Here is a 72,089-nt window from a genome sequence, read left to right as displayed (position 1 = left end):
ATGTGGATGTGTACTTGTGGATGTGTTTTTTGATGTGTTTGTTGGAGAAAGTGAGCACAACATCTTACTCCTCTGCCATCTTGATCTACCTCCTCTTAAAATATTTCTAGTCTGGCTGATATATACATACACACAGATGTGTGTGTGTGTGTGTGTGTGTGTGTGTGTGTGTGTTTGGGAAAAAAGAGTTTGTAAGACAGAGGTGAGGAGAACTTATTTGGACATTTTTGAAATTAACTGTTATAAATTAAATCTTATAGTCTCTGCATTAAGCACTTTTAGCAATTACAGAAATAAAATATATTGCCTACAATTTAGAATGAGAGAGAAAGAATGACTGAAAGGTCTTAAATCATTCATTCACTCATCAAACATTTATGTTTTGTTATATTGGAGGTGCTGTTTTGGATGATGAACATTTCAGAACAGATAGGATTTCTGCCTTTAAAACTCTTGTAGATTAATGAGAAAGATTCATAAGTGAACTTTTTCAACTAATTTTAATGAATCATAAAGGAATGATATATATGATTATAGCTGCATCAAGAAGAAACTTTCCATAGGATTGATTGTGTGTTGAGCAAGGGAATAAAAGATTGCTTTAGAGATGGGGTGGCACTCAATCTGTCTCATGAGCAGTGAGTCAGTATGAGGCATTTCAGGTAGAGGAATATAGATGTGCATAATCATCAATACATGAATGAACTCAAGTCTATTCAAGGAACTTCTTTAAGATTTCAGAATGGTTATCAGATATGCTGCTGGTTACAAGCAATAGAATATCAACCAGTCTCAGGTTAATATATAAAAACCCATCAGGCTCTCAATAGAGGGGATATAAATTAGGGAATTAGAGGGCTAGAAAAATAAATTCAATGTAAAATGAGATAATGACATTAAAAACAGCTTGGACTAAAGAAACAAATGGAGGCGTTCACATTGTGGCTCAGTGGTTAACGAAACTGACTGGTATCTGTGAAGACATGGGTTCAATCCCTGGCCTTGCACAATGGGCTAAGTATCCAGCATTTCCATGAACTGTGGTGTAGGTCACAGATTTGTCTCAGATCCCATGTTGCTGTGGCTTGTGCATAGGCTGGCAGTTACTGCTCTGATTTGACCCCTAGCCTAGGAAACTCCATATGCTGTGGGTGCAGATCCAAAAAGACAAAGACCAAAACAGAAAAGAAAAGAAAAGAAAAGAAAAGAAAAGAAAAGAAAAGAAAAGAAAGAAATGGAAACAATTAATGTTATATGAGTAGAGAAACTTGTAAGTGAATACCTGTGAATTGGGGCTCAGATGTTTGGGGAGCATTAGAGCTCAACTAGTGCTGATACCTTTGAGGATGCGTGATACATTTGCTTTAGTGAACTAAAAGAAGCCCGAGTAACACTGACAAGAATAGTAGTCAAAAGGAGAAAAGGAGTTTACCAATTCTTCCTAGTTCCTATCTCAGTGCTTATTTCAGTGTACTTTTGGTAGAGGCTGAGAAGTCAAATGAAAAAATAAAAGATGTTTATAGCACCTCCACTCTTAGCATCCCAAAGAGGAGGTACAATTGGAATGAAATAAAATAATTGCCATCAGAGTTCATTTCATTGGTCACTCATGGTTCATACATGCCCTTCTATACATTTTAACTTTCACATCATGCCAATATATTTATGCTTTAGCCTAACAAGTAATTATCTTTTAAATGAAGAAAACACTTTTACCAGCTTTATAAAAATGTGAAAAACAAAATCCCAAGAGTTATAATGTGATCATTGGGCAATAGTCCCAGTATCAATCCCTGAGCAATGCAGATTATTCCTGTCATTCAGTTATAATGACTCCAAAATATTCCATAATTTATATTAAGTTATAAAGCTAACTACCATCAGGAATTATAATATAAAATTATGAGTAAAGAAAAAATGTAGTTAATATAAACCTGTGCAGGTGAATATATGTATGTGTGTATGTGCATACACAAAATACAAAAGGAAAATATACATAGCTACACCACTTTTGTTTCTATAAAGAGTTGTTATTATATTTTCCTTCTGTGTCTGTCTATTTTTTGTTAATTATCACTCAACTAAAATTTAATTGTTCTAAGTTCCCCTTCTGGTCAGATCACAAGCATTTTTACCTTCCATCAGAACAGAGACCTTTAAATTAGCACTGGCCAAAACTGTGGGGATAAAAAGCCAAATTTGTGTCAGTAGATGATTATATATAAATGTGTTCTTTCCATTTGCTGATAACAAGGCCAAATCAGAGCCACCACTCATTAATTTTTGCAGATCCATATTTCTAACCATTTCTTAATACAAAGTAGATGAGTTAAATATACTCCTCTAGGTTCTGCCTATTGGTAATATTTCTCTTTACTGCTGACTTTCAGGGAAGTTCTTGATTGGGATTGTGGTGTTGCAGGAAGTTCTTAATTAAGATTGTAGTGTTGCAGCTATCCAGTTCTGATTGGTACTAGTATGGCATGAAAACAATTTGTTAAATAAGCAAAAAGTTTATTTTTTTTAATCAGAAGGTAGTGCCTGTGTCCAGGTTGTAGGTTTGGGTTGAGGAAGAGGAGAGGTGCTCTGGGAGTCTCAGCCACCTATTGTGCGACTTTCTTGTGCCTCTGGATCCCTTGAAGCCAGTTTCTTATATCCTATTTGTGATTGATTATAGACTATTCCTATGAATGCCCACACTTCTGGCTTGCTGAATCAGATGACATGCATTGCCTGGTAGGCTACTGAGATCGGTTTATCACTTGATGTTCTATGTCAGGTATTTATTCTTGGTCAGGGGTTTAAAAATAAGACAGGAGTAGTTTTCAACAAAGAGAACCATTATCTTCAGATTGCATGGCTTTGCAGAATCTCAGTTCCAGAATCAAGTGCATAGTGTGGAACAGTAGATTTGGAGCAGAGAGAATGATTTAAATAGCACAGATGGTCTGTGAGAATGAAAGGTTAGGTTGAGCTGGTGTCATGAAGACCTCTGTTACACTAGAAAAATACTTTATTCTAATATATAGTTAGCCACCGAACTGGGTTATTTTAAGGAGTAGCATGATGTTATTTTCCTTTTAGAAGGGGAAATATGGCAGCATAATAAATCACAGTTTAGGGAGTAAGGAAGACAGTATTAGAGATAGGAAATATAGTTAAGGTATTTTTACATTGGGTCAGGCCAGAGAGGATATGGAAATGAATGATACATCGGCAAGGGAGAGGAGAAGGTATACTAAAATGGAAGTAACAGTTTACATTATTTGATGGTTAATTGGATAGGCCCTATGAGGGAGAGAAAAATAATTAATATTCATTAACATTAATAAAAATTAATTTCTTATGTGGTTAGTAAAGATATTAACCAAGAAGTCATATATGAGGAATTACATGTTTTAAAACAAAAATTCATGTTAAGACTTTCACAGCAGTTGAAAGCTATGTATGGTAGGCAGACTAACAGCCTCCACAAAGATGTCAATGTCCTAATCCCCAAAGCCAGTGACTCAATTAATTTACTTGATGAAAGGAATTTTGCACATATCGAGGATCTTGAGATTATCCTGAATAATATAAATGGCTCAAATGTATCACAAGGGTCTTTATGAGGGGAAGATGGGAGTGTCAGAGTTAGAGAAAGGTGTATGAAGGAAGTGGCCATGAGCTAAGGAATGCAAGCACCCCCAGGAGCTGGAAAAGGCAAGGAAACATAATCTCCACTAGAACCTCAGAAAGAGCACTATCTTGCTAACACCTTAATTTTAGCTCATTGAGACTTTAAATATTGTGAATTTTAAGGTAACTCTTATAATTGTGTGTGTATGAGTATGTGTAATTTGAGGCCACTAAATTTGTTATTATTTGGTAAGCAGAAATGGAAAATTAATGTAATCTGAAAAGACCATTATGGACTAGAATATCAATTCTTCCAGTCACCACTATTATTGTTATAAAATACGAGAGTGATATAATGCAAGCAGACATTTATCCTATTTCAGTTACTGAAGAGATGTGGGAGAGAAGTTTAATGAAGAATTTAAGTAGTAATGAAGTTTGAAATGAATCTGAAGGAAATTTCACGCCAGTAAGAGTAACTAGGAAGGAGAAAGCTCATGTCAATATAAGAAAAAATAGTGCAATGACAGATTTCACTTGTGAAATTATCAAAGGTAACAGTAGTGTAATATTATATTACATTTTCACTTATGTCTTAACTTTTAGGTTCTTGTTTTTAAAAATTTGCAATGTAGTTACACAAAATAATTCTCCAAACCTAGTTTCAGATATTATATCTTCATCTAATCATTCATACTTTGTCTTTTCTTTTTCTGGAAGAAAGTATTTTAAATTTTAAAAGGAAAGAACTGCACAGGAGGAAAATACGAGCCCTACAGTTTGGCTTCTTATGATAATAAAAACACAAGTACAATTATTTAAACACACATCATCCATACCAAAAAATAGAACATTACCAGTGTTCCACAAGACTTCCTTGCCTCACATTTATAATTCCCCTAAAAGATAGCCAGTATAAAAATTTCCATCACTGATTTATTTTGCTTATTTTTGAAATTTATATGATTGAAATTATCAGTATATACCTTTTTCATAAATGGCTTATTGATCAATGTCTTATTTTTGAGTTTCCTCTCACTCATTGTTTTCCTCAGTTTGGGTCTATTATGAGTCACACTGTTAGAAATATTCTTGTATAGAAAGTTTTTGCATAAAAGTAAATATATAATTTTTGAGTATGTACCTAGGAATGAACTTGTTGCACAATAGGATGTTCAAGTTTTCAGATACAGTAAATATTTCCAAAAGGGTTTCCAAAATGGTGTCAATTGACACTCCCATTAGCATTGTATGAGTACTAGTTTCTTTGCATTCTCATTAGCAGTTGTGAGTATTTTTCTTAGCATTTCTATTGGATGCATAGTGGTATCCCTTCATGGCTTTACTTTACTTTCCCTTATATTTTCATTTTTCATATATTTGTTGGCCTTTGGATATTATCTTTTGTGAGGTACTTTTCAAGACTTTTGACTTGTATTTAAGATGTAGTTGCCTTAACTTTAAACACTTTATTTTAGGAATTTTAAATATATTACAGATGTCTTTTTTTTAATTCCCTTTATAATGATTTTTATTTTTGTATATTATAGCTGGGATGTGTCTTTTGATGAACATATGTATTGTAAATTTATATATGTGCGTGTGTGTGAATATATATATTTTAAGGCTTAATTGTTTATAACTGTTTTTTTGTGTGATTAGTGTTTTATGTCTGGTTTAAACAGTCTTTGCCTCTTCTAAAGTCATAAAGATATTCTTTCTTTCTTGTTATCTTTTAGAAGGCTTAGAATTCTCTCTTTTTAAATTGGCCATAAATTCACCTGAAATTTATTTTTATTTATAGTGTAAAGTAGGGCCAAGATGTATTTTATTTTCTATGTGAATATTCAATTAACAGAACATAATTTATTGAAAAGATTACTCTATTGAGGGTTACCTTTGCCATAAATTAAATTACTATATGCCAGATCTACTTCTGAAATAAAATCTGTTCCATTGGCCTATTTAGCTAATCCTTTTGCCAAAACCACCCTATCTGCATTATTTCAGCCTTATATGAATTCTTAATTTTCAGATAGTTTAAATGTTCTAACTCTGTCCATCTTCATCAAGATAGTCTTGGATGATGGGTCTTCTTGGCCATTGTGGTGTCATATTAATTTTAGAATCAGTTTGTCAGTGTATACACACACACACACACACACACAACTACTATGGTTTTGATTATGATTGAATATTTAGTAAATTTGGATAAACTTACTATATTTACCTCTAAAATGTTTTCACTATAATTTCCAATAATTCCTGTGTGTTTTCTAAATGGAATGAATCTACAGTACCATGAACAGAATGAGTTACAAACCTAATGTCAAAGCATTTACACTCATGATAGATACTCATGTTGCAACAGAAGAAAGGCTGGGGGAAAAATGTAATTGTAATGTATACATGTAAGGATAACCTGACCCCCTTGCTGTACAGTGGGAAAAAAATAATAATAAATAATTTAAAAAAATATATAGAATTTTAAATTGAACCTACCAGTCTATTAGCAGGTTATATGTACTTGGTTCATATTTTAATTACTAACTTAAGAAGTACAATACTGATGTTAAAAACTAGAAAAATGTAAACACTTGTGTAGTAATAATATTATACTGTTCAAATTTTTTATGCTTTTGTTCTTTCCTCTGTTCCTTCCTTCTCTTCTGTCAGTTCTTCCTATTATACTTTCTTGACTGTAGATTCCCATGTATTGAAAAGAATAATAAATGTTAAATCTCATAATTCAGATTATAGTCCCAGATATACCTCAAAGTCAAGGACTTGGAGCAGGGCACTTACTATTCCCTGTAAAATTAGCATCATTAACATAGACCATGGGAGCTCCTGTCATGGCTCAGTGGTAATGAACCTGACTGGAATCCATGAGGACATGGGTTCGATCCCTGGCCTTGCTCAGTGGGTTGGGGATCAGGTGTTGATGTGAGCTGTGGTGTAGGTCTCAGACACAACTCGAATCCCACGTTGTTGCGGCTGTGGCTGTGGCTGGCAGCTACAACTCCAATCAACCCCTAGGCTGGGAACTTCCATATGTCGTAGGTCCAGCCCTTAAAAAAAATAGGAAAAAAAGAACATAAACCATGGAACTAAATTTGCTGGTTCAAATCTTAGTTCTGCCATTTACAGCCAAGAAAATATTAGCAAGTTATTTAGCTTTTCTGTTCCTGAGTTCCTTTATCTGTAAAATAGTGATAATTTTGATATGTAAGATGTTTGTGGGGATTATGTAAGTGACTACATATAAGCTGCTTTAAAGAGCGCCCACCATGTATTTGCATTTATTTTTAATTATTATGCCTATCTTTTGCAGTAACACTGTTTTCAAAGTGAATTATTTTATGAAAATATGTCAAAGTAATTTGAAAAAGCAAAAAGTATCATACATACAAAAGTAAACTTATTGAGTTCCCATTGTGGCTCAGCGGTAATGACCCTGACTACTATCCATGAGGATTCAGGTTCATCCCTGGCTTGCTCAATGGGTTAAGGATCTGCCCATGCGCTGTGGTGTAGGTCATAGAAGTGGCTCAGGTCCCACGTTGCTGTGGCTGTGGTGTAGGCCAGCAATGGCAGCTTTGATTCAACCCCTAGCCTGGGATCTTCCATATGCTATGAGTGTGGCCCTAAAAAGCAAAAAAAAAATTAAAAAATAAAAAAATAAAACTTAGCCATCATATGTTTTCTAGCAGATGTGCTTATCAGTAGTCTGGGCTGTTTATGTTTATCTCTATCAACCATTAGAATAATTTTGAAAACTCTCAATATTTTCATTGCATGCATACATGTGTACATATAATGCATATTACATTATCAAAAAATCTGAAAAATGCCTTCATAGACTTCACAACTTGTTATCAAAAATACTTTTTAAATTAGTCCCTCTCTTCCTAAGACTACACTCTTAGCAAAATTCAAATTTATCACTTGGGTTATATAGGCAAATGTGCTTGAGAAAGAGAGGAAATTGGATCAATTACTTATATCACTAACTTTGTGGTATAGACTTATAATAAGTTCAGTGAAGTATAAGAAACAATTTAAGCCATCTGGATCAAATTTGAAAGTCATAAATTTTAAGTCAAATTGAAAGATATATTTGAGTGACAAGGAATGAAATTTACATCTTAAAATCTGATTATGAAACGCTAGACATAAAATCTGACTTTGGGTATCTTTAATCCCACTTTTAATAAAACCTTGAAGTATAGCAGTTTCTAGGGGTCTGGTATATACTATCAAACATTATCTCCATTAACAAATCCTCTATAAACACAACTCAGTTTTGTAGACACAAATATAAATTTGTCTGTGGTAAAAATATATATATATATACATAACTTTGTCTTTGTTAAAATTGAATAAGCTGAAAAACTACCCTTTAGAATTTCAAAAATAAATACATGGGAGTTCCTGTTGTAGCAGAAATGAATCTGACTAGTATTCATGAGGATGCAGGTTCGATCCCTTGCCTCACTCAGTGGGTTAAAGATCCAGCATTGCCGTGAGCTGTGGTTTAGGTCACAGACGCAGCTCCTATCCCATGTTGTTGAGACTGTGGTATAGGCCAGCAGCTAAAGATTTGGTTTGAACCCTAGTCTGGAAACCTCCATATGCCATGGATGCTTCCCTAAAAAATATAATTTACTATCGAGAATAAATTATATATAAATTATATATAAGTAAATAAATCTCTTAAAGGAATTTACTTTAAGAAAGACTACTAAAAACTATTAGAACTTCAGTATGGTGATTAGTTAAAGAAAAGTTCACAAGAAATCATTCTACAGATAATAGAACTATTTGATCTTCAAAGCCCAGACTAATGGTATTCAGTAGAAATATAATGTAAGTCGAACACATAATTTAAATTTTTCTCATAAAAACCCTTAAAAGTCTAAAATAGAAATGGATGAAATCAATTTTAATTATCTATTTCATTTGAGCAATTATATCTAAACTATCAAACTATCATTTCAACATGTTCTCAAAATAAAAAATTGAGAAAGATCTCACACAGATCTTCTTCTTTTTTTGTTTTTTGGCCTAAGGTTTTGTGTCCAATGTGTATTTTATATTTAAAACAGCTTAATTTTGACTGGCCACATTTCACATACTCACTAGCTACATGTGACTTGTGATTACTGTGTTCGACAGAGCTTATCTAGATGGAATGAGAAAATGTGAGATCTATACTAAGAGTGATTGCTATGTTGTTATCTCTGACCATAAAGAATACCAGTCATTTGATTCTTGGTGGAGGTCATTTCTAGCCCTAAAACATTCCTGCCAAGTAGAGAAAACTTTTCAAGGAGATCTTTCTCTCTCAGTTTTTGTGAAACATGCACGTGCTATATTTATCTAATTACTTAAATTTCCAGCATGTTTTATAAAATGTAAATGCATCAGGCAGTCTTTACATTAGAAAAGCAGAAGTAAAAGCCAAGAGAACCATTTAATAGTAAGAATTCAGTGCTTACCATTGGGAATGCAGGTTATCACTGTCAGAACACTGCCTTTGGTAAAATCTGGAAGTTTAGGCCACTCTTGAAGGTCACTGCCAGTTATCCCAGCTACTTGCATAAACTAATGTAATTTCTATCATATGGAACAATTCTACTTTTCCTAATGGGGGAAAAGACATAGCAAATTATGCACTGGACCTTAAAGACATTTGAAAGGTGATCACTTTTAGCAGAGAAAGTGCATTCACCATACAGTCGCACATCCAGGCCTGACTCAAGAAGGATGTTGTTCTAACATGTAAAGTAATTCTAATGTGTAAAGTAAAGAGAAGTATATTTATGAACAATCCTAAATATTACCTTAGGGACATGATAGAAGCCATGTTAAATGAGACAATTACAGCCAATTTTAATAATTTTAGGAAAGTAATATATGTACAGATTGAGAAGATATACTTAAGTCCTTGAAGGTTAATAAGAATTAATTCCATACCTGAATACATAGAGATAAAATAGATCAATGAGAAATATTAGAAGGAACACTAGACAAAAGAGATTGTCTACAAATTGATACAATTAGACTGGCAGAAGATTTCTATTTAAAAAATACCAGCCAGGGAGTTCCCACTGTGGCTCAGCTCGTTAAGAACCTAACATAGTATCCATTGAGGATGCAGGTTCAATCCTTGGTCTTGGCTCAGTAAGTTAAGGATCCACATTGCCACTAGCTGCAGCATAGATCACAGATGTGGCTTCGATTCCACTTTACTGTCACTGTGGGGTAAGTCAGCAGCTGCATCTCTAATTCAGTCCCTAGCCTGGGAACTTTCGTATGCCACAAATGTAGCCATAAAAACAAAAAAATGAAAATGAAAATACCAGACAATAATAGTATGTTACATTTAAAGAATTCAAAGAGAAGGGTTATAGTATGCAATTATGAACAGAGGTTATGGTAAACATTCTGGTAATTTGTAAATTTGATTAATTGCCTAGTTATTAGGCATACTTGTACAAGACTAACCTTTCTTCTCTATAGTTCTCTCTTTGTAATGGGTCCACCTGGCTAGATTGAACTACCTTTCCCTCAGTTCCTTTCTTTGCACATTTCTAGTTAACCAAGAGACATTTTCCATGAGATTTGGAGACCAGTTATGATGCAACAGTCATCTTGTTATTATGCTTGGAAGTTTGGAAGGGTTTTTTTGTACTTCTCATGTCTTATCTGATGCCTTCATTGGAGTGGGAAAACTTTGGGCCACATTCTTCAGCTTCTGTAATCTACTATACCAGGTGTGTATTTAGCACTGTCAAGACAGGTTCTAATGTCTCTTTTAGGTTGCCCAGTTAATAAGATTGGGGATGGTAGGATGAACATAAATTTCCAGTCTTTCTTTGTAGATTCTAGCCTGCTGGTGATCATGGGACCTAGTTTATTCTCATAAGATTAAGTTTGTCTCTGTCCTCCCCTCTTTATATCTCGATTTTCTGCCCTTTGGACTTAAAACTTCAGCATCAGAGAAAAAGCAGCAGCAGCAAAGAGACTATTTAACCAGCTGCCACAATTGCGTAATGTCAAATCCCTGTACTATATTTCTCATTTCACATATTGGAGTGGTTCTGCTTCTCTGGTTGAACTTTAATGCAAAATTTGGTATTGATAGTGTTTCTGACAGAATAGAAGCTAATGCAAGTGTCTAAAAAAGGCGGAATTGTTAGTGACAGACCATTTGTTGCCATAGAGGATGTCGGTAAATAAAGGGATTATACCATAAATGGACTGGAGAACATGTTGAAAGAAAATGCTAACCTCAAGCCTTTATGTTTGTTCTCAATTCAAGTGCACATAAGGGACCAGGGAGCTTCTGTGATTACTCTAAAAGGAACACTTATATTTTGTAGCCACAAGGCTGAGATTTCTGAAAATAATATCTGAAATTAATCCTATAGGTTGTTGGATTACAATGCATATTATGTTCCTAAACATACAGTGTATCTCAGGAAGGGGTGAGATCTTTAAAACTGGAATGTGACTGTATAAGTAGATTCCAATGAAACTGGAAGCCTTGAACTGTTAAATCCTACTGAACTTTCTTTGCCGGCAGAAGTAAGCCTTTCTAGTCCCCTCGTATGAAGGATACTCTACTTGCCTGAAGAACCTGTAATAGCTTCTCCAAAGGTAATTTCATCACAATAGATTGCTAATCCTTTTCAGTATCTATACCTACCGCAATTTCCTGCTTCTAAATCTTTAACAAAACCAAATTCCCAGCATGCCTTAAAGAATGAGATGCAAGATGTGACCGAAGAGAAGGTAAGAAGGGAATATCATAACTTTGCCAGTTTATAGTGACAGAGTTCTGTATTTACTAGGGATGTGTGATCAGAGTGTAAATAATATATAAGTTGAATCAACTCACATTTATTGATAGGGCATTATAAGCAGGAAGTCTGAATTTGTGCCTAGGCTTGAGCAGCTGGTAATGGCTCTAGTAGTTTGCTCAGTTGGATGACTGAATTATCAACAAAAGAGTGACCTCCAATAAATTAAAATTTCAGTAAGTATTTAGAAAGGTATCCAAAGGTTTAGGGAGGTTGGAATACTCCAGTGAAACTTCAGTGGACTTATCATGTAAGACCTGCTCTACTTATTCCTTAACTATGTCCTCTAGGAAAATCCAGAGGGCATTTACATCATCAAGCCTCCAGGAAATTCATGAGAGGAGACCCCTGTATCTTTGAATATCTCTTTGGTAGCTTTTCATTTTAGGCCAAGAACTACAATGAGATCTGCTTCCGTCATACTAGGATCCCTAAATTCAACAAGAATGATAGAATCCTGGGGTGCATACTTCACCACCAAAAAGAATGTTTTATAACATAATGAATAGTGAAGCTGGAAGACTGAATGTATAAATGGATCATGGTCAGATCATAGATAAACATGGAACCCTGACCCACTATCTGCAGTTGTGCAGCAGTCTACCCAGGAAACCAACCTCTTATCTACAATAAACAACCCAGGACCCAATCTGATGTTGTCACAATTGTAGATTACTATCAGTAGTAACAACGCAGGCAACAAAACAGTAACTTCAGTAAGAATCAGCCCCTAAATGGTGAGGACTTGATTAAAGACTTGTAGCTTCCCTAATTTTTGTCCCTGCATCCAGTTTAGCACTAAACAGATTAAGTATATGTTCCCAACCAAAAACCTAAGACACTCTTCTTAATCAACTCACCTCCAGCTTCCCCAGGCCAGCAGTCTCTAATCAGGCACACCCAATGCCCTCCCTTTTTCCCACTATTTTTAGCTTTGGTTTTCTCACTCCTCTACCTACCTTTGAGTTTCTACCAAAAGATAAATGATGATGGGTCACTCTCGTGCTCTAGCAAGCTCTCAAAAAGTAGCCTTTCTCATTTGGATGGCCTTTGTTTCCACAAAACAAAGCAATTTAAAATAATCTGACTGTCATAAACCTTTGTCTTTAGCTAGTTGATAATGGTGTCCCAAGAACTGAGCAGCCTGCCAAAGTCCAGCTTGATCTGATTAATCAGAAAAGCAATAGCGAATTCTGCCTTGAGTCACCAGATTAAGAGAATCATAATTGTAATAAATTCACAAACTGGAGTTAGTTCACAGATCCAGAATTCCTTGAATAAAGATGAGGACATGTTCCCTTAAAAAAGAATCCTTATAATACAAATATTGATACTGTTAATCCTTCTTCCAACTTTTCCCAAGGGAACCTATGACCCTTTTTTGGTGATTCTTTTTATTGGAATACATGAAATATGTATTTTATTTAGTTAGTTAGCAATTACTTGTCCAGTCGTGATAGAGTGAATTTTCTTATTTCTGTGTGGTATATGCTAGGTTCATAAAATGATTTGATTTTAAGAGTCATGAGAATTTTGATATTTGTATCTTAACTCTTCCCCATTTATAAAATAGAATATAGATCAATAGTGTAAAATGCAAATTAGATTTTAGGTCAAACAATAATATATAAAATGAACTTAAAGCTTAGAAATGAAAATTAATATTTTTTTGCTTTATTTTTTGAAGTGTAAATTCATGTGGTTTTCTATGTGAACTTCTTTGTGATTCTGAGACTCTCTGACCTCAGGGAGGACCTCAGTCCCTCTTAAGAATTTTTCACCTGATTAAGACAGGCCAATTTAGTATAGTCTTCCTTTTTATTACCTCGAAAATCAACTTATATGGGAAGTCCCTGATGGCTCAGTGGGTTGAGGATTCATCATTGTCACTGTTGTGGCTCTAGTTACTGCTGTGGTGCAGGTTCAGCCCCTGGCCTAGGGATTTCTGCATGCTGTGGATGCAGCCAAAAAAAAATCAACTAATTTGGGACCTTGACTATATCTTCAATATGAAAAGACCACAGGTTCAATTTTCACTAAGGGGAAGGGATTACATAAAATTATATAACTCATTAAGGTCACTTTAGTGTGCATTCACTACAGTGTGATGAATGAAAACCTCAAAGAAAGGGTCAGTGGAATGAAGGAATGCATGAAGAAATAGAGGAATAAAGGAGAAAAAGAAAGGTAAAAAGGCAAGCATGAATAAAAGGAATTCTACTAATTAATACTTTGCTATAAAATTTATTTTTTGCTTCCTTTATAAAGACTGCCTTCATCCACCCGTCTCCCAGATTTGGGACTGACCCTTTTTTTGGTCTGTGTTCTTATATATATAATTTGTTATAAGGAATTGGCTCAGGCAATTATAGAGGCTAAGAATTCCCATGATATGTCATCTTCAGGCTGGAGACCCAGGAAAGCCTGTTCTAATCTGAAGGCCTGAGAACCAAGAACTCTGATGCTATCTACTCCAGCCTGAGTGAGAAAGAAGACTTAGTCCCAGCTTAAGCTCTTAGATAGAGAATTTTGTCCTATTTAGGCAACAGGTTTGGTGAAGCCCACCACCCACACTGAGGAGGGCAATCTGCTCTTCAGTCTTTTGATTCAAATGTTAATCTCATCCATAAACATACTCAGAGACACACCTAGAATAATGTTAACCAAATATCTGGGCACTTTGTGTCCCAGTCAAGTTGACACATAAAATTAATTATCATATCCATATACTCTCTGATTATAAACTATTTGCTTACAAATGTATTGCCCCTTACAAGTTGAGGAGTTCCTTAAAATTAGAGACACATTCTCATTCATATTTATCTTTATACCCCCAAAAATGTGAGCAAATTATGCAGGAGAAGTACTTAAGTGTACCTGAGGAAAATAGAAATAAAGAATGCACATTATATTTGAGGGATAGAGCCAGGCAATTTCATTTGCAACCATATCAATCATTGACCTTAATAGTAACATTAATTGATAGAAAGGAGTACAGTTATTTATACAAGAAGAAAATAATCTTGAATATTGGTAGAAACAAACACAACCTCTTGAATATATTATGATGTCAACATGAATAGAAGTCAATCACGACAACCTTTTAACTTGCTGTTTAGCATAGCTAAAACCATGAGGTTTTGTGGAAAAGGGAAGCCAGTTATATGAATTTGCCTTTTTTTTTTTTTTGCTCTGCGACTTTGGAAAAATTACTTTCTTGGTTTACTTATCTATCAATTGACAGTAATAATAATATTTCTATAATTTATATGAGGATTAAATGAATTGAGAATGGTGATTTTGTTTAGCAAAATGAAAGTTGTGTTAATTGATCAATGAAAAAATTATGCTCGCATCTTGAGCAGAGGAAAATAAACACCCACCCCACAACCTACCAAAAGCAAAGTATATTTAGACAGCTAAAACAAAGCAGATTTAAAATATACAAAATAAAGGGTCTACTCCATAGATTTCTTTCACTATTTATGGTTAATGTAGAATATAGCTTATATCCCTAATTATTAGCAAAAACTAATTACATAATTATAAATAATTTTGAAAAAACAATGTTTTTAAAACTAAATTTTACCGTATTCCAACCCCTCTTTTTCTGTTTTTTTCCCTACTCATTATATATATATAAAACCCTCAATTGAACAGATAGGGTATTTTAAAATTTATAGTAACGTAGAAACCTCCATTCAAAGGATCAGACTACCAGAATCTGATCCCCTTACTCTATGCCCTTTCTTTTCAGTGGTGAGAACCATGTCCTGGGGATATACAATAGCAGTGCAAGGAGGAATTAATAACAACCCAAGCTGGTAACTAACTGGCACAAAGATAATCAGAACATAATCATTGGTATGCTATTTGCCTTCCTTAAGTTTCTAATTTTCTTTCACCTTATTGCAGTCATGGACTCTTCACTGTTTCAAGGCAGAATGAGACTGACCAGAATGGACAAAGTCCTTGAACCAGATATTTAAAAATGAAGAGTTATAAATGTAGTATTCCATTAATTAAAATTTTAGTGCTGCCTTTTTCCTACATTTTTGTTAATGAAGAATAGGATGATCTTTTTCATTAAAAGTAGATTACCAATTAATAGTATTTCTTAGCTGCTTAGCTCAACCAGCAGTTGTAGTGTGTACAGTAATACTGATGGGCAAAATTGATAAAAATCACATCACATAGTATTTCATTTTATACTATACATCAATAGTGAATATATTGTACTTCTCAGTGAAGTAAATCAGGTCATGTGGTCAGATGCTTGGCATATTATTTATAATTCAAACCCTAAAAATTAGGTGTCATTGAGGTTTTACACAGGCATAAAATGAAGTGCAAATATTTTTTAAAATAAAGAATCAAAACATATATATAAAATATCTCAAACTGATAATTTGTACCTTACAATTAATAGTATTTGTGCGTTTTTTTACAACTTCAATTTGATGCTATAATCATTCAAGTTAGATGGAAGAAGATTCATCCATTTAAAATCACTATTGCCCCTTTGCTTCCACAGTGCAGTACATGTCCAATTGCATTCAAAACTATTCAGAGGCTTTTCTTTTCTTTCTTTCCAAACTATTATTACTTAGATAGTTTTTCTTCATTAGACTGAATAAGAGTGCAGATTTTCAGTCCCTTGAAGAGATTCAAAGCTATCTATCCCTGTTTCCTTTGTATTATTTTTCAGAGTCTCATTCTTTACCATCTGGTAAATTTCAAAGGCCAAAAATATTCACTACGGATGTGTTTTCTGATTCTGAGATAAAAGTCATACCTGGAAGCATAATATAAGAGAAAAGAGATGGAATCCAGAAGGGCTAGGGAAGTTTCAATACACTAATTCATTTGATTTTAGGATAAAGATTTTGTATTTCATTTTTTGGCTTTCTTCCTTAGTAGACCGTCTAATTTACAAAGATAGTTTCTACATGCATAGTTCTCATTTATTTTTTTGGATTAGTTTCTGATACTTTTACATCCATTTCAATGATTCAAGTTTTCTCAGGATTCCTTTCACAATTCTTGATGTCCAGACCTCTTCTTTTTCAGTCTTCTGACTTTCTTTCATTGTGCCCATCATCTTCTCTTTTCATTGCAGCTGTTAAGTTAAAAAAAAAATCAGAAAGCTATTGATGTCACTATCTTTCTCCTGTCACTTTCATTAGAAAAAATGGAGTTCCAATGTGCAGCATCCAGTTGCTTAGCAACAATATTTTCAGCATCCCTGTCAGCATGAAGAGTGTGAAGCTGTGTCTGCTAATGTGGCTGTATTACAAAAAAGAGCATAGTTTGAGTGGAAATAGGAAAAAATAAGCCCTAAAAATTCAGCAACCTCAGGATATAATGAATGCAGAAAAGGATGAGTATTTTTCAGTAGGAGTTGTCTTTTTACTACATGACACATCACTTGCTGAGGAGTTCATTCTCTATAGCAGCACTTCAGGAGTTGTGCAATCAGAAATGCCAACATGACTGTTCTGCATCAAGTTACTATTCTCTCCAATTACTTTATTTTCCTAAGTGTGTATTTATAATTTCAGAAAAAATAGCTTTACTTTGAATGTTTTTGGCACAAGCTATAATAAAACATTTTTATTATATTTTCTAAAAGCCTGATGTCATTATTTGTTTCAATGAACAAGAACTGATGGCTTTACTAGGTGTGTGAATGCATTCCTAATGTCTTTTGTGACTTCATTTTAATCACATTATATTTTTCTGCTCTAATAGAGATGTGTATTTCTCCTTGTTTAGTAACTTTATAGATGTCTGCTTTTTAAATGAGGTATTTTGCTCACTTTATGTCTTTCATTGTATGTATTTGAAAGTGGTTTGATCATAGACTGACAACTGAGATTCATAATCAGTATCATTAAATGTAAAAATATCCTTTAAATTAGAAGGTAAAATATATTTAAATATGCCTTATATATTGCTAACTTATCATTTTAAAAATACATTTTATAGCAGTTCCCACTCTGGTGCAATGGTTTAAGAATCTAACTACAGTGGCTCAGGTTGCTGCAGAGGCATGGGTTTGATCCCCAGCCTGGTGCAGTGGGTTAAAGGATCCAGCACTGCTGCAGCTGTGACTCAGATTCAATATCTGGCCCAAGAACTTCCATTTGCCATGAATGCAGCCATAAAGATATATATGTATTTAAGAATTCTGTTTTTTTAATTTAGAAAACTAATTATAAATTTATTTAAATGTTGTTCTTTAAATTTAATACATTTTAATATAATGTGCTGATATGAAGAGAAGTTGCAGATGCTGTTATCTTGTTTTCCAGTTTTTGCTTTGACCTTTATCAGCCTTGTAGTCTTGAAGGTGTTTTTCAACCTGAGGCTAAGATTTTGCATCTTTAGATAAGAATAATACTTCCTGATTTTGGTTCTACTACAGAAATTAAAATGAGATAATGAAATGTAAAACACTGAACATGTCTGACATTCAAAAAACGTTCAGTAATTTAAAGCTATTGTTACTTACAAATTTTTATAAAATAGACTGCCTAGACCAAATGTATCTTTCTCCAGGTACTTTTTGCCTTTCTATATAAATATGTATGTTGAACCATTAAGATATGCTGAGTAGTTCCCAGTGTTAAGAATGCAGTGCATTAAGAATGGAACTGCAGCAACTCAGGTCACTGTGGAGGCATAGATCCAGTTGCCAGCCTGGCACAGATCCAGATCCAGAATTGCCACAGCTCTGGCTCCGATTCAGTCCCTGGCCTGTGTACTTGTATATGCTGTGCGTGCAGCCATTAGGAAAAAAAAAAGATATGCTGAGAATAGCAGCCTTCTTGACATTAAATGTTTTAAGTATATAGGATACAAGAAGCTGATGATATATGAATAATTCAAAATCTTAGTAATAACCAGAATATGGAGTAAGTTGACATTAATATTTATTAATGTTTTTGAATGAAAGTGTAAATAGACTGTGGACCCACATGGTCATAAATTTCTTTATTTCCATAATTATGGCTTTTTTCTTTTCATACATGAGAAGTCTTCCATTTAAGAAGTAAAAATTAATGTTCAAAATGGCAGGAAATTCTTTCCAAAGATCACAAATAGCAACAGGAAAATATTTTAAAAGGTATAAGCTCATAAGAATGTAAGGAAGGGCTGTACCATCAGGCAGACACTGATATTTTAAAGGATTCATAGGGTGGAAATAAGGCTGAGAGTCTTTCGTTGAGAGTGAAAAATGGGCACTATTATGTCAGAAAGGAGTCAGTTGTATATGTGCCCCCTTCGGAAACCACTCAGAACTTTAATAAAATGAACAGGCAATATGGAATGTGGAACTGAAGTGATAAACATGTTAAAAGTTCTAGAAAGCTAAAGGGTAATCTGAAAAGACATGACCTTCAGAAACTGTATAAAATGGGGCCATAAATTCAGTAGTCTGAAGGAAATGTATTTTAGGTTTAGGATAATGTACTCAGCTAATATATTAATCAAGTGTAGGGAAGAATGAATACTTTCAAACATACAAGATCTCAGAAATTTTTCCCCCACCTACTCTTTTTGGAAATTTCTTACAAATGTTCTTCTGCAAAATCTAAGCATAAACAAAGAAAGAAGAAGGCACCAAATATTGAAGGGGAGGAGCTTCTGTCGTGGTGCAGAGGAAACAAATCCAACTAGGAACCATAAGATTGTGGGTTCAATCCCTGGCCTCGCTTAGTGGGTTAAGGATCTGGCATTGTCATGAGCTGTGGTATAGGCTGCAGACACGGCTCGGATCTGACGTTGCTGTGGCTCTGGCATAGTCCAGCAGCTATATCTCTGATTCAACCCCTAGCGTGGGAACCTCCATATGCCACAGGTGTGGCCCTAAAAAGATGAAAAAACAAACAAAAAAAATATTGGCGGGGGGAATCCATAGAGATGTTTAGCAATCATAAAGAATAATTGCTTCAGAAAGAAATATTTAGGGCCCTGTGATACAAGGATTAAGGAACAAAGGGGAGTTTGGAGATTTTTATATCATCAAAGACAAAATGAGATGAGTCTAAAAGTTGATTAAAAATGTTGATTATAGGGAGTTCCTGTTGTGATGCAGTAGGTTAGGAATCTGACTGCAGCAGCTCCAGTTTCTATAGCTGTGCAGGTTGGATCCTCAGCCCCAATGCATTGCATTAAAGGGTCCTGCATTGTGGCACTTGTAGCGTAGTTCACAGCTTCAACTCGGATTCCACCCCTGGCTGCAGCCATTAAAAAAAAATTAATTGTAATTGTAAAAACAGAATGGGAATTTAAAATTCCAGGAAACATAAAATGTTCTATTAGGAAAAATGCAATCATAACATTATTTGTATAGAGAATAATATTAAAAAGTAATCATAACATAAAAACAATTACATTAAGTGTATTGTGACATTTAATAGCAACCCATAGACAATGTTTTTAAGTATTAATATTATACAATGGAATATAAATGATAGCAAAATTGCCAATATAAAAGTAGAAGTAGAAACAAAGTTGCAGTTGAGAAGAAAAATTATGAATAACGTAAAAGAAAAATAATAACTTTACATATAAAGTAAGGAGTGCATATATGCTCTTAAGAAATGATGGTAAAAATAAATTTATAACCTTTTGTAATATTACCAAACATACAAAGAGGAACTTATACCCATTCTCCTTAAACTTTTCCAAAACGTTGAAGAAGAAACACTCTCAAAGACATTAAATGAAGCCAACTAATTCCAAAACCAGACAAAGGTACCACCAAAAAAGAAAATTTTAGGCCCATATCTTTGATGAATATAGACACAAATTCTCAACAAAATATTAGCCAACCAAACCCAACAACATATAAAAAAGATCATACACTACAACCAAGTGGAACTCATCCCAGGTTCACAAGGATGGTTCAACATATGCAAATCAATCAACGTAATATACTACATCAACAAAAAATGTCGAAAACCACACAATCATCTCATTAGAGGCAGAAAAAGCATTTCACAAAGTCCAAAATCCATTCATGATAAAAGTTCTTATCAGAGTGGTTATAGAGGGAACATACCTTAACATAATACGAACCGTTTATGACAAAACCACAGCAAATGTTATACTCAATGGAGAAGAGGTGAAAGTGTTCCAGCTAAAATCGGAAATGAGGCAAGGATGCCCACTCTCACCACTGTTATTCAACATAGTATTGGAAGTACTAGACACAGCAATCAGGCAAACAAAAGAAATAAAAGGTACCAAAATTGGAAGAGAAAAGGTAAAACTGTCACTCTATGCAGATGACATGATACTACATATAGAAAACTCTAAGAACTCAACCCCAAAACTACTCAAATGGATCAACAAATTCAGCAAAGATACAAGATTAACATTTAGAAATCAGTCACATTTCTGTATACTAACAATGAAATATTAGAAAAGGAATACAAAAATACAGCACCTTTTAAAATTGCACTCAAAAAAATTAAATACCTGGGAATACACCTGACCAAGGAGGTAAAAGAAATAAAAAATGCTGGAGAGAGTGTGGAGAAAAGGGAACTTTCCCACACTTTTGGTGGGAATGTATGTTAGTGCAACCACTATGGAAAACAGTATGGCGGTACCTCAGAAAACTAAATATAGTACTACCATATGACCTAGCAATACCACTCCTGGGCATATATCCGGAGAAAACTTTCCTTGTAAGACACATGCACCTGTATGTTCATTGTAGCAATATTTACATTAGGCAAGACATGGAAACACCCTCAATGTCCATCAACAGATGAATGGATTAAGAAGATGTGATATATATATATATATATATTTCATTGTATTTCATTGTGTATATATATATACAATATATATATACATTGTATATATATATATACAATGAAATACTACTCAGCCGTAAAAATAAATGATGCCATTTGCAGCATCATGGATAAAGTAGAGATTCTCATACTAAGTGAAGTAAGTCAGAAAGAGAAAAATACCATATGATATCACTTGTATCTCCCCCTACCCCTAGGCAACCACAAGTCTATTCTCCAAGCCCACGATTTTTTCTGTGGAAAGTTTATTTGTACCACATATTAGATCCCAGATACAAGTGGGATGGACTGGGAGTCTGGGATTAATAGATGCATACTATTGCCTTCAGAATGGAAAAGCAATGAGATCCTGCTGTATAGCACTGGTATCTATATGTCTAGTCACTTATGGAGCATGGTGGAGGATAATGTGAGAAAAATAATGTATATATGTATGTGTGACTGGGTCACTCTGCTGTACAGTAGAAAATTTACACAACACTGTAAACCAGCTATAATGGAAAAAATATAAATAAATAATAACTAAACCAAAACAAAACAAAAAATACACACAAAAAGAAATGATGGGAAAAATAAATAAATTTATAATTCATTTTGTCTGTAATTACAGACAAACTTACAGAATGATTAAAAGTCATGATAAACAATTATGTGCAGGTGGAAGAAAGTGATGGTTTGTGATAAATCATCAGATATCAAGGAATTAAAAATATATGCCTAGTGGGTAAATCATAAAGAGTCATTTAAACATAGGTTTTAGAGGGAGTTCCCACCATGGCTCAACAGTAACAACCTGACTGGTGTCCATGAGGATGCAGGTTCATTCCCAGGCCTCGTTCAGTGGGGTAAGGATCCAGCTTTGCTGTGAGCTGTGGTATAGGGTAAGAATAGATACCTTTGACTTTTTTGTGATCAAAGAGAAGGAGTTTAATTTTTTAGTATTAAGTATTTGTGCCCTGTAGTTTTTCTTTTTAATATCTTTTTTTAGGTTTTTGATGAATTTATGTTGAAACTTATTTCAATAAACATCTTATAGATAACAACTATACACTTTTAAAAAATTATGTGGCAATTTTCAGGAGTTCCACAGAGGCCTGGCACAAAAAAGTCAAAGATATCTATTCTCACCCTTTCTATTAAATAATCTAATGTAAATTTTAGTGTAATAAAGTAATAAAAAGATGCCAAAAACAAAATTTAAAAGGGAGATGATTTAAAATTAGATTATGGTAGTGATTGAACAATTGTGTAAATATTCTAAAAACCTTTGAATGTACATGGATGAGTTTTATGGTATCTCTATGGTTCTATCTTTAAAAAATAGAATACCTTTATTCAAAGATGATATGGTTCTATAAGAAAATCCTTTTTATTCTACTGAATACATTAGAACTTACAAATCAATTTAGCAAGGTGACAGGATACACAGTTTTAAAATAGAAAAAATCATTGTATTTTGCATAGTATAAATTAACAAGTTGTGAAATAATATTCACATACAATTTATAATATCACCAAGATAATATCCAGTGCCTAGGAATAAATCTAAATAAATCTAGAAATTATTCAATATTATTCTACAAATGACAAAGTGTTACTGAGAGATGTTAAAGTAGAACTAAATATACCATGTTTTCTTTTTGTGAATTGATATATCTAAACTGAACTATACAATCAGCACAACACACTCTTCATGCAAGTGGCTTTTGAAAAAATAAAAATTGGTAAGAAAATACTAAAATTTATATGGAAGGGCAAAGGTTCTAGAATAATCAATTTTTTGAGGAAAAAAAAAAGCAAATTTGAAATAATTTTACTACTTCAACCAATTCAAAACAATTACAAACTTATCTTTATCAAGACAGAGTGGTATAATAAATAAACCAAACTGATATTCTTTGAACACATCTGTATAGTTACCTTTTTAATTGACTTGATGTCTTTTATAAAAACTAATGTGGAGCTCCTGTTGTGGCTCAGAGGGTTAAGAACCCATCTAGCATAAATGAGGATGCGAGTTCCATCCCTGGCCTCTTTCAGTGGGTTAAGGATCTAGCATTGCTGCAAGCTGTGGTGTAGGTCACAGACGTGGGTAGGATCTGTTGTTGTTGTGGCTGTGGCACAGGCTGGTGGATGTGGCTCCGATTTGATCCCTATTTGAAAACTTCCACATGCCATGGCTGTGGGCCTAAATAAAAAGTAAAATAAAATAAAGGAAAAAAATAAAGTTTAAAAAAACAGGTAATGTTAATCAACAAATTGTTTTGTAATAACGGGGTGCACATATAAAAGACAAAGGAACCCTTGACTACCTTATGCCATACACAAAATTATTAATTGATCATAAATTTAAATATAGGTGATGAAGCCTCAAACTTCTAAAAGAAAACGTAAGAGGATTTCTTTGTGAAATTAGGGTTAAAATATGTGAGAAAGAGAATATATATATGTAAAACTGGGTCACTTTGCTGTACATCAGAAGTTGACAGAACATTGTGAATCAACTGTAATATAATTTTTTTTGTATTTTTTTGTCTTTTTTTTTAGGGCCACACCTGCGTGGTATGGAGGACCCCAGGCTAGGGGTCTAATCGGAACTGTTGCCACTGGCCTATGGAAGAGCCACAGCAATGCCAGATCTGAGCCGTTTCTGGGAACTACACCACAGCTCACGGCAACGCCAGATCCTTAATCCACTGAGCGAGGCCAGGAATCAAACCTGCGACTTCATGGTTCCTAGTTGGATTCGTTTCCACTGCACCATGGTGGGAACTCCAAAAATTTTAAAAAATAGGACTCAAGAAGCAATAACCTTAAAAGAAAAAAATAGGTAAATGAGCTTTATAAAATCAAAAATCTCTGTCCATCAAAAGATATTATTTAATGGGGAGTTCCCCTCATAGCACAGTGTAAATGAATCTGCCTAGAATCCAGGAGGATGTGGGTTTGATCCCTGGCCTTGGTCAGTGGATTAAGGAACAGGCATTGCTATGGTCTGTGGTGTAGGTCGCAGACGTGGTCAGATCCCATGTTGCTGTGGCTGTGGCACACGCCAGCAGCTGCAGTTCTGATTTGACCACTAGCCTGGGAACTACCATATGCTGCAGGTGCAGCTTTGAAAAGCAAAAAAAAAAAATATGTAAAAGAATATATATACAAAAATATATATTTTTTTCTAGAATTTTAGAAGTAGTCATTTTTAAAGATATTTCCTAAAAAATAAGAATTGTGCTATATTTTATATTTTCTTTTTTCTGCATGTATTTTGAAAATTGGCTTCTAAATGTTTTTCAGATGATTTCAAAAACCAGGACACAATTCATAATGTGAAGATTAAGTGATTTTAAATATTTATTATCAGTGTTTTATATGGAAACATATAAAATTTTTAAAAAGTATGTTTTATTCAAATATTGTAAAGGCCAAATTTACCCTGATGATATTAAGATGCACAATTTCATTCCTTTGTTAGAGTATAATTTATTTATTTTTTAAATTAAAACTGTCAGAGTATGTTGTTTTACAATATTAGTTTCAGTTGTGCTATATGAACAACAATGTGAATCAGTTGTACATACACATACATCAATTCCTTTTCAGATCATTTTGCTATATATATTTTAACACAGTACTGAGTATATTTTCCTGTGATATACAGTAGGTCCTTGTTAACTTATATATTTTATATATAGTAGTGTCTATATATTAATCCCAACCTCCTAATTTATCCTTCCCCCCAGTGTTTCTCCTTTGAGAACCTAGTATGTTTTCATTCTCTAAGTCTATTTCTGTTTTGTAAGTTCGTTTGTATCATTTTTTTAGATTCCACATAAAGTGGTATTAAATGATATTTCTCTTTCTCTAACTTACTATTTCATTTATTATGACAATCTCTAGGTCCATCCATGTTGCTGAAAATAGCATTATTTTATTCTTTATGGCTGGGTAATAGTCCACTGCATGTGTATACCACATCTTCTTAATCATTCCTCTGTTGATGGACATTAGGTTGTGTCCATGTCTTGATTATTGTAAATAGTGCTGCCGTGAACAGTGGGGTGCATGTATCTTTTCCAGTTATGGTTTTCTCTGGATATATACCCAGGAGTAGAATTGCTAGGTCATATGGTGACTCTATAGTAGTTTTTTTAAGGGACCTCCATACTGTTCTTCGTAGTGGTTGCACCAGCTTACAATCTGACCAATAGTGTAGGAAGGTTCCCTTTCTCCACAACCTCTCCAGCATTTATTATTTGTATACCTTTTGATGATGCCCTTTCTGACTGGTGTGACATGATACCTCATTGTAGATTTGATTTGCATTTCTCTAATAATTATGTTGTTGAGCATTTTTTTCACATGCTTTTTGGCCATCTGTCTGTCTTTGGAGAAATGTCTGTTTAGATCTTCTGCTGATATTTAGTTGTATTTTTTAATACATAAAGCTGTATGAGAATTTTGTATATATTTGAGATTAATCCCTTCTCAGTCACTTTGTTACAAAAAATTTCCCCCAATTTTTTTAATGGTTTCCTTGGCTGTGCAAAACTTTTAAGCATAATTAGGTTGTATTTGTTTATTTTTGTTTTTATTTTCATTACTGTATGAAGTGGATCAAAAAAAATATTGCTGGAGTTTATGTCAAAGAGCATTCTGCAGTTTTCCTCTAACAGTTTTACAGCATCTGGCCTTGAATTTAGGTCTTTAATAAATTTTGAGTATTTTTTATATGGATGTTCTAATTTCATTCTTTTACTTGTACCTCTCCAGAATTCCCAGCACTACTTATTGAAGAGTCTATATTTTCTCCATCATATATTCTTGCCTCCTTTGTCATAGATGAATTGACCATAGGTGCGAGAGTTTATTTCTGGACTTTCTATGCTGTTTCATTAATGTGTAATTGTTTTTGTACAAGTACCATACTGTTTTGATGAATGTAGCTTAGTAGTATAGACTAAAGGCAGGGAGCCTGATTACTCCAGCTCCATTTTTCATGCTTTAGCTATTTGGATGTCTTTTGTGTCTACATATGAATTAAAAATAGTTTTGTTCTAGTTTTGCAGAAAATGTCATTAATTTAATATGAATTGCATTGAATCTGTAGATTTCCTTGGGCAGTATAGTCATTTTGACAATATTTTTTCTTCAAGTCCAAGAGCATGGTATATCTTTCCATCTGTTTGTGTCATTTTTTATTGCTTTCATGAGTGTCTTATAGTTTTCAGTGTACAGGTCTTTTGTCTCTTTAGGTAGGTTTATTCCTAGGTATTATATTATCTTTGATGTGATGGTAAATGGGATTATTTCCTTAATTTCTCTTTCCGATCTTTTGTTGTTAACGTATAGAAATGCAATAGATTTCTGAGGGCTAACTTTGTATACTGCAACTGTACTAAATTCATTAATGAGCTGCAGTAGGTTTCTGGTAGCATCTTTAGGATTTTCTATATATAGTATCATAACATCAGCAAAAAATGACAAATTTACTTCTTTTTTTCCCAATTTGGATTCATTTTATTTCTTTTTCTTCTCTAATTGTCATGGCTATGACTTCCATAACTATTTAGAATAAAAGTGGTGAGAGTGGGAATTCCCATCATGGCTCAGTGGGTAAAGAAACTGCCTAGTATCCATGAGGATGCAGATTCAATACTTGACCTCACTCAGTGGGTTAAGGATCCTGCGTTGCCTAGAGCTGCAGCATAGGTTATAGATGTGGCTCAGATCTGAAATTGGCTGTGGCTGTGACATATTCCATCACTTGCAAGTCCCATTCAACCCATAGCCTAGGAATTCCATATGCTGTATGTGCGGCCCTAAAAAGAAAAAAAAAAAAAGAGGAAGAAGAAGAAATGGTGAGAGTGGACCTCCTTGTCTTGTTCCTGATCTTAGCAGAAATTCTTTAAGGTTTCACCACTGGCAATGATATTAGCTGTAGGTTTTTCATACATAGCCTTTATTATGTTGACATAGGTCCCATCTAGGCCCAGTCTCTGAAGTTTTTATCCTAAAGGATGTTGATTTTTGTCAAAAGCTTTTTCTACATACATCTATTGAGATGACCATATGCTTTTTACACTTCAGTGTGTTAATATGAGGTATCACATTGATTGATATGCAGATAATGAAGAATCCTTGAATCCCTGAGATAAATCCCTTGATCTTGGTGTATGATCCTTTTAATAAATTGTTGGATTCGGGGTGCTAATAATTTTTTTAGGATTTTTGTACATATGTTCATCAAAGATATTGACATGTAATTTTCTTTTTTTGTTGTATATTTATCTGGTTTTGGTATCAGGTTGATGGTGGCCTCACAGAATGAGCTTGGGGGTGTTCCTCTGCAATTTTGGGGAGTGGTTTCAGAAGGATAGGTGTTAATTATTCTCTAAATGTTGTATTGAATTCACCTGTGAAGCACTCTGTTCCTGGACTTTTGTTTGTTGGAAATTTGTTTATTCGTTTATTGGCCTTTTTTTTTTTAGGTCCCCACATGCAGCATATGGAAGTTCCCAGGCTAGGGGTTGAATTGGAACTGCAGCCACCAGCCACTCCACAGCCACAGAAACACAGGATCCAAGCCATGTCTGTGACCTACAACACAATTCATGGCAAGGCCGGATCCTTAACCCACTGAGCAAGGCCAGGATTGAACCCATATCCTTATGGATACTAGTTGAGTTTTTTACTTGCTGGGCCACAACAGGAACTCCTGTTGGAAGTTTTTAAATCACAGTTTTAATTTCAGTACTCGTTTGTAGTCTATTCATATTTTCTATTTCTTCCTGGTTCAGTCTTGGTAGGTTGCACCTTTGTAAGAATCTGTCCATTTCTTCTAGGTTGTCCATTTGTAGGCATATAGTTGCTTTTAGTAGTCTCTTATGATCCTTTGTATTTCTGTGATGTCAGTTGTGATTTCTTTTTTTCATTTCTAATTTTATTCATTTGAGCCTCTCCCTTTTTTTCTCGGTAAGTCCGGCTAAAGGTTTATCAATATTGTTCATCCTTTCAAAGAACCAGCTTTTAGTTTGATTGATCTTTTCTGTCTCTGTTTAACTTATTTCTGCTGTGGTCTTTATGATTTCTTTCCTTCTGCTAACTTTGGGTATCATTTGTATTCTTTGTCTAGTTGCTTTAGGTGCAAAGTTAGATTGTTTACTTGGGATATCTCTTATTTACTGAGTGGTACTATATTGCTATAAATGTTCCTCTTAGAGCTGCTTTTGCTGCATCCCACAGGTTTTTGATAATTGTGTTTTGATTGTCATTTTTCTCTAAGTTTTTTTTTAATTTCCTGTTTGATTTATTTAGTGATTTATTGGTTGTTTAGTAACATATTGATTGGCCTCTACCTCTTCGTGTTTTTTTGCAGTTTTATTCTTGTGATTGATTTTTGGTCTTATAACATTGTTATTGGAAATACCCTTGATATTCCAGTTTTCTTAAATTTACTGAGGCTTGAGTTGCGGCCCAAGATGTGACCTATTATGGAAAATGTTCCATGTGCATCTGATGCACTGTTCTATACATATCATTTAAATATGTCTGGTCTAATTTATCGCTTAAGGGCTGTGTTACTTTGTTGTTTTTCTGTTTGGATGAAATATCCATTGATGTAAGTAGGGTGTTAATATTAATTTAGCTAATATTAATTTAGGGTGTTATTATTGTGTTAGTATTAATTTCTCCTTTTATGGCTGTTAGCAGTTACTTTATATATTGAGGTGCTCATATGTTTGTTGCATATAAATTTATAATTGTTACATCTCCTTGGATCCCTTGTTCACTTGGTAGTGTCCTTCTTTGTATCTTGTAACATTCTTTATTTGAAAGTATGTTTTGTCTGATATGAATATTGCTATTGCAGCTTTTGTTTGATTTCCTATTGTATAGATTATCTTCCACCATCCCCTCACTTTCCATCTGTTTGTGTCCCTAGATCTGAAGTGGGTCTCTTGTAGACAGCATATATACATCTTGTATCTGTATCCATTCAGCCACTCTGTGTGTTTTGGTTGGGGCATTTAATATATTTACATTTAAGTTATTTATCAATATATATATTCTTATCGCCATTTTCTTAATTGTTTTGGATTTGATATTGTTGGACTTGTCCCTTCTTTTCCTCATTTGTCCTCCTCTGTAGAGATTTCCTGACTCTATTTCATGTTTTCTTTGGACTGCTTTTTCATTTTTATATGTGTGTCTGTGGTAGGTTCTTATTTTGTGGTTACCATAAGATTTTGACATAGTGTTTTATATTTGTGTGTGTGTGTGTGTGTGTGTGTGTGTACACATTGTTTTAGGTTGCTGGTTTCTTATTTAAAATGCATTTTCAATACTCTTCATCCAACCTCTCCTCTCGCCTGCTGGTTTTGATATCATATTTGTCTGTGGATGATTTGCTACTTTTTTTTTTGTTTGCCTTTACCATTGAGAGTTCCAATTTGTAATTTCCTTGTTTATAATTGTGGCCTTTTTCCCTAGAGAAATTCCCTTAGTTTTTGTTGTAAAGCTGGTTTGGTGGTACTGAATTCTTTTAGCTTTTGCATATCTGTAAACCTTTGAATTTCTCTATTGAATCTGAATGAGAGCTTTGCTGGGTAGAATATTTTTGGTTGTAGAATTTTTTCCTTTCATTGCTTTAAATACATCATGCCACTCCCTTCTGCCCTGCAGAGTTTCTGCTGAAAAATCAGCTGATAACCTTATGGAGATTCCCTTGTATGTTGTGTATTGATTTTTCTCTTGTTGTTTTTAATATCTTTTCTTTATATTTAATTTTTCTCCATTTGAGTAATATGTGTCTTGGTCTGTTCCTTCTTCAGTTTATACTTTACAGGACTCTCTGCACTTCCTCAACCTGAGTGTCTCTCTTTTTTTTATCCATATTAAGAAAGATCTTGGCTGTCATCTCTTCAAATATATTCTCAGGCCCATTCCTTCCCTTTTCTCCTTCTGGGACTCCTATGATGTTGATGTTGGTAGATTTAATGTTGGTCCAGAGTCTCTTAGACTGTCTAATTTCTTTTCATTCTTTTTTCTTTATTCCTTTCCATGACAGTGATTTCCACCACTCTGTCTTTCAGCTCACTTCTTTGTTCTTCTGCCTTAGTTATTATTTTATTGATTCTTTCTAGTATATTTTTCATTTCAGATATTGTATTATTCATCTTTGTTTTTTATTTAAATCTTCTAGCTCTTTGTTAAACATTTCTTGTAACTCTTGATCTGTGCTTCTATTCTTTATCTGATATCTTGGATCATCCTTCCTATCATTATTCCAAATTCTTTTTCAGGTAGATTTCCTGTCTCCTTTTGATTTGGTTGTTTTTGTGGGTTTTCATCTTGTTACTTTTTCTGAAACATATTTCTCTGTCATCTCATTTTGTCTTTCTTTCTGTCTTTGTGGCCTCTTTTCCACTGGCTATGGGGTTTTAGTTCCTCTTTCTTTTGGTGTCTGCCCCTGGTGGATAGAGTTTTGTCTTGTCCTTCTTGTGGGCAGGGCTGTGTCAAGGGATATGTTTATAGGTGCATCTGGGGTCAGTACAACTTTAGGCAGCCTTTCTGGTTTTAACAGTTTTTGGTGCTAAGGCTGTTTTTAGTATTCCCTTAATAGGAGGTGTAACTGATATTGTGGTAACCAGAGCCTGCAGTGGATATTTAGCAAGCCCTCCTATTTACTCTCTGGTTGTCACAGCCCTGTAAGAGGCAGGTCTGCTTCCTAATTGTTGAAGTAGGAGCCCTGGATGTGTTTTTGAGCTATATTTCTGACCTTCAGTGTGAGGTAGGCAGGATTGTAGCACTCCCATTGGTAAAGGAGCCACTGAATTTCTTCCACTGGACCTGTTCTGCTGTAAGTCTGCTTTGTTGAGTCACCTTTCACCCATTTGTGCAGGTTCACAAAGTACACTGTTACTGGCACTGCTCTCGGCCCCACCTTAATGATGGGTATGTCAGTAATTGGCCCTGCTATATCTCAGGTGTTTTAACCAGACCACCAGCAAATCCATTAAGGTTAGGACCCAGGGCTGCAGTATTTGTGCACCTGGACCCACTGTGGGAGCTATGGAGGCAGCTCACTCTCTAACTTGGTCCATCTCCCACGTTTACATATACACAAAGCCCACACCTGCTAATGCCAGACCCTTTTCAGCTACTTGGAGCACTCATCTATTTGGGCATTCCAGCAGCACTGAATTTATAAGGCTGGCAATGGAGGTATAAATCCTAAGTTCATACAACCAGGAGGAGAGGTTTCAGCTATTCCTCCTTGCAGGGCCCCTGGGGCTCAACTGTGTTTTCAGCACCACCTCTCTTTATGGACAATTCCCCAATGTCTGCTCCTGAGGTAGCAGGTGCACAGGCTCCTATTTAGGTGGGAGACGGACAGGGCTGCTAAAGGGGAATTACAGTCCAGCCCAGGCAGGAGTCTACCACAAAGCCTGCAAAGGCAGGGACCTGTGTGGGGAAGGAGGCTACAATTGTAGCTCTGTCCCATGTACATCACCTAATAATAGTGCTTAGCCACTGTGGTGGCCTGAGCCTCCTCCTGGAATATTCCTCATTGTGACACTCTGTTCTCCCACCCCTTCAGGCTCTCTTGCACAGCCAATAGCTGTCTATCCCCAGGTCTGTTTTCCAAGCCCCACACTCCAGCAGTGAGCCCCCACTCCTATCAGCAGACATGCATCTCAGGCTGGGGCACAGATGTGTATGTCACATTCTGTCCTGCCTGACACAGACTGGCTGTTTCTCCTTCCTCTGAGCCTCTGAAGCTCTTTTCCTGTTCCACTGGTCTCCCTGCTGGTTAGCATTCCCTTCCCAAGTATGGTAATGTCTCCTTTCTTTCAGCTCCCTCCCTGGGGCAAGGTCCTGACTCACTTACAACTCTTTTTTCTTTTCCTTTCAGCCTACCCAGTTACATGGAGAACCATTCTGTCCTTTCAGGTGTTTGAATCCTTCTGCCAGTGTTCAGTAGATGTCCTGTGAGGATTGTTCTGTTTGTAGATATATTCCTGATATATTTTTGGGAAGATGTGAACTCCACATCCTCCTACTCTGCCATCTTCTAGAGTGAAGGTTTTACAAAGATAACCCCTGTGAGTTTATTAGGCATAAATTTAAGCACAATGCAACACACTTTTTTTTTATTTTGTGAACATTTATTTTCTTATATAAGGATTCATCAGTCTTTTCAGCTTTCTATTTATAGAAATAAATCTACTTATTCTTCTTATGAATGTCTAAAAGCCAACTTAAATTGCTTCAAAATGAGATTTAGAAGTAGTTTGCAACTTCTTGCAGGTTCATCCATTTTGTAGTAAATACTGATTGGTTACTTTTGTATTGTAAGAACATGCTGTATTCAAGGCTCTTTCTCTGACATGTGTTAGTGCACAGGAGCTTGTATAAGAGTGGTTCTAAGGCGTTCGAAGTAGTATGGCAGTAATGTTCAGATTTTGTTGTTGTTGTTTTGGCTTTTTAGGGCTTCACTCACAGCATATGGAAGTTCCCAGCCTAGGGGTCAAATCAGAGTTACAGCTGCCAACCTCCACCACAGCAATGCAGGATCTGAGTTGCATCTGCGACCTATACCACAGCTCACTGCAATGCCAGATCCTTTACCTACTGAGCGAACCCACATCCTCATAGATCCTAGTTGTGTTCGTTAACCTCTGAACCATGAAGGGAACTATGTGTAATGTTCAGATTTTAATTTCTTAATCCTTAAAAGCTTTAAATCTTTGACCACACAAAATTAACACATGATAAAGGGGGGAAGAAAGATTCCAATATATGTGAATATACAGTACCAAAATTACCCTTTTGGTAAGTAAAATTAACAAATTCCCTCATTTATTTGAAAATATATAATTATTTGTTACTATGAATATAGCAAAGATATTCTTATCAATAAAAGCATGTTAAAATAATTAAAATATCATATTAATTACTAAATTGTCACAAAGAAATAATTACAGAGGCTTCCTGAGGAAAAAAATAGTAAAAAAATTTAAATTAAATACAATGTTGGAGTTCCCGTCATGGCTCAGTGGTTAACAAATCCGACTAGGAACCATGAGGTTGCGGGTTCGATCCCTGGCCTTGCTCAGTGGATTAAGGATCCGGTGTTGCCGTGAGTTGTGGTGTAGGTGGCAGACATGGCTTGGATCCTGCGTTGCTGTGGCTGTGGCATAGGCTGGTGGCTACAGCTCTGATTTGACCCCTAGCGTAGGAACCTCCATATGCTGCAGGAGTGGCCCAAGAAATGGCAAAAAGAAAAAAAAAAAACAACGTTTTTCTTCTTACAATGCTTTTTCCCCTTGGCTTCTGCAAATCCTGCAGATGAAGATTCTAGTTCTTGATATAATTATATATATTTATAAATATGTCTGTTGATCTATAATAAACTCTGATATATTGATTATTAAGGATAGTCCACTCAAACTACCACTTTAAAAAATTTTTGTAATTAAGAAAGCCACTTATTAAAAATGTACAATATAGAGTATTTTCAGTAAACTCTATCTTTTATTTTTAGCACGCACAAGCACATCACTTTACATGTATAGACACTTGAAAATGTATGTTATTTTTAAATATATAATTACATGATAATGTGAGAAAAAAGAATGTGTACATGTAAAAAAATAAAAATAAATAATACATAAAAAATAAAACCATAAAAAATAAAAAATGTAATTACAAAATCAAATAATCTTTTACTGACATCTAGAACAATTGACTCTTACTCATCTATGTGATAAACCAAAGTTAATAGAAGAGCTAGGAATTGCCACTCAATCAATCCCAATATAGTACTTTAAAGAATACTGTAATTTTCTATATCAAAATAAAACATGGTAGAAAGAGAAAGGAGAAAATTTTACTGAGATGTCATCTATATGGTAAAGACATTGTATTGGATTCTTGGTTGAAGCCAGAAATTTAGGAGCTAATGCTTTTGAAAGATGAATTAAGAAAAAGAAGAAAAAAAAAAACTAAACATAACTAAGAAATGTTGCAACAAGATATTTTTGAAGCAAATTCTGTGAAAGTGGAGAATTCTTTTTTATGAATTTCCCAACATCTTTCCTGAGCTGGAGCAGAAAGCATGTCCTCCATTCCATTCTCTTCCCTTTTAAAGCAGTGGGGTTTTTTTCTTTTGAGAGGGGCTAAGGAGTTCCACTATTTTTCCATGATACATAAGTTACTTTGTGTATGTTTGAGAGCTACCACAGCTCCACATTGAACATCTCCCCAAGATGTATATCTCTTCCATCCTGCTTACCTCCTATTTGTCTTTTTTTAGAGGTCTCCTATAAGCCTAGTACCAACTGTACCAATATCTGTACCATTACAGATATTTGAGTGATGAAAAATTTGGGTCAGTTATAGAAGGAAAAATGGAAATACATTACATATAACCAACAAGAGAGAGGGGCATCAAGATGTATTAGTCACTGTGTTGATAATCTTGGACACCAGGTATAGAACGTAAAAACCCATCTTTCATTCCTAAGCATAAATGTTGTATGAGGAAAGAATGTGTGAGAAATTAAGTATGAGTTTTAAGTTAAATGTTTACTGATATTTATCTGACATGTAGTGTTTGTAAATGCTCTAAAGTGGCTCTTGGTTACTTCCCTTTGATTTAAAAACTTATGATACGGCTGAGTGTCGGTAATGTTGAGTAGAGCAACACCAGAGTAACAAAAGTGCCATTAATAGAGGATTCTTTAACGTGGTCTCTGACAGTTGTTTTCTAAAGGTTATGTCATAAGAGGACTATCATTCCTCCTGACATTTTAGCAGGGAAAGAATTATGAAGTCCCCTCCCTCCTGGTATTATCTGCTAGTTTTTGTAGTTTTAGAAGAATATTCACTGTTTATGCTTATCCCTGTGAACATGACCCATATCTCCAAGTAGCATAGTTTATGTTACTGAATGAAATGAAATGCTAGAATTGAACTTTTATAAAGGGCCTTCCTGAACATGAGAGGCATTTTGTGTTAAAATTGGAGGAGAACTACCTTCCAGAAATATCAGTCAGCCATGACTTAAAGGGAGCCATTGCTTGTTTTATGAATGTTTAAAAACAAAAAATAAAAAATAAAAAAAAAACCTGGAAAAGATAAGTGTAAGTGATCTCATTTTTGAAGCAGAAGAACTATGATCCTGGAGCTAGACAACCTAGGTTCATATCCCAACCATCACTTTCAAGTTGTGCTTCTTTGGTGAGTTTATTTAACTGGTGACTCAATTTTGTTATTGATTAGATTATGACAACAATACCCCTCTTTCACTATAACCCCTCCCATCTACCTGATAGGGTTATAGTGAGCACTAACTTAATGAAAAATGCTTTGAGTCATACCTGACAGTCCAATGTTATGTATTATTACTATGATAATAAATTGGCACCATATGTCTAAGGACATGCCCATAAGGCCTGAATGTAAGAGCTCTTTCATTTTCCTAATTGTTGAGAGACAGTTCTTCATGTTCTCTCTGCTTGTTTTGTATCAGTTTTGTCTGGCATATCTATTCAAGGATATTTATATAGCAGACATACTTGGAAGATATTGTGCCTCCTTCAGAAAAAGAGAGAAGACTGATTTCCTGGTTGGGATAATAAAGATAATGTCTCCCCTTCAGGAAGAACTTGGGCAGATTGGCTAGTAGTTCACTGGGGGTCTCCTAAACTTATAGCTCATTGGCTGTAATGGAAACCCACTGGGTGCACCATCCACCTGGATTGCCCATCCCATCTCCCCATTGTGACTTTAGGAGAACACTGGAACATTTGAGAAGAACAATGCTCATTCTGCTTACTGCAGAATGAATAATAATAAAACCCTTTGCTTCTGACCCAGGAGACTTTCCTATTTTTCTATCTCCTACAAAACTGTGGCATGCTATGTTGCCAGCTTACAACCAGAATAAATATATCAGATCCTTCACAGTTCTTGACACTCATTACCTCAAGTTTGGTAGAAGTGAGGGTGAGTCTTCAACCTTTGAATATGTGACAGTCAGTAAACATAGAGATTTTCTTCAACTTACAGTGCAGTTGCATCTGAGTAAACCCACCATAAATCAAAAATATTAGAAAATGCATTTAATATACCCGACCTATTTAAAAATACACCTATCATAGATTAGCCTCACCTACCTTAAACGTGCTGAGAATATTTACTTAAGGCTACAGTTGGGCAAAACCACCTAACATAAAGATTATTTTATAATAAATTGTTGAATATTTAATATAATTTACTGAATACTGTACTGGAAGTGAAAAACAGAATGGTTGAATTGGTACAGAATGGTTGTAAGAGTATTGCTTGTTTATTCTTGTGATTGTGGGTATGACTGGAAGCTGAGTCTCACTGACCAGCACCAGGATAGAATCCCTACAACATTCAGCTTGGGAAAAGATCAAAATTCAAAGTAGAGTTTGTATGGAGTGTGTTTGCTTTCTCATCTTGTAAAGCTGATATATCCTAAATTGAACAATCATACATCAGAGATTTGTAGTAGAACATATTAATATTCAGCAAACACTCACTTTCTCCTCCTCCCTCCATGGAAGGCACGTACTTTCCTACTGAAAATTTATCCCACATGTTCATCCATGTGACTTACTTTTTGTGACTACTATGTGAACAAAGGCTTTGTATGTCCTCTTTAGGGTTGGTGTGACCTCTTGCAATCCTGTCTTCCTCCATGAGAAGAACATGTCAGGCTAACTACTGGACCCAAAATGTGGCAGGAATGAAGTTGACTTGAACATAGTATTTAGCCTAGAATGAAGTCCAGCTGTTCTCAGTCAAGATCAGATAATCCACTTAAGCCCATATGAACAGCAGGTGGCAAACAAGGCTACAAGAGAAAAATGATATTTGTGCTAAAGCTGCTAATTTATTTGGTCATCCTGAAAAGTATGCAACAAGATTTAAACAATAGATAGTGATCTCAGGAATTGCAGATAGCTCTAATTTTTCAAAAATGTCACTTCCAACTACAGTTATTTTTACCTACAAGATCTAAATTCCCTCTAAAGAAAGAATACATAATTGGAATATATTATTTTTTGCTTGTGATAATCATAATGAAGAACTTTGCACTTTTGTAGACTTTTCAGAAGTGCAAATTACCACCTATTTTTACTGTAAGAATGAGAAAATGAGAGGATTTCAGAGATGACTTTAATGCTTTTTTCCATACCTCAAACAGATTTTTCATAATCCTCCTCAGAAATCAAATTCAGGCTATCACAGTTATTTGCTATGTATAGTGATTAAAAGGCATCTAAATAATTGCCATATTTCTTCAGATAGAGGATGCTTTTATCTGAAAAAAATAATACTTTTTACAAATACAAAAAATTTATATTTGAATATATTATACATATACAAATTATATACAACTTTGCACACCCACATATACATGCCATAAACTTGTATATTCCTAATGATTAATTGTTGGAGATTGTTTTTTAATTTTGTCAATGGTTTCCTTTGCTGTGCAAAAACTTTTAAGTTTAATTAGGTCCCATCTGCTTTTGTTTATTTTTGCTATTTTTTTTCTCTTAGGAGACAGATCTGTAAATGTTTCTATTATTTATGGCAAACAGTGTACTTTTTAAGATATTTTATGGTTTCTGGCCTTACATTTAGGTCTTTGATCCATTTTGAGCTTATTTTTTTATGTGATGTGCAAAAATGTTCTAATTTCATTCTTTTACAAGTACATGTCCAGTTTTTTGAGCACCTTATGTTAAAGAGACAGTTTTTTCCCCATTATATATTCTTGCTTCCTTTGTCATAGATTTAATTGCCCATATAAGTGTGTGCTTTTATTTCTGTGCTCTTTATACTGTCCCATTGATTCATGTAACTGTGTGTGTGTGTGTGTGTGTGTGTGTGTGCCAGCACCATACTATTTTGATTTCTGTAGCTTTATTGTATTTCTGAAATAAGGGTTCATGAGACCTTGAGCTTTGTTCTTTTTTGGCAATTCGTGTTTTTTGGGGTTTTTTGTAATTTCATGTAAATTTTAGGATTATTTGTGCTGGTTCTGTGAAAAATGCCCTTGGTATTTTGATTGGGATTGCATTTAATCTGTAGATTGGTTTAGGTAGTATGGACATTTTAACAATGTTAATTTTTCCAGTCAAAGAACATGGAATGTATTTCCATTTACTTATATCATCATCTTCAGTTTCCATCATCAAAGTTTTCTAGTTTTCAAAATATAGGATTTTAAAATGATGTGCCTGATAAAGGGTTAGTATTGAGCTCATACAACTCAATATCAAAAAAAGAAAAAACAAACTACCAGATTAAAAAAATGAACAGAAGACTTGAATAGATGTGTTTCTAAAGAAGACATACAGATAGTCAATAGGCATATGAAAAGATGTTCAACATCACTAATACAGAGAATTCAAATCAAAAATACAATGAGATAGCACTTCACACTTGTCAGAATGGCTATCATCAAAGGACAAAACAACAAATATTAGTGAGGAAGTGTGAAAAAGGGATCCCTAGTACACTGTTGTGGGAATGTAAATTGCTGTCGCTACTATGGAAAACAGTATGGAGGTTCTTAAGAAAACTAAAAATAGAACTACCGTATGATCCAGAAATACCACTCCTGGGTATACATCCATACAAAACTATAATTCAAAAAATACATACACCCTAATGCCCATAGCAGCATTATTTACAACAGCCAAGGTATGGAGGCAACCAAAGTATCCATCAAAAGATGAATGGATAAAGAAGAATGAAATATTACTCAGTCATGTAATAATTAAATTTTGCAAGTTGCAACAGCATGGATGGACCTGGGGGGTATTATGCTTAGTGAAATAAATCAGACAGAGAAAGATAAATACTATATGTTACCACTTACATATGGAATCTACTAAAATGAAATAAGCAAATGAATATACCAAAACAGAAATAGAATTGCTAATATAGAAAACAAGCTAGTGGTTGCCAGTGGGGAGAGGAAAAGGAGATGGATGAAACAGGTGTATAGGATTAGAAGATACTAACTACTATGTATGAAATAAATAAGGTGCAAGGAAAATAGCCAATATTTTATAATAACTTTAAATGGAGTATAATTTATAAAGATAATGAATCACTGTGTTGTACACCTGAAACTAATATAGTTGTAAATCAACTATATTTCAGTTAAAAAATAATCATTGCCGATAATGACTAACATTAGTATAGTTTTGGCCAGAGGACATAGGAGTGTCTGAATAGGATACTTGATGAGCAGCCCTGCTTCTTGAGGCCTATGAGTAGATGATAATAGCGAACAAAGCAAAAACTTGGTTTTTGACCCCAATTCAGAGTGTAGAACATGTCACTTCTCCAAACACCTCTTAAGACTCACTTTAATCCAATTTTAAAGTCACTGGTCTTTAAATAAACTTCTCTTCTCCAGAGGTAGAAATACGAAATCTCATTCTGTTATTTTTTTCCCACTACCAATAATTTTTTACATTAGTTCCTAAGCCCTAGCTGAGAATAGAGAAAACTAAGCAAGCTTATGATAATGGAAAAAAAAAAATCCATGGATCCTACCAGTACACAGTTCTGGTGGTGCAAAGATGGAGCATCTGTCTCTGTGGTCAGTGCATATTGTACTGGTCCTAGATATAAAAGCACTGTTTTTTGTTAATACAACCAGAAGTGATGCTGAAGATACTTTTTCTTTTCCCCAAAGTAGCTCTGTCCTCTAGAAGCAATATTTCTGCAGTCTGAGATCACCAAGGAAAATGATCTTTGAACCACCCGCCCCCCCCCCAAAAAAAAAGTAATCCTTTATGGGTCATAATAAGATTCTGACCATGATCTTGCAGGTCAGAGTGTTCTTCATGGCTTGATAGCACTGGAAACACCTTTTCTTTAAAAGATTCAGAATCTCAGACCCCCCCCCCCCAGACCTAGTGAATCAAAATCTGGATTTAAACAAATGTCTAAGTGATTTAAATACACATTGAAGTTTGAAAGGCACTGATCTACCAGATTTCCTTGCAGTGCAGAAACAATGCTGATGATCTGGGACTTTTCTACAACAAATGCTAATAAACCAAGTTGCGAGTTACCCAGCACTGTCCAATAGAACTTTCTGAGGTGATAGAGTTCTTTACATTCTCCAGTGTGTTATCCACTGAAGACATGTAGTTTATCAAGTGCTTGAAATGTGGAGAGTACGATGGAGGAAAAAAGTTTATATTACTTTATTTAATATGCATTTAAATTTAGATAGCCATACCTTGTTAGTGGCTATCATGTCAGTCTTAGAGGGTCTAAACAATACTTTTCCACCCAAATGTTAATTATAGAACCTTCTTCCTGCATTCAGAACCATTTCAAACAGAGTTTTATGTTTAAGAGCATGGACATAGGGATTCAAATTGAGTCTGAATATATCGCAACTATTTATTAGCCATGTGACCTTGGATAAATTCCTTAATCTATTACATTGTATTTACCTCACCAGCAAATGAGAAAGTGATGATTACTTATGATTATTATAAGATTAAATGAATTAATCTAAAGTAAGATTATAGTGTTAGGGAAATAGTAGTGCTAAATATCCATTTATTAAATTAATATATATCCCATCAGGTCTACTTGAGGTAGGACCTGAAGCATTAAAAGAATTGAGTTATAACCATTTTTTTTCTAAATCCATTCACCATATTTCCTTAAGAAAAGTCTGTTAAAGTTAATACAAACATTAACAGAGAAGGAAGCAATGTTGTGAGAGAATGCATATGAACTCTAGATTTGAGAATAGTTTGAAAGTTTCTCCTAAAGATACTCTGTCATCTGGATTGAGAATCATTGCCCTAGAAGCCTCTTTATGTTCTTAGCCCCATGGATATATTAGCGACCCTCATTAAACTATGAAAGATGCAAGAGAAGAAACCTGTAATTATGGCATCCACAGATATCTGGATCCTGCTGGTACTCAGCTTTATATATCTCAAAGTTGCATGCACTTACGAAAAATTTCCAGGAAAAGGTAAAAATTTAAATACTGGTTGCATATTAGGGCCAGAACTCTGAAGCAAGCTTTTAATTTGACTAGATAGGCTTCAATGGCCTTCTTTATTGTGGGTCTCATGCTGTTTTCTGTTTAGTATGATAGAGTGTACAGATCTAGGAATACATTTTATCCAAAGTAGGAGGAAGCTCTAAGACCATTTACTTCACTGGACCATATACTTGACTGAAATAAAGGTGCTTTGGAGTTCCCGTTTTGGCGCAGCGGAAATGAATCCAACTAGAAAACATTAGGTATCAGGTTCAATCCCTGGCCTTGCTCAGTGGATAAGGATCTGGAGTTGCTGTGAGCTGTGGTGTAGGTTGCAGATGTAGCGTGAATCTGGCATTGCTGTGGCTGTGGCATAGGCTGGCAGCTACACCTCTAATTGGACCCCTAGCCTGGGAACCTCCATATGCTGTAGGTGCAGCCCTAAAAAGACAAAAGACCTAAAAAAAAAAAAAGTGCTTTATGTGTGTGAGTGTGTGTGTGTGTGTGTGGTTAAAACAGAGAGACTGAGAATGAGTAGATTTAGGGAGCTGTCCGTACTGTTCTCTAGGAAAGAGTGAATGTCACTGAATGGTCCTGTCATTCCTGCTGCTAAGCCAAAAGCAAGCTTGAGTTGGGACTATATCCAAGTACATTCTGCCTTTAACTGGAAAACTGGCCTTAAAAATATTCTTGACTTTTACCTGTAAATGCCTTCCTCCTCCTTAGAAATACAGTTAAACAAAGTGATAAGTAAGTCTGAGCTTCTGCAAGAAGCGTAAAATAACATTTTAGACCATTCCTGCATCAGCCGACGTGAAGGGCAGAATAACTGAACAATGACTGCAGGTGAAGGGATGTTCGTTCCAACCTCGGTGGGGGACCAGGAAGCAGGACGTGACATCCCATGGTACTGGGAAGTGGACCACCTGGGACTGGACATAACCTGGGTGAGCAAGAATGTTGTCTTATATTGGTGTTCATTTTCTTCTCTGCAGCTTCTTCATCTTTTCGGTATGTAAGTTTTTTTTCTCAGCTTAGTGATGTTCTGTTCTTGGTATCTCATTTTGCTCTTCTGTTTACTTCAGAGACAAGTTGTATACAAATACTTTTCATAGAAAGTAGTGAAATGTTCATGGCCAGTTGAATATAAGAGAACACGTCTCCTTGATTACATTATACTTTAAGTATAACACTCTATCTGCCAAATTGGTTTCTTACATTTACTGAGATTATATCTCTTGTGCCACTGAAAAGTTTTATTTTTTGTGATTTTATATAATTGGCATTTTTCTAAGTGAGGCCTCCAATTTATCAGCCTGTGTTAGAGCTCCTATGTACGTAACTGTATAGCTAGGCAAGATCGTGTACTCCTTTGCAGACATGCCCCCCACCACATATAATTTGAGGGCCCAATACATGAACTGCAAAAACAGATGCTCAGATTATTTTTGGATTATGTTGATTTAGATATTTTTGTTTTACCCCTTTAAAGAAGAGCACTTTCTGCTGGATATTATTTTAATTACAGAAGACTAATTAAGATTTTAATTTCAGTCTTTCCTAGTCTAGAGGAAAAAAAATTAAGGTACCTTTTTAAACTAATTTTCTTTTTTGTTATCTCTTGAGGTACTGACATACTGAATTTTAATTTTCAGTAGAGAATTGGTCCCATTGTATGTTTCATTGAAAGCAGCTTTACAGTGGAAGAAGCAAGAGGCAACAAAGATTCTTACTTTTATGGAACTTACACATAATTTTGCAGTTAATCAGTATGTAAAGATTTGTTTATATACAGTATAATGAATTTCAGTGGTTCTTTAGTAACAGTTCTCTGCTTTTCTTTCCAATTTACGTTCAGTTGTTTAGGTACCAAAAAAAAAAAATGAGCAGGTTTTTTCCTCATATGTTGAGTGCTTCCAAATTAAAGTGAGTTAATAGTTATAGAAATTGATCTTCTCAAACAAAATAATTGAAATAATTTGTTTATTGATAGTTTAAAAAGTTCTTGATAATACTGAAAATTATATCTGTGTAGGTAATTTTGAGCATTGTAAAATAACTCAGGTTTAAAAGATGTATCCACATATGTTTCAAAACACCTCAATAATTAAAACAAGGAATTTGCAAAATAAAATTTCCTATTTATTGATGTTGCAAGGGGGAAAAGTAAAAAGAAAAAATGATATACTATAAAAACTGCTATCCATGGTAATGGTAGACATCTGAATTACTGTACAATGGGTAGCTACACAAAAATTCAGGAAATTCTTGATCCAACTGATTTATTTTGTTTAACTTCATGAACAGCTTCATAATTTATTATTTTCTCTCTTATCTCTTACTAACTAAAATATGTATATAAACAGAGATACAACTTTTAAAAATAGTGTTGTAGTTCTAGCTAATATTAGCTTTCTTACAAAACATAAACTTCAGGCAGGACCAAAGATATTTACATTTTCTTTTTTTACCTTTGAGGTAATGGTTTCATTTAGAGCTTGCTTCTTGGTAGTCTTCTAAAAATGGAAAGTATATCAAGTTAACATGTATTTCGTAAATTTTGTTGTTGTTTTAGATTCTTACCATGTATTAACCTAAAATTTAAATTCTGAAAACTCTGTTCATCTTTTTTTTTTCCCCTAGCTTTTACCAAAAAGCTGTGCCTATAACAAAGGGGGTTAAATAGGAACTAAATTATATTTAGTGTTGATAATTTAAATCCAGATAATGTTTTGTTACACAGTTCCTTTTTTTTTTTTTCCTGGTCTTTTTAGGGCCATGCTTGCAGCATATGCAAGTTCCCATGCTGTTCGAATCAGAGCTGCAGCTGCCAGCCTACCACACAGCTCACTACAGCACCCTGGATGCTTAACCCACTGAGCAAGGCCAAGGATCGAAAGTGCGTCCTCATGGATAATAGGTTAGTTATTGCTGAGCCACGATGGGAATTTCTACACAGTTCCTTTTTAATATCTTAGAATAACAAATACTTAAAAGTACGCAGTCTTGGGTGTTGGGTTAACTGTGTTACCACCTTGTATTTGAAACAAAAATTTGGTGGCATCACTGTTAAATGTTAAATATAGTAAATTGTTTCAATAAGTAAAATATTTACCTCAATTATTTATAAATTTAGTCATTAATATATATAATGTAATTATTCTTTTTATACATGGTACACCTGTAAGACTGCCTTGTTTCATTTCCACTAATAGCTTTTTTATTTGGGGCTGATTTTGATTAATGCAATTTCTTGATTTGGTGTTTTTATTTTTTTCTAATTCATGAAATAAAATACTCCTCACATGATAACTTCTCTGCATAGTTCCAGAAAAACTCAATAGCTTTTAGTTGATTGCTTTATAGTAATGCCCTTGCTTCTTTGATTCTAGCACATACTTAAAGTACCCTGAAAGTATTACCTTCAACTGAAGAGTGTTGTTCTATTGAAAAGTGCTTTAGCAGTGAGAGAAATCCTTATATGTTTTTACTGTGAGAAGTAGGACCATCCTCAAAGCCTATTTTTACTACATAATTTGGGTTTATTATTTTTTTACTACAACACTAACAAATGTAATTATTTAAATATAAAAAATGGGAGTTCCTGTTCTGGCTCAGTGGGTTAAGAACTTAACATAGTGTCCATGGGGATATGGGATTGATCCCTGACCTTACTCAGTGGGTTAAGTATCCAGGATTACCACAAGCTGCAGCATAGGTTGCAAATGCAGCTTAGATCTGGTGTTGCAAGTGGCTGTGGTGCAGCCCTGCAGCTGCAGCTCCAATTAGACCCCTAGCCCAGGAACTTCCATATGCCAAAGATGTGGCGGGTAAAAATTTTTTAAATAAAAATGATAAAAAAGTATTGATATAGTATTCTTTTGTTGTTGTTGTTGTTGTTGTTGTTGCTATTTCTTGGGCCGCTCCCGTGGCATATGGAGGTTCCCAGGCTAGGGGTCCAATCGGAGCTATAGCCACCGGCCCACGCCAGAGCCACAGCAACGCGGGATCCGAGCCGCGTCTGCAACCTACACCACAGCTCACGGCAACGCCGGATCGTTAACCCACTGAGCAAGGGCAGGGACCGAACCCGCAACCTCATGGTTCCTCCTGATATAGTATTCTTATGTCAAAAAAATGACATATTATCCAGATATTAAACATATGTAAAAGACATAATGTTCTATGATGCTGGGTTTCTCACTGAAGACCTAGAAGTTTCTGAAGAGAATTTTTTTCTTTGAAATGAAAGGAAACCAAGTTGATAAGTGAATCTTTTTGTTGCAGGATTTAATCATGGCCATTGATCTTACTCCAAAGATGTCCTTATTAAATTTTGTGAGATAGGCAAAATACCTGCTTTAAGAAATTATGGTTTTTAGCTTGTAGTTCTTTGCTTTAAAAAGGAAACATAGTCAGTAAAATCATTTAATGAAAGTTCATTGGAAACTATGTCTTACCAATTACAAAGATAGTGGAAAGCAAAAATGAAGGAGAAAATAATACACGTTAGGAATCTGGGCATGTGACACTAATTAAACAAAAGAAAGGCCCTGTTTTTGAAGAGTGTAAGTTAAGAAATCTGTATAAGAGAAATAATTTAGATGTATGAAATAATTCAAGACCATCAAATAAAATATGGCCATATGTTAATATAACATGAAAATAGGAAAATTTTTTAATCTTAGATCTCAGTTCTCAAATGATCCGTGATCTTTTTTTCTTCCAACTATGGGAAAACTATGACTTCATATCACTAGGATTTCTTTTTTTTTTTTTGGATTTCTTAATCTATTTTCATTATGATTAATTCCTCAACTTTCCCTTTATCTATCTATGCATATTTCCAAACCATATAATACATATTCAGTAAATTTTCATTGACTAAATGAATGAATAAAACATGTTATTATAACAAAAGAGGAACTAGTAGTAGTAACTGAAGAATTTAGCACTCATTTGATAATTCTTTATATTTTAAAATATTTCATAGTGGAGTTGCCATCACGGCTCAGCAGTTAACAAACCTGACTAGCATCCATGAGGATGCGGGTTCAATCTCTGGCCTCTTTCAGTGGGTTAAGGATCCAGCGTTGCCAGGAGCTGCAGTGTAGGTTGTAGATGCAGCTTGGATCCCACATTGCTGTGGCTGTAGTATAGGCCAGTGGCTATAGCTCCTATTGGACCCCTAGCCTGGGAACCTCCATATGCCACAGGTGTGGCCCTAAAAAGACAAAAAGACAAAAAAAATAAGTATTTCATAATGAATCTGCTGAGTGCTATGATGCCAGTTGCCATAGTATAGAATCTCTAAAACCTAGTATAGGAGCACCCAGATACCTACAACAAATACTAACAAGACATAAAAGGAGAATTTGATGAAAGTACAGTAATAGTACTCCCTTACAGCATGGACAGATCCTCTAGACAGAAAATCAATAAGGCAACAGAGATCCTAAAGAATAGAATAGAAAATTCAGACTTAATCAACATTTTCAGGACATTACATCCCCAAAAATCAGAATATACATTCTTCTCAAGTGCACATGGAACACAAGGATAAATTACACAAATACTGGGGCACAAAAGTGTCTGGGGCACAAAGCTAACCTCAACAAATTTAAGAGTGTAGAAATTATGTCAAGTATCTTCTCTGACCACAAAGGCATGAAACTAGAAATCAACCACAGTAAAAGAAATTAGAAAAAACTTATTACATGGAGACTAAATAGCATGCTACTGAAAAACTGAATGGGTCAATGAGGAAATCAAGAAAGAAATGAAAAAATATCTCAAGACAATTACAATGAAGTCACAACCACTCAAAATCTATGGGATGCTGCAAAAGCAGTGCTCAGAGGGAAGTTCATAGCAATAGAGGCCTTCCTCAAAAAAGAAGAAAAATCTCAAATTGACAACTTAACTTACCATCTAAATGAATTAGAAAAAGAACAAACAAAACCTAAAGTCAGCAGAAGGAAGGAAATCATAAAGATCAGAGAGAAAATCAGTAAACTAGAGATTCAAAAAATAGTTGAAAAAATCAATAAAACCAAGAGCTTGTTCTTTGACAAGGTAGGCAAAATTGACAAACCTCTGGCTAGACTCACCAAGAAGAGGAGAGAAAAAACCCAAATAAAATAAGAAATGAAAAAGTCACAACAGATATTGAAGAAATTAAAAAAAAAATAACAGAATACAATGAACAATTGTATGCTAACCAATTTGACAACCTAGAAGAAATAGATGACTTTCTAGAGACTTACAGCCTACCAAAAGTGAATTAAGAAGAAAGAGATCAACTAAACAGAATGATCACTAGAAATAGAATATGTCATAAAAACACCCTGTACAAATAAAAGTCCAGGGTACATGGCTTCACAGGCAAATTCTACCAACAACCCAAAGAGGAAATTTTACTCCTTGTTCTTAAACTTTTCCAAAAGTTTTAAAAAGAAGGAACACTCCCAAAGACTTTCTCTGATGCCACCATCACCCTAATTCTAAAACTAGACAAAGATACCACCAAAAACAAAAACTATAGGCCAATATCTTTAATGAATATAGATGCAAAAATTCTCAACAAAAGTTTATCTAACTGAATCCAACAAAGTATTAAAAAGATCATACACCATGACCAAGTGGGATTCATCCCAGGTTCACAAGGATGATTCAACAAACGCAATTCAATCAACATGCTACACCACATTAAAAAAAGTCAAAAACCACGTGATCATCTCAATAGATGCAGAAAAAGCATTTGACAAAGTCCAAAATCCATTCCTGATCAAAACTCTTTTCAAAGTGGATATAGAAGGAACATACCTTAAAATAATAAAAGCTATTTATGAAAACTCCACAGCAAATATAATACTCAATGGAAAAAAGCTGAAAGCCTTCCCATTAAAATCTGGAACAAGACATGGATGCCCACTCTCACCATTTTTATTGAACATAATATCGGAACTCCTAGCCACAGCAATCAGACCAACATAAGAAATAAAAGGTATCCACGTTGAAAGAGAAGACATAAAATTGTCACTGTATGCAGATGACATGATACTATTTATAGAAATCAGTTGCTTTTCTGTATATTAAAAATGAAATATTAGAAAAGGAATATAAAAATACCTTTTAAAATTCTACCCCAAAAAATCAAATATCTGAGAATAAACCTGGTTAAGGAGGTGAATGACTTATATGCTGAGAACTATAAAACATTCATCAAGGAAACTAAAGAGGATGCAGAGAAATGGAAAGATATCCCATGCTTCTGGGTTGGAAAAATTAATATTGTAAAAATGGCCATATTATCCAAAGCAATCTACATATTCAATGCAATCCCTATCAAATTACCCATGACATTTTTCACAGAACTAGAACAAACAATCCCAAAATTTATATGGAACCACAAAAGACCCAGAATTGCCAAGGCAATCCTGAAGAACAAAATCCAAGCAGGAGGCATAACTCTCCCAGACTTCAGGCACTATTCCAAAGCCACAGTCATCAAGACAGTGTGGTAGTGGTACCAAAACAGACATACCAACCAATGGAAGAGAATACAGAACCCAGAAATAAACCCAGATACCTACAGTCAATTAATCTTTGACAAAGGAGGCAAGAATATAAAATGGGAAATAGTCTTTTCAGCATGTGGTGCTGGGAAAATGGGACAGCCACATCTGAATCAATGGAACTGGATCATACCCTCACACTATGCCCCCAAATAAACTAAAAATGGCTTAAAGACTTAAATGTAAGACAAGATACCATCAAACTCCTAGAAGAGAACATGGGAAATACATTCTCTGATATCAGCCTTACAAATGTTTTCTCAGGTCAGTATCCCAAGGCAACAGAAATAATAGCAAAAATAAACCGATGGGACCCAGGCAAACTAACAAGCTTTGCACAGCAAAGGAAACCATTAAAAAAACAAAAGACAACTTACAGAATTGGAGAAAATAGTTTCAAATGATGCAACTGACAGGGGCTTAATCTCTATCATATAAAAACAACTTATACAACTCAATAGCAAAAAAAACCAACAACCCAGTTGAAAAATGGGCAAAAGACCTGAATAGACATTTTTCCAAGGAAGATGTACAGATGGCCAATAAGCACATGAAAAATTGCTCAACATCCCTGATTATTAGAGCAATGCAAATCAAAACTACTGGGAGATACCACCTCATGCCAGTCAGAATGGCCATCATTCATAAGTCCACAAATAACAAATGCTGGAGGGGGCATGGAGAAAAGGGAATCCTCTTGCACTGCTGGTGGGAATGTAAGTTAGTACAACCACTACGCAAAAGAATATGGAGGTACCTTAGGAAACTATATACAGAACTACCATATGACCTGGCAATCCCACTCTTGGGCATATACCTAGACAAAACTTTCCTTGAAAAAGGGACATGCAACTGCATGTTCATTGCAGCACTATTTACAATAGCAAAGACATAGAAACAACCTAAATGGCCATTGACAGTTGAATGGATTCAGAAGATGTGATATACATACACAGTGGAATAGTACTCAGCTGTAAAAAAGAACAAAATAATGTCATTTTCAGCATCATGGATGAAACTAGAGACTTGCATACTCAGTGAAGTAAGTCAGACAGAGAAAGACAAACACCATATGAAATCACTTACTTCTGGAAACTAATACTTGGCACAAATAAACTTTTCCACAGAAAAGAAAATCATGGACTTGGAGAACAGACTTGTGGTTGCCAAGCGGCAGGGGGAGGGAGTGAGATGGACTGGGAATTTGTGGGAATCTTTTAAGATGCAAACTATTGCCTTTGGAATGCATAAGCAATGAGGTCATGCTATATAGCACTGAGAACTATATCTAGTCACTTATGATAGAGCATGGTAATGTGAGAAAAAGCAATGTTTATTGTGTATGTGTGACTGGGTCATCTTGCTGTACAGTAGAAAATGGACAGAATACTGTAACCAGCTATAATGGAAAAAAATTGTAAAAAGCTTGGAATTTTATCTAATTACTTTTATCAGAGTTAACTTTATAAAATTTCTTGTGTTACATTTAAACAGGTATGTAACCAATCCTGAAGTGGAAAATTAGTAATCTGTATTTATATTTTTGATTTTTGTTTTTTTAATAATCTTACCTTCAAGCAATTTAAAGGTTTTTTTTTTTTAATAATTTGTGGAAGGTATCTACGGTAGAGAGTATTTGATATCACTCAATAAAAATATAACTTTCCTCCTCAGTAAGATAATCCTGAATTTGTATGGGGATGGCAAAGCTTTCAGCTAAACACATATGCAAGTCTTCTTTGCAGCTAAGTACAGTCATGTAAATAAATTTGTATGTGTGTGATATGAATGAAAACAGTGTGGGATAGACTTGTGGGAAAGCTTTTTAAGTGGAGTTCAGTCAGGTAAAAGCACAATTTTACTACTAAAACTCTGTTACCACATAGATCATTCTAGGCTTTTTTCTTTGTTTTTTTGTTTTATTCTTTTTTTTGTTTGTTTTTGTTTTTGTTTTTGTTTGCATTTTTTGTCACTCCAATAGTAGGAAACTTGGCTTCCACCATTTGCAATCCACTTATTAATTGTTCAGTTTCAGTATGCATGTAAAATAAATGATTTCAGAATTGTTAACCATTACACTGTGGAAAAAACTTCATCAACTAGAAAACAGTGCTATATCTAATGTAGTTCCCTCTTCCTTTAATCTTATAGTCTTCATTTATTTCCAAATTTATTTTGGTTGGCACCTTTTTCTTCCACCTCCTTCAATGAGGTCATTTCATTTTCTAGAAAAATGGTAAAATTCTAGAAAGTCTGTGTTCCCTCCTGAAAACTCATATCTCTAAAATTGTTTTTTATTTAATTTGATTACATTAAGCTTCATTTTTTGTTCTGTGAAGTACTACTGATTTTTTAAAATGCATAGTGTAATGTATCCACAATATATCAATCAAAATAGTTTCACTGACTTAAAAATTCCCTTTGGCTTCACATTTTCAATTATATGTATGTATCACAATACTGTCTCTCATCTGTAGATCTCTAACTAAAATCGTAATTTCACCCTGTCACCAGCATATAAGGATCAAGTCAAAACCAAAAGGAAAAAGTGATTTCAGCACTGATGACTAGTCTGATAACTGGTCCAGTCCCCAACTATCCTTGCCTTCAGTATTCATGCTCATATAAAATATTTATGAAAACTACTCAAATCTACTGTACAATAGATTCAAAGCCTGTAAATTCTTAATGGTACCTAGAAGAAATGTCTCTCCATCTAATATAGGCTTCACAGCAAGCTCATTATCTCGTTATTCAGAGAATCAGTGGTGCTTGACATATCTGTCACTAATGAGAAAGTATATACAGACAAGTCCTAACAGGACAAGTGTAGTAGATATTTTCAGTCCTTGAGGCATTAACTATCATTTTGAGAAACAGTTTTGACATGATATATGGCTTTTAGAAAGAGAGTAACATAAAGACAACAAATGACTACCCCAAATAAACCAAATCACTGTACTGCTTACCTCCACTTTAATAAGCAGCAACATCCACTCCTATACTCCAATATGGTACTACATTCCAGAAGAACTGGTAAACCAATTGGTTAAACATTGGTTACATTGGAGATTTTTCATTATGGAAAGATCCTATATTTGTCCCACTGAAATAGAAACTTGAGATTCATATTTTATTTATCTGCAAACATGCTGACATCATCAGCATTATCATTCTTGTATTTTCTGAATATTTTGTTCAGCATTATTGTTTCTCATGTGATATTATTTCTGTCCAAGGAAATTATTTTCCAATCAAATGTGAGGATAATTGATTAAAACCCATAGGGTTTATGTCCCATCAGTCTCCCAAAGCATTGGCTGTATAGAAGATTATAATGACCTGTTAAAGCTCATTACAGTAATGGCCCAGAGAAAAAATCTTGGAAGTTTGGGATGCTAGTCTAATGATTGAAAAATATTCTCTAAAATAGATATGTAATCTTTTTAGAGAAAACATATACTCTTAAGTTCTAGTTAACAAAGGAGAAAAAATAAACTTTGCTCATACACAACATTTCTAACAATCTTCTTTGTCTCTCTGGTCTCTGCTTTTTTGGAGCTTTGAGAATCCAAAAACAGAATACTTGTATCAGGAGATAAGCCAAGTGGATTGGAAATTGTGACTACCATTCAGTCAGCAGCTGTACATCTGTGTAACACAGCCAAAAATAGGGAGAAATAATGTTGGATTGAGTGATGGATTTGGACTATCAAAATCAAAGTGAATTTCCACCATAAAAAACTTGGTAAAATAAAAACATACAGATGGAATCCCCCCCCAAAAAATGCTGGGAACATTTTAGAACTTCTTTGATTTTTCACCCCTTCTGGCAATTCTGGAGACAGTCTTCTTAAAAAGTGTTTTTAAATGAATTCATTTTTTACTCTCAGTTTTGGAATTGATCACCTCTCCAGTACATCAGTTCAGTGAAAGATTTGTTAAACACTAAATGCACAAAGCGTAAAGGAAAAGGTAGATTAATATAACCAGATTATAATTTAATACATATTTCAGACAAAAATGCTGATAAATAATGAAAAAGCAAATACTTGGATTGTACAAAGCATGTAGTGATTCATGTCATGCCTTCAGTAAACTATAACATCTTAATATTAGGAATTATATATGATGGTACTAAATAAATATTATTAATCCTTTAAAAAAGATTGAACTTTACTATTACCAAAGAAAGATTAATTTTAGAAAACTGTATAACTTTAGAAAATAACATATATGTGAAAAATTAGCTTCTCTATTTATCTCAGAATATAAATTACTCAACAATTTAAACAAATGACAATATGACCCATTGCATTATGGCTGTTCCATTGACTGTAAAATTAAATGTTATCTCGGTCAGGAGTTCCCCTGGTGGCTCAGGGGAAAGGAATCTGTCTAGTATCCATGAGGACACAGGTTCTATCCCTTTCCTCACTCAGTGGGTTACGGATCTAGCATTGCCGTGAGCTGTGATGTAGGTTGCAGACACGGCTGGGATCCTGTGTTGCCGTGGCTGTGTGTAGGCTGGCAGCTACAGCTCCAATTCAACCACTAGCCTGGGAATGCAGTTGCAGCCCTAAGATGACAAAAAACAAAACAAAACAAAACAAACCCCACAAAAGTTATCAAAGGCAATACTGTTGTTTATGTATTGGTTTGGAAATATTTCAAAAATTTCATAATGCTAAAATTTACTCATTTCCATGTTTGTTTTTAGCAAAGCCAAATACAAATCACCAAAAGCTTGATCAGCAAAATATGAAAGACACATAACAAAAACCATTAAAACTTAAAGACACAAAAAATAGCAACAAAGAGCTAAACGTGTGAAAAATAATAGTCATTCAAGATGCATCTGGGTCAAATAGTCTCCAGGTGGCAGTCTAGCACTACCTCAGCCAAAAACTCTAGCTACAGACACTGGATATCTCTGATGTTCTTAATTTCTAGCAAAGGGGCCACATTATGTACCATTATCCTTGTGGAAACTTTGTCAGCAAAAACTCAGTTTATTCAGTTTGCTGTTGGTGGCTTTCATAAAACATAGAGGAAATAATCCAATACCATTTAGTTACATTTGAAAGCAAATATACAGATTCATTTTAATCAGATTTATATTTTTAAAAGGAAAAAGGAGCATATTTTAAGACTTAGTATTTTTGTTTTTTATTTATTTTGGCCATACACACAGCATGCATAAATTCCAGGGCCTGGGATTGAACCCAAACAACAGCTGCAATTTGTGCCACCGCAGTGATAACACAATCCTTAACCCATTGCACCTCTAAGGGAACTCCAAAAAACTTAGTTATTTTCTCATATTACATTTCAATCAATATGACACCCAGTCAAAGTCTAAGGAATAGCTCTTCTTTTCACACTTGGAATGGCAATACTTCCATTAGATGCATATTCAGATAAGAATAAGATCAACTATTCATAACAGTAAAATAGTTCCTTTCACATAAAATTTCATTATAACCTAGCCTTTAATTCTTTGTTAAAAATGTGTATCAGAAAAATCTTATCCTGATGTAGAAATTTAAAATTACATGTTGTCACAATCATTCCATATTGTCTATTCCTCACTTTAAAAATACATATAAATATGTAAATTTTAAAAATATTTTTTGCTTATTATATTAGTCACCTTGGGCTGGCATAACAAATGCCATACATTGGGTGGCTTAAACAACAGAAATAAATTTTTTTTCCTCACAATTCTGAAGCCTGGAAAGTTGAAGATCAAAATACAAGCCAGTTAGCTTCTTGGTGAAATCTTTTCCTAGTTGGCAGACACTGCATTTTCTCTTTGTCCTCACATGGCAGAGATCTCTCTTCCTATTCTTTTAGAACTATCAATCATTGAATTAGGAGCATACCCTTATCGCATTTAACCTTAATAACCTCCTAAAGGTCTTATATCTGAATACAGTTAGATTGGGACTAAGGTTTCAACATATGAATTTTGTGAGACACAATTCAGTTCATAGAATTTATTAAAACCAAGATTAAATGGCTTCAGTATTACAGTAGAACCAATTTCCTTTTTGGCCATATTCATATAATAAAACTTAGTAATATATCTGCTATTATTTGGTGAATTTTCTGTTAAATTCTTTGCTGATTTTCATTACAAAATGGAGAAATTATGATTCTCAGTATAATTATAATATTGACATCTAAAGTGGAAAATAGAATAAGCAGTGTATACTATACTAGGGAAGAAAAACAATAAGTAGAACTTAACTAAAAAAATGAAAAAATAAAGAAAACAAAACATAAGTGGATATAGTCACAATGTTTCTTTGAAGACTTTTTTCAAAACCAAAATAATGGTTATAGCAGTTGAATGGAAAAGGATCAGAGGAATAAAGAAAATTAGTTGGGGAAACATGTTTCAAAAACATGTCTGTGAATGGGAATTCTCTTCTTTAAAATTTTTTGTTATAGTTGATTTATGATATTGTCAATTTCTGCTGTACAGCAAAGTGACCCAGTCATAAATATATATATACTTATATATTCTTTTTCTCACATTATTATCCATCATGTTCCACCACAATTGACTAGATATTGTTCCCTGATATATAGCAGGATCTCATTGCTTATCTACTCCAAATGTAATAGTTTGCCTCTGCTAACCCCAAACACCCAGTCCATCCCACTCCCTTCTCCTCCCCCTTGGTATCCTGGTATCCACAAGGCTGTTCTCCATGTCCATGAGGTTTTTTTTTTTTCCTGTATTTAGGTTAATTCGTGCAATATAGTACATTCCAAATATAAGTGATATCATATGATATTTGTCTTTCTCTTTCTGACTTACCTCACTTAGTATGAGAGTCTCTAGTTCCACCCATGTTGCTACAAATGGCATTCTTTTGTTTGTTTTTAGGGCTGAGTAGTATTCCATTGTGTATTATATACCACATCTTCTTAATCCATTCATCTCTTGATGGACATTTGGGTTGTTTCCATGTCTTGGCTACTGTGAGTAGTGCTGCTATGAACATAGGGGGTGCATGTATCTTTTCAAATTAAAGTTTTGTACAGATATATGCCCAGGAGTGGGACTGCTGGGTCATATGGTAGTTCTATAATTAGTTTTCTGAGCTAATCCATACTTTTTTGCATAGTGGTTGTACCAGTTTACATTCCAACAAACAGTGAAGGAGGATACTCTTTTCTCTATACCCTCTCCAGCATTTTTCATTTGTTGACTTGTTAATGATGGCCATTCTGGCAGGTGTGAGGTGGTACCACATTGTAGTTTTGATTTGCATCTCTCTAAAGACTAGTGATGTTGAGCATTTTTTCATGTGTCTATTGGCTATCTGTATTTCTTCCTTGGAAAAATGTCTATTCACATCTTCTGCCCATTTGTAAATTGGATCGTTGGGTTTTTTTTGCTTTTGAATTGTATAAGTTGTTTTTATATTTTAGAGATTACTCCCTTGTTGGTTGCATCATTTGAAACTATTCTCTCCCATTCCATAGGTTTTCTTTTTTTTTTTTTTATGGTTTCCTTTGCTGTGCAAAACATTTAAGTTTGATTAGGCCCTATTTGTTTGTTTTTATTTTTATTTCTATTGCTTTGGGAGACTGACCTAAGAAAACATTTATAAAGTTGATGTCAGAGAATGTTTTGCCTGTGTTCTCTTCTAGGAGTTTGATGGTCTCTTCTAGGAGTTTGATGGCGTCTTGTCATATGTTTCAGTCTTTAAGGCATTGTGAAAGTTTTTGTTGTGCATGGTGTGAAGATGTGTTCTAGTTTCATTGATTTACATGCAGCTGTACAGGTTCCAGCACCCCTTGCTGAAGAGAATGTCTTTTTCCCATTTCATATTTTTGCCTCCTTTGTCAAAAATTAACTGACCACAGGTATGTGGGTATATTTCTGGGTCCTCTATTCTGTTCCATTGGTCTATATGTCTGTTTTTGGACCAGTACCACACTGTCTTGATTACTATAGCTTTATAATATAGTCTAAAGTCTGAGAGAGTTATAACTCCTGCTTGTTTGTTTGTTTGTTTGTTTATTCCCTCAGTATTGCTTTGGTAATTCTGGGTCTTTTATGGTTCCATATAAATTTTTGGCTTGTTTGTTCTGGTTCTGTGAAAAATGTCCTGGGTAATTTGACAGGGATTACATTGAATCTCTAGATTGCTTTGGACAGTATGGCCATTTTAACAGTATTGCTTCTTCCAATCCAGGAGCATGGAGTATCTTTCCATTTCTTTGAATCCTCTTTAATTCCCTTGATTAATGTTTTATAGTTCTCAGCATATAAGCCTTAGTCAGGTTTATTCCTTGGTATTTAATTTTTTGAGATATGATTTTAAAAGATATTGTATTTTTATATTCCTTTTCAAACATTTCACTGTTAGTATACAGATAAGCAACCAATTTTTGAATGTTAATCTTGTGTCCTGCACTTTTAACGCTAGATAAGATTAGGGTGTGACCATTGTGGCTCAGCAATAAGGAACCCAACTAGAATCCATGAGCATGTGGTTTCAATCCCTGGCCTCACTCAGTGGGGTTAAGTTCGGTGTTGCCAAGAGTTGTGGTGTAGGTTGCAGACAAGGCTCAGATCTGGTGTTACTGTGGCCGTGGTGTATTCTGGCAGCTGCAGCCCCAATTCAACCCCTAGCCTGGGAACTTCCATATGCCATATACTGCACACACACACACACACCCCCAAAAAAAGGGGAAATAAAAAAACCTAGATAAAATTGAAAGAATGGTAGTAACAGGAAGTATATTAACCTGATTCTAAATGCAGTAGGTGAATTCAGAAAATGGTAATTTAAATCCAATCAAGTACTTTATAAATATTATAAAGTAATATATTAAATTGCATAATTGTACCCATTATTTTAAGGAGCTTAATCACTGTTTTCAAACTGTATCAGGAACTACAAAAAAGGAAATATATAAAATAAGACATAGCAATTATTTTTTAAAAAACCACATTTTTCATAAAGGAATTAATGAAATATAAGTAAAAATAAATTATCAAAAAACAAAATTGACTAAAAGCTTAAAATATACACCTCCTACGAGGATTGAAAAAAATAATCATTTAAATCTAAGCAGTTAATTGAAAGTCATAAATAGTAAGCAAGCAATAGAAAAACTTCAGTAGTTTTGTGAGCTAGAGAATTTATATGAATATAGAACAGAAAGTAAAATCCTATAGCAATAATAGCAAAATGGATGTGTTTGAATTGTGAAATAAACTCCAATGTTACCCTAGAATTGCATTTTATGCTACTTTATAAATTTGCATGGCATATACATGTATTTGTATTTTTGACATATTAAAAAATATCTGGAGAAACTATTGAATATTGAAATACATTTAATCCCTTTAGTATCACTATCTCATTCATTATTCCTTGAGAGACATAATTTAATTATTCATTAAATTTTTGTTCTCATTTAAAGTAAGTAAATGAAAGTCTGATACATTCTTAAGATTTCTTGATATTTTTTTCCTGAAAACTAGATGAAACCATATAAAAATCTTTTGAAGTGTGATACAATTATAATTTTAATTAAGAAAGGGATGGAAAATGATTTTCTATACAGAGAAAAAGTGATTTTCTTAACCTCCTTTTATTAGTGAGATAACTCATGTGAATATGGAGGATGATTTTTAAATGGCCCCATCTTAATAAAGTAGTGTAAACAAAACAAAGAAATCAATTGAAGGGGGATTCTGTTACCTTGTGTATCAATCAGGGTTCCAGCCAAAACCAGAGGCACACTTAACAAAGGCTAATTAGAGGGATATTTTTAATAAAAGGGACTATTGTACCAGAGTGTAGACCCATTATAGGGATGCTACAGAGTATATATCAATATCACTGTGCTTTAGTGGAATTGTAAACAAACTGGGGCAAGAAAGAGTAAGAGGTGGGGATGGTTCCTGGAAACCAGGAGAGAGTTATATACAGAAGGACATTCAGAGAGAAGTGACCATCAGTCACAGGGCATAATTATACAATGACCACTCAGCAAGAAGAAAGCTAAAGAGATGCATACTTAACCTCACTCTCCTTCCCTTTTCCTGCCAGCCCCCTATTTACCTGCCCCCTATTTAGCTGTCAGAGGCTAGAGTGCAAAGGAGCCTTTTGATGCAGTTTATACAAATCAGTCTCCTGGGATACAAAGTGGAATGGGGGAGACTAGAGAATATTTATTTCCGAGAACAAGAACCTATAGTTTTATGTGTGTGTGTATACATATACACACACACACACACACACACACACACACACACACATATATATATATATATATATATGGAAAGAGAGAGAGTTATAGGAATTGACTCACACAATTATGAAAACTAAGAAAGTCCCAAGATCTATAGTCTGTAATCTAGAAGAACAGGAAAACTAGTGGTATAATATAGTCTGAGTTCAAAGGTTCAGGAACTAGGAGAACCAGTCTGAGTAGAAAAGATTGAGAGTTAAGAGTCAGTGATGTAAGTTTCCATCCAAAGACAAAGACCCAGTGGTGCTGATGCCTGAGGGCAGGAGAAGATGGATGTCCCAGCTCAGGCAGGGACAGCAAATTTGCCCTTCCTCCATCTTTTTAAATCTCTTTGCAGATTGAATGGTACAAACCCATATTGATGAGGGAAGATCTTTACTCAGTCTGCTAATTCAAATCCTAATTTCTTCCAGAAACATTCACACAGACACACCCAGTAATATTTTACCAGCTGCCTGGGCATCTCTTAATCTAGTCCAGTAGACATAAAATTACCATTACAAAATGGATCCAGAGGCGCAAATGGTAGCTATCTGGAAGATAATGTCTTTCCAACAATCTTTGGAAAATATTCATAAAATAAATATAGTAAAAATATGAGCTCCTATTTGGCTGACAAATAACCTAATTTATTCCAATAGACAGAGGCTTAATATTAAACACTTTTAAAGTTATGTGTGACAATGATATGCTTTTCATTTTCTAGATTCCTAAATCCAAAAAACTTCTGGAATTTTCTATGTCAGAATAGCATATGTTAGGTGATTGTTTTCCTTTCTCTTTTAAAAATGATCTTAATTTCCCATGGGTCCACAGACTACTGAATAAACGGCCTCCTTATTCTAGCATTTAAGAATCTCTTTCATTTAAAATCAATCTTTTATTTATATCATAATGTCTTGTGGGTAAATAATTTAAAAATAAAAACAGTCATTTCCCATTCTTCCTGAGTATTTTAGGTCTTTTTTTTTCCACTAGAAACTTGGTAAAAGTGAGATGGCAACTGTGTTATTATGTCATATAGTTATTGCAAAAATAATCCAAATTTGGAAGTCTATATCTGCACTAGGAAAAGTGAAAATACAGGGTAGGCTTTTTCTAACCAGGATCAGGCAAAATGGCTCCAGCAAAGAAGGATGGCAAGACAAGAAGGGCCAGTCCACCATCAACAAGGTGGTGACCAGGGAGTACACGATCAACATTCACAAGCATGGTCATGGAGTGGGTTTTAAGAAGGGTGCCCCTTGGGCACTCAAAAGAAATCCAGGAATATGCCATGAAGGTGTTGGGAACTGCGGATGTGCTCATTGACACCAGGCTCAACAAAGCCCTCTGGGCCAAAGGAATAAGGAATGTCCCACACGGGATCCATGTGTGGTTGTCTAGAAGATGTAACAAAGATGAAGACTCTCCAAACAAGCTCTATGCATTGCTCACCTATGTACCTGTCACCTCTCTCAAAAATCAGCAGTTAATGTGGATGAGGACTAACTATTGATCATCAGATAAAAGTTTTAGAGCCAAAAAAAATAATAATAATACAGGGTAGAATATATCTTTGGACTTCTCTGAGTCTAGTATTTACTATAACTGGTATGTTCTATACAGGGACCTACAAGCTGTCTATGGAATTGTCATAAGTGACTCTTAACACCATATGACTTCATGTTATTCCTATATCTGCCTTATACATGGTATTTCATTGCTTCTGAAACCATCATTTGGAGAGGCATAGATAATCACTCCTGGATAACTCTATAAACTTCTCAAGGATTATTACATTTGAAGATAAATATGCCATTCTGCCCTGCTGGCATGCTCTGTCTTCTCTCCTGTAGACTTCCAATGTATCTGGTGCCAAAATTGACTTTATCTAAGATACTTAACAAATTCTCAGTACAGAAGGCAAGTTATAAATAAGAATGGTAAATAAAAATTCATGTTTTTACACTATTTAGTTTGAATAACTATACTTAGTGAACAAATTAGGAATTATATTTCAGTGATAATCCTAGTTGCCAGAAATACAAATACTTAAACATTTTACAGGTTTATTTTTCTTCAAGTTAAAAACAAATGGAGTTTTATGTTCCAAGTCTAGTAGTTTAGTTCATCTATAATATTATCAATGAGAGGTAGCCACCTTCTATCTTTCTGCTCTGCTATTCTCAATGTATAGCTTTCCCTTAAAGTTGCCTCACAATAATGTGGAGGTTCAGCAATCCCATGTGTTCCCTGCAAAGGAAGGCAACTGAGAGAGATTCAAGTCAGATGAACCAGTTACCTCTCCCTTTGCTTTCAAGGAGCACTCCTGTATACAATGATCAACAAACTCTACTAAATTTTTACTGAGTTAACCAAAGGGGAGAAGGAAGAGAAAGAGAAAAAGAGGAAGAGAAGAAGAAGGGAAAAAAAAGGAAAATTTTATGTGCTCTATTATTTTTATATAGGTGTTCATATATATCTTGTAACTGTAGAATGATACAAAAAACAAAACAAAGTACTTGTTTTTTAAGTTGGACTTTAATTTGATCTAGACCAATGTCAATTCTTAGGATATCTGCCCCTCCTATTCTCTCCGTTTTTGAGCCCTACAATTGTCTGCCACAGCATCGCCAGTTCCCTCAGCTCTTTTTCCTTCCCCCCTTGCTCCTAATTGGCCATTTCCCTCACTGTTTTCTAGTTAATAGACTGAGTTAATAGACTGATTAGCTAATTTTTATCATTCCTATTGAGAAGATGCCTGTGTTCAAGTCTCATCTGTGAAAAAAAAGCTCAGCCCAACTCACAGCCTAATTTGCTCTTCTTTCCTTTTTTTTTTTAATTGTTATTTCCCCAACACATTTTTTTTCCCACTGTACAGCCTGGGGACCCAGTTACACATACATGTATACATACTTTTTTCTCCCATTATCATGCTCCATGGTAAGTATGTAGACATAGTTCTCAGTGCTACACACCAGGATCTCATTGTTACTCCATTCCAAAAGCAATAGTTTGCATCTGTTAACCTCAAGCTCCCAATCCATCCCACTCCCTCTCCATCTACCCTTGGCAACCACAAGTCTATTCTCCAAGTCCATGATTTTCTTTTCTGGGGAAAGGTTCATTTGTCCTGTATATTACATACTAGGTATAAGTGAAACTACCATGAGATACCACCTCACACCAGTCAGAATAGCCATCATTCATAAGTCCACAAATAACAAGTGCTTGAGGGGGTGTGGAGAAAAGGGAACCCTCCTGCACTGCTGGTGGGAATGTAAGCTGGTACAACCACTATGGAGAACAGTATGAAATCTATACGTAGAGCTACCATATGATCCAGCAATCCCACTCTTGGGCATATATCTGGACAAAACTGTCCTTAAAAAAGACACATGCACCCACGTGTTCATTGCAGCTCTATTCACAATAGCCAAAATATGGAAACAACCCAAATGTCCATTGACAGACGATTAGATTAGGAAGATGTGTTATATATACACAATGGAATACTACTCAGCCATAAAGAAGAAAAAATAATGCCATTTGCAGCAATATGGATGGAACTAGAGACTCTCATACTGAGTGCTTTTCTGAGTAAAGGTCAGTTTCAGTAAAAGGTGATCACAGACTTGAAAGAAATTGTGACAGTAGTACAGAGTAAGAGTTCAGTTATTTATTTTAACATATAAATCAGCTTTTTGATGATATAGTATAGGGAGAATGCATATGAGCTTCAGAAAGCCACATTGGTTTTTTCCACTTTGTAATTGCCATGTGGATGTTTAATAGATTATTTTTGATATATTGAAGAAGTGGTTTTATCTTTAAAAAAGAAATAAGAAAGGAAGAGAACATACATAAATATGGGGTTTCTCCTACATTTTAAATGCAAATTTACCATTCTATATATTCAAACTATTCTTAACTGGTCATTCTAGTGCTATTTAAATTTATGTAAATGTGTACATATTTAAATCTTGTCAAGGGCTATGGCTGAGATACAGAGAATTCTCAGAATATTTCTAGAGCATATCAGTTAGGGAGAATTAGGCTTTATAGATTTCTAGTTGTGTTTGAGAATACTTAAAATTTTTTTTTTTTAATTTAGAGAATGGAAAAGGCATATAAGTGGTTATTGCCAATTTCATGGGGAGAGTGATGTTCATTTATTTTGACAAAAATATCCTTATTTACTACAACACTGGCTGTTGTTATTAGGTAGTATGATATTTTATCTCCTCATTTAGAGTAACATTTTTGTCCTGTTTGCTTATTTTGATTTTATTTTTGCTAGAGTGCTTAAGTTATTAACCAGTTATCCCTTGAAGCCATTTTGAATGTGAGCAGATATTACTGACAGTTTGTCACTGATAAATGCTGAATGCTGAAGGAGTTTTTATAGAAGTAAAATCAAACCACTATAAAATTGTTAGCAGTCTTTTTGTACAAGTACATATAAATTATATAAATGTTTTAGGTGAATATTTATTTATTATTTTGCCCTTGGTTAGTAGTTTCTTAGACTTAAAGTTTAGTTTTCTAAATATGGCTTTTAGAAGAGGCTGTATTTCTGCAGCCCCTTGTTCTGTCACTATGTTTAACTTACAAATAGCACAGGTAAAAGGGTGAATATTACTTATTGGTACCAAAAGTAATCACATTTTAATGAATCAGCAAAAGATTATGTAAGTTCTTTCCTCCTGACCAATTTAGGAAAAGAAAATGTGCGAATGCCTTTCAGTGGACCTATGTTCCATAAGATTAATTGATAACATAGTTTTGAAATGTGTTAACAGCACACCAAAATGGACATAGAAATTCTTACTCTAGAAGTGTTCACATAACTAAGAAGTGACTAGAAAATACAATGTAGCTTCAATGAATACTCTAATTCCAATTCATATGCAAGTGTTTCTTGCCAAAAAAATGAGAAAACAGTCTAAAATGGGTAGAGGAAGAGACTAGAATTCACATATTACTTTGAAGCTCTGCATTTGACTCACTTTGTTACCTACAGAAAATGGTATTTAATTATTCTGAGTTTCAGATTCCTTCCATGTAAAATGATGTAGTATACTTTGCTTCCTAACTGGTTATGAGCCAGTTCATTAAATAATAAGAAATCCAAACTCTATCAGATAATATTTTAAAATTAAAGGTATTTTTCAGCTGACACTTCTGATGAAAGCCACACATTAAAAGAGATATATGTAAATTGTTTTTGTTTGGTTAAAATTAAAGCCATTGCCATATCTTTAATTTCCTTATAAAATTGAAGGAGGCAAATTAGCCACTGAAAGGGTATGATATTTGCACATGCAGCATTTGTAATAAAAGTATAAGTTTGCTATTACAGATTTTTACCCAGTAGTTCAAATAGATTTGCCACAGAGGAAGCTTTTCATTATTATTAAAATTTTAGTTACCAAAATGTGAATTAAAATGGAATGTGGAAGGAGTGTTCAAAAACATTGTTTAAATACAAATGATTTTTTTTTTTTTTAGTTTTTTAGGGCCGCAACTGCAGCATATGGAAGTTCTCAGGCTAGAGGTTCTAATTGGAGCTGCAGCTGCCAACCTATGCCACAGCAACGTGTGATCCAAGCCGCAGCTCATGGTAATACCAGATCCTTAACCTACTGAGTGAGTCCAGGGATCAGACCCGCAACCTCATCGTTCCTGGTCAGATTCGTTTCTGCTGTGCCTCGACAGGAACTCCATAAATATGAATAAATTTGATAACAAATAAAGGTACAAAGAAAAAAATGTATCTACAGAATACAGGCAGCCAGTAAAATCCTGACACCAGAATAGAGTATGCTCTCAATTAGTGTCCTCTAGAAAGTTGTGTGAGCCTGATCCTAGAAGAGCTGCCTGATAGTACTTAAGAGGCAATGAGAGGAACAAGCCCATATGCTGCAACACATCCCTCAGGCTCATGTGGTCTTGTGGATTTAGTTTAGTGCTTGAGGCTACCATACAAGCTGCAGGGTGGCCTTCCCTTTAATGTTGCCTAAGGATGTCAAAACAAATTCCTGGCGATGAATAAAAGACAAAATAACATTCTGAAAAAAGCTGAAACTCATATTGCTGCCATAGGAACAGCAAAAGCTTTTTTAGCTGTTCTTGTACACAGCAATGGGAGGGATCACCATTAGCATAGGGGGGTCTACCTGGGGAATTAGGAGCTGTGGGTTGTGGTTCATCTGCCACCCCAGGGGATCGTGGCATGGGCCACACACCAACCAGCCCCAGATCCATCTTAGCAGGCACCTGTGTCCTCAGGGATATCATTCAAATTTCTGCCATGAACTTGCTCTATAGCTTGCCTGTCTACTACCTAAAAACAGTGAGTAAGGGACAATGGAGAAAATTATCTCAGAATTACTTTATAGCATTCTCAGCCTTTTAGGTTTTAGGAGCAATTCAATCTGAAACTCTTATGCCTAAAATCTAAATACAGCCAGTAAAATGGATAATGGAGATTAAAGAGATCGATCACGCTGTTTTATTTGATTTCAAGTCATTAATATGTTCTATGGGTTCTAAAATCTCAAATTCTTTGAGATTAATTAATAAAATATTATCTCTGTTAACAAACAGTTCTGGTGTAATTTTCCCCACATATTTTTTTTCTTTTTTCTTTTTTTCTTTTTGTATCAAAACTGTCAACATTAGGTTTACATTCAGGGGTTTTCAAAAGCCTGAAAGTTTTCACCAGCCAAATTATCCCCACTCTGAAGGATAATACTGGAAAATATATGTCAGTTTCCTAATTGAAAGGAAGAAGCTATATAGTTAGAGTTTGAATTTAATGAATCTGAGCATCAGATCAGGAACATAGCTTTTATCTAAGCTACAGCAAGTAGTGACCTGACAGGGAGATTTTTTCCAGAAAAGGAGAGATTATATTTGATCACACAGACAGACCTAATTGAACATTCTTCAGAATCACTCTCAAGGAACAGTTATTCCAATAATGATAAAAGTGTAAAGAGTTTTTGATATTGTCCTCATTGGCACTATTTTATCATTTTTGATTGAGATAAGTGGACATATTTGTAGTACATATTAAGTTATAGTATGACTAAAATTTTAGTGATCTGAGGCTTTGATTACTTCTTAATGCACAGGTAGTGAATATGTCAAAGAAGGATGGCTTCAGATGGCCTTGCACCCCACCTCCAGGACCCTCTGTTGGCAATGCAGTGGAATCCTAATTCATGTCTCCCTTTAATACAACACCTAATAGCAAGCAGAGTGATGCTTTAGAGATATAAGTATGATTATATTGCTGACACCAGTATCCATGCCCTCTGTACCTGATTGAAATACCTCAGAAAGTTTCCTGTGCTCCCAAGGCAAAAAGAGAAATCATCATTAATACAGAGGATGGCTTTGCATAATTGACCACTTCCTGCTTTTTGTACCTTGTTCCTCATACTTCCTGTCTTGCCAGAAGTGCCTTTACATATGCTGTTCCCTCTGTCTAGAATGTTTTCCTTTATCTAATGAATTTCTCCTCTTTCTTCTGATTGTTGCTCTATTATAATTTCCTCATCTCCATGGTTAGGTTAATATTTCCTAGGTTGTGCTTTTATATCACTATATACAATATGATTACAAATAACAATTGCAATTTACAATATTTTTGAAAGGCCTCCCCTAATTCCCTCATTACTTCAAGTTCAGGCATTCTGCTCAATATTTAAAAAAAAAATAGAACTCCATACTTATTCTTTTGTTTCATAACAAAATGAGTTATATTACTTCCATTAAAAAAGAATAATTTCAGACCCTGGAACCACCTGAGTGTCTCTAAATTAAGTTGTTTATGTACAAGTTGAAGTTTTTATGTTCCTCTATGCTGGTATAGTTTTGAATTTAAGATTTTTGAAGCTTGGCAGATCTGTTATTGACCCATTCAGAATATTAGTATATAAATTAGGTTTCTCATTCCAAAAAGTCCTGGTAATATTGTCTTCATATGCCCTATTGCATATGAAAGCATATTATATGTTGACAGTTAACTCTTTTGTTCCCTAATAATGCCTATTTTACAGCAACTCATTCTTGTTTTTATAGGCAATGTACTCTAGAATCTTTTTAAGTAACTAAAACTTATGTTTTAATTATATATGATTCCATATATTTTGATTCTTTAACCTATGGGGTTAACTCTTTTATTTATTGAGTTATTTTTAAAACATTTTATTTGTCTATAATGGTTTTCTCAAGTGTACACTACGGATAAATTCACATTTACAAATTTAAAAATGTATCATCAGTTATTATATAAGTAGCCATCATAGATTATGTTTACATTTATGATCTGATTTTTTTTTTTCTTTTTATGACCACACCAGTGGCATATGGAAGTTCCCAGGCTAGGCATCAAATTGGAGCTGCAGCTGCAGGTCTACACCACAGCCACAGCAATGCTGGATCCAAGCCTCATCTTTGACCTACATGGCACCTTGCAGATCCTTAACCCACTGAGTGAGGCCAGGAATTGAACTTGCATCCTCATGGACAACTGTATTGAGTTTTTAACCCCCAGAGCTACAATAGGAACTCCTGATCTGATATCTTTTGAAAAAGAAGAGATTTTTATTTTCTGGTTACAGAGTACTTTAATGGTCTTTATATTTGGATAGATTGTCTTTTTCTCCCTGTTCCATATTCTTATTATAAATGACCAGTGTTATCTCTAGCTGTTTTTTTTTTTTTTTTAATACTATGTCTCTAATAAAAAACTGCAAACTGTGCAGGGACTTCCCATTGTGGCTCGCTGGGTTAAGAAACCAATGGTATCCACAAGGATGCAGGTTCAATCCCTGGCCTTGCTCAGTGGGTTAAAAGATCTGGCATTTCCACAAGCTGCCGTGTAGGTCACAGATGTGGCTTGGATCTGGTGTTGCTGTACCTGTGGCGTAGACTGGCAGCTGCAGCTCCAGTTTACCTCCTAGCCTGGGAACGTCCATATGCTGCATGGGTGGCCTTGAAAAGAAAGGGACAAATAAACAAAAAGCAAAATCTGAATACTTCCCATACTGTCCATATGGTCCAAAGACAAATATTAATTTTGCTTAGAAAAACTGAGTATAGTTGGCAAAGGCTGTGGTCCATGCATTGGTATATGGGTAAACTAGTAAAATAATAACATGTATGGGTAACTCATAAATTTAATATTATCTACTCAGGAGATTTATGATCTGCTTTCTCTCTTTTGTCCATTCTAAGTTTACATTCTATCAGAGCTTGCACAGGAATCAAATTCACGATAGCCTTCTCTAGTGTATTTGTAGAGTTGTGTTTTTTTGCTGCTATAAATTATCCTTTAATACTATGTTTTTTGTTTTCCACAAACTAAATTTTAAATGTGTTCTTAGTACAGTGGATGGACTTTTGAGAGAAAGAATAGTAAACACCTAATTTTTTCAAAACTAGAAATCTCTCTTTTCACATATGAATGTTATTGTGTTCTTTTCCTTAAACACTTGGGAAATGACATTTTATAGCAAAATAACTCTCATAGAACTAGTCACAAAACTATATTGGTCTTTATAAGCCAATACTAGACAAACAACATAATAGTTCAATGTAAAAGTTTATAAAAAATTTATAAATTAGAAACCAGGATGGCCCATAAGTATAGAGAAAGTACTCCAAATATCCAGGATTTATGTAAGCTAAAACACTAGTAGTTACAATTTATTATTTTATTCAGAATAAAATTTTGACCAGTTACAGCATTTTGAGGAAAATATAGAGGAAAGGGAACTCAAATGCACTGCCAGTGAAAGTGTAACTTGTTACAAACAACAACAACAAAAAGATGCTTACATGGCTGGAGTTTTCATACATTTTCAAAATATACTTTTCAAGGCATTACATTTTAATTGAAAAAAGAATACTGACAGTGCTAGGTTTGATCAATATCCTAAACTGCAGTGAGCAATAACTTTGGAGTTACTTTATACAAAAAAAATATACAAAAAAATGACCTATTAAATTTTAAACAAAAGAAACTGTGTAACAAAGGCAAGAACATGACAAAAATTATTACACCATGAAAAAGGCATTTCATTAGACATGATATTTACGTAAGAAATTACTGAGAGACAAAGTTGAAAATACTATGCAAAAGATCATTGAAAACTTATTCATATAATTGATATAAATAACTCATAAAACTAAATTAGAATTTGAAAAAGTCATTATACCAAACTTTCAGCAAATTATATTAATTACCAATAAACACCTAGAAATGTCAACCCAATAGTGAAAGCAATGAAAAATAAATCTCTATAATATAATTTTAATCTGTAGAATTAGCAAATATCTTGAAAAATGATGGTAATGTTTAAATTATGAATGTAGTTAAATGTTGGTGTCTTCTAACATATCTGATGGGAATGTAAATTGATGTATACTTTCTAATTTAATGTTGAATTTAGATATTCATACCAGGAGGAAACCTAGAAATGTTCACAAGGATTTTAGTAATAAAGATCTTAAAAGAATGTAATATAAAATTGTAACAATTAAGAAGCAACTTTGACATTTAATCACGTCATTACTTTAACCGCAAGTCAGAAAATTTCATGCCATATTATTTGACAATTAAATTGATTGTTAAAACACCAAAGTATAACAATCCTAAAACAAGTTTCTAAAAAGTAACTATACAGCTTGATCTGTTGCATATTAATTCTTTTCTTTTGGTTTTATTGAGATATAATCAACCAACAGCACTCTATGTTTAAGGTGTACAACATAATGCTTTAACTTGTGTCATTAAATGACTACCCCGGTAATGTTAATGAACATCCATCATTTCATATAGATAACAAAACTAAAGAAATTTTAAAAATACCTTTTTCCATGTGATAAGATTTCCTGGGATTTAATCTCTTTTAATCTCACTTATCACATATGGCAGTATTAATTATATTAGCATGTTATACATTACAACTCTAGTACTTCTTTATTGTACAACTGAAGGTTTGTACCTTTGACTGACTTTGTCCCTCTGCCTACACTCCTGTCTCAGGAAACCATACATCTGATCCATTTTTCTGTGAGTTTCTTTGTGTTTGTCTCCTTTTAAATAAAATCAACCTGCTGCTCTATGTTAGTTCCTTTTGCAGAATGTAACGATTCAGTATTTCTGTGCATTTCAAAATGATCACCATGAGTCTAGTTATATGTGTCACCATACAGGATATTATATAATCATTGACTATAGTTTCCCCCATACTGTATGTTTCATACTCATTACTCATTTTGCTATTTGAAGTTGGTAACTTTTAATGTCCTTCACCTATTTCTCTCTTCCCCCCTTCACCCTCCCCTTTGGCATCCACCTATTGGTTCTCTGTATCTGTGACTGTTTCTCTTTTGTTGTTTATGTGTGTGCCTTTGTGTGTTATGTTTTATCTTTTCATCTTTTGATGGGCACTTAGATTTCTTCTGTATCTTGGCTATTGTGAATAATGTTGCAGTGTACATAGGGATGAATATATCTTTTCTAATTAGTGTTTTCACTTTCTTCCAATAAATACCCAGGAGTGAAATTTCAGGATCATATGTAATTCCTTTCTTAATTTTTTGAGGAATCTCCATACCATTTTCCACAATGGCTGAACTTGTTTACATTCCTACCAATAGTGTCCAAGGGTTCCCTTTTGTCCATATCCTGATCAACACTTGTTATTTTTTATCTTTTTAATAGTCATTCTGACAAGTGCAAGCTGATATCTCATTGTTGTTTGATATGTATTCCCCTGACGCTTAGTGATATTGAGAATCTTTTCATGTGCCTGTTGTCTTCTTTGGAAAAATGTCTATTCAGATTATTTGCCTGTTTTTAACAGGGTTGTTTGTATTTTTGAGGTTGAGTGTATAAATTTTTATATATTTTGGATATTAACCTGATATAGGATATATCATTTGCAAATGTATTCTCCATTCAGTAGGTGGAATTTTTGTTTTGTTGATAGTTTCCATCACTAAGAAATAGCTTTTTAGTTTTATATAGTCCCATGTATTTATTTTTGCTTTGATTTCCCTTTTATTTGGAATCAGATCCAAAAATTATTGCTCAGACTGACTTTAAAGAACATACTGCCTGGAAGTTTTGTGGTTTCATATCTTTCATTTAAGTCTTTCATCCATTTTTAGTTTATATATTGTGTGAGAAAGTGAGCTAGTTTGATTCTTTTGCATATAGCTGTCCAGTTTTCCTAACACTATTTATTGAAGCTGTCTTTTCTCCATTATATAAACTTTCCTCCTTGTCATTGATTATTTGCCCATGTAAGTGTTCCATGAATCTATATATATCTTTTCTGGCTCTCAATTTTGTTCCCTTAATCTATGTGTCTGTTTTTCTGCTTTGATTACTGTAGCTTTGTAGTACTGTTAGAAATTAGGGAGTGTGATACCACCATCTTTGTTCTTCTTTCCCAAAACTGTTTTGACACTTTGCAGTCTTTTGTGCTTCCAGACAAGTCTTATAATTACTTGTAATAGGTCTATAAAAATGCCATTGGTATTTTGATAAGGAATGCATTGAATATGTAGGTGGTCTTGAGTAGTACGATCATTTCTAACAAAATTAATTTTTCTGATCCATGACCACAGTGTGTCTTTTCATTTGTTTGTATCACCTTCAATTTCTTTCATCAGTATCTTATAGTTTTATGAGTACAGGTCTTTTTCATCCTTAGTTATATTTATTCCTAGGTATTTTATTTTGATGTGATTATGAATGGGATTGTTTTCTTAATTTCTCTTTCTGATAGTTTATTGTTAGTATGTAGAAACCCAACAGATT

At 34.4% G+C, this 72,089-nt stretch overlaps 1 pseudogene; it reads left to right on the top strand.

The window, feature by feature from the left end:
* The first annotated feature begins 42,232 nt into the window (after positions 1-42,232).
* On the top strand, positions 42,233-60,758 carry LOC125120787 (60S ribosomal protein L31-like; annotated as a pseudogene).
* The last annotated feature ends 11,331 nt before the right edge of the window (positions 60,759-72,089 follow it).

Source organism: Phacochoerus africanus, chromosome 2 (genome assembly GCF_016906955.1).
Source record: "Phacochoerus africanus isolate WHEZ1 chromosome 2, ROS_Pafr_v1, whole genome shotgun sequence".
NCBI classification, from domain to species: Eukaryota; Metazoa; Chordata; class Mammalia; order Artiodactyla; family Suidae; genus Phacochoerus; species Phacochoerus africanus.
Note: the sequence above shows the minus strand (reverse complement) of the source record. Positions and strands in the feature narration are given on the sequence as shown.